At 39.0% G+C, this 65,407-nt stretch overlaps 6 protein-coding genes and 2 pseudogenes across 8 annotated transcripts in view; 3 read left to right on the forward strand and 5 right to left on the reverse strand.

The window, feature by feature from the left end:
• Nucleotides 1–9,557, forward strand: part of LOC138006362 (nucleoplasmin-like protein ANO39) — a 14,026-nt gene extending 4,469 nt beyond the window's left edge. The window contains exons 4-16 of one of the 2 annotated variants that reach the window (XM_068852638.1): nucleotides 146–197; nucleotides 1,182–1,220; nucleotides 1,729–1,776; nucleotides 1,891–1,940; nucleotides 4,980–5,043; nucleotides 6,065–6,195; nucleotides 6,433–6,726; nucleotides 7,072–7,107; nucleotides 7,732–7,803; nucleotides 7,920–7,988; nucleotides 8,240–8,275; nucleotides 8,421–8,495; nucleotides 9,304–9,557. In XM_068852638.1, coding sequence (XP_068708739.1) covers nucleotides 146–197; nucleotides 1,182–1,220; nucleotides 1,729–1,776; nucleotides 1,891–1,940; nucleotides 4,980–5,043; nucleotides 6,065–6,195; nucleotides 6,433–6,726; nucleotides 7,072–7,107; nucleotides 7,732–7,803; nucleotides 7,920–7,988; nucleotides 8,240–8,275; nucleotides 8,421–8,495; nucleotides 9,304–9,345 — 1,008 coding nt within the window. In that variant the 3' untranslated portion in view covers nucleotides 9,346–9,557. The remainder of the gene's footprint in view (nucleotides 1–145; nucleotides 198–1,181; nucleotides 1,221–1,728; nucleotides 1,777–1,890; nucleotides 1,941–4,979; nucleotides 5,044–6,064; nucleotides 6,196–6,432; nucleotides 6,727–7,071; nucleotides 7,108–7,731; nucleotides 7,804–7,919; nucleotides 7,989–8,239; nucleotides 8,276–8,420; nucleotides 8,496–9,303) is intronic. The other variant, XM_068852639.1, reaches the window with a different exon arrangement.
• Nucleotides 9,399–21,108, reverse strand: LOC138006361 (vesicular glutamate transporter 3-like; annotated as a pseudogene).
• A 4,182-nt stretch (nucleotides 21,109–25,290) lies between these two features.
• LOC138008546 (vesicular glutamate transporter 3-like) lies at nucleotides 25,291–34,020 on the reverse strand. 2 transcript variants are annotated; one of them, XM_068855866.1, is made up of 11 exons: nucleotides 33,887–34,020; nucleotides 32,918–33,180; nucleotides 32,107–32,140; nucleotides 31,740–31,939; nucleotides 30,716–30,803; nucleotides 29,797–29,892; nucleotides 29,112–29,236; nucleotides 28,484–28,639; nucleotides 27,830–27,959; nucleotides 26,279–26,517; nucleotides 25,291–25,543 (listed from the first exon to the last, which is right to left on the reverse strand). In XM_068855866.1, the coding sequence occupies exons 2-11, from the start codon at nucleotides 33,071–33,073 to the stop codon at nucleotides 25,391–25,393; spliced, it is 1,377 nt and encodes a 458-aa protein (XP_068711967.1). In that variant the 5' UTR covers nucleotides 33,074–33,180; nucleotides 33,887–34,020; the 3' UTR covers nucleotides 25,291–25,390. The 2 variants fall into 2 exon arrangements, with proteins under 2 accessions (XP_068711967.1, XP_068711966.1); XM_068855865.1 differs by lacking the exon at nucleotides 33,887–34,020 and adding an exon at nucleotides 33,446–33,575.
• A 1,607-nt stretch (nucleotides 34,021–35,627) lies between these two features.
• Nucleotides 35,628–44,874, forward strand: LOC138006364 (2,3-bisphosphoglycerate-independent phosphoglycerate mutase-like). Its single transcript, XM_068852641.1, has 12 exons — nucleotides 35,628–35,785; nucleotides 36,341–36,513; nucleotides 36,917–37,033; nucleotides 38,094–38,226; nucleotides 38,385–38,563; nucleotides 39,642–39,735; nucleotides 40,464–40,573; nucleotides 41,111–41,237; nucleotides 42,088–42,236; nucleotides 42,657–42,774; nucleotides 42,973–43,107; nucleotides 44,167–44,874. Exons 1-12 carry the CDS (start codon nucleotides 35,716–35,718, stop codon nucleotides 44,307–44,309), a joined length of 1,548 nt encoding a protein of 515 aa, XP_068708742.1. The 5' UTR covers nucleotides 35,628–35,715; the 3' UTR covers nucleotides 44,310–44,874.
• Nucleotides 44,875–45,547: 673 nt separating this feature from the next.
• LOC138006365 (uncharacterized) lies at nucleotides 45,548–53,363 on the reverse strand. Its single transcript, XM_068852642.1, has 7 exons — nucleotides 53,239–53,363; nucleotides 50,849–51,026; nucleotides 50,436–50,540; nucleotides 49,646–49,699; nucleotides 47,960–48,058; nucleotides 47,619–47,720; nucleotides 45,548–46,401 (listed from the first exon to the last, which is right to left on the reverse strand). Exons 1-7 carry the CDS (start codon nucleotides 53,304–53,306, stop codon nucleotides 46,288–46,290), a joined length of 720 nt encoding a protein of 239 aa, XP_068708743.1. The 5' UTR covers nucleotides 53,307–53,363; the 3' UTR covers nucleotides 45,548–46,287.
• LOC138006366 (uncharacterized) lies at nucleotides 51,670–52,648 on the forward strand (annotated as a pseudogene).
• Nucleotides 53,364–57,209: 3,846 nt separating the features above from the next.
• On the reverse strand, nucleotides 57,210–60,132 carry LOC138004957 (dynein light chain Tctex-type protein 2B-like). The gene is made up of 2 exons (XM_068851250.1): nucleotides 59,826–60,132; nucleotides 57,210–57,514 (listed from the first exon to the last, which is right to left on the reverse strand). Exons 1-2 carry the CDS (start codon nucleotides 60,130–60,132, stop codon nucleotides 57,210–57,212), a joined length of 612 nt encoding a protein of 203 aa, XP_068707351.1.
• A 4,660-nt stretch (nucleotides 60,133–64,792) lies between these two features.
• Nucleotides 64,793–65,407, reverse strand: part of LOC138008547 (acid-sensing ion channel 2-like) — a 13,864-nt gene continuing 13,249 nt past the window's right edge. The window contains exon 6 of the mRNA XM_068855867.1: nucleotides 64,793–65,407. This exon is cut by the window's right edge and continues 2,517 nt beyond it. The gene's annotated coding sequence lies outside the window, so the exon portion shown is untranslated.

Genomic DNA, 65,407 nt, shown 5'->3' on the forward strand with positions numbered 1-65,407 from the left:
AAGTGTTAACTTGCAGTATAAAGGCTATCACCTATCATTTTGCTTGACAATGTCTGTTGTCCTTTCCTATCAGAGTGGATATCTCAAATAATTATTGATTACTCATTTGAATGAATTTTGCTTAAATCAAAAACTTGCTTTTCAGTGTCGGCTCGGTTTGGGGTTCCCATCTTCCGTTGTTTTTAAACTTGTTGAAGGTAAGAAAAGTTTCTTCACATGGAACAGTTAATAGTATTTCAACTTGTTTCTTTGTTAGTATAGTAAGGTTTCAAGGTTTCAAGGTTTTTATTTGCCATGATTACATATAATGTATCCAATTTAATAAACAAAATACAAAAAATTGTAAAAAAGGCGAGGAAGCCCATAAAGAAACTATAAGAGCTTATGGAGCTATGGGCTTCCTCAAATTAGACTAAGAAATTAAGTTTAAGATAGCACTGGGACGTAATACAATATATTATTTAAAAGACGAAAGAGTGCACACACACACATTTATCCACAAAAATACAAAAGCGTAAATACTTCAAAGAATTTGATGCTACTAACGATAAAGAAGAAATCTTTTGAGGTTTTTGCAAAACTGAGCGGTAGATCCAGATGACTTAATTTGACTGTCAAGAGAATTGAAAAATTTAGGGCCTTGGAAGCGGATTGAAAATTTTCGTATATTAGTTCGAACTAATGGAATATAAAAATTGGAATTAGATGAGTTTCTAGTGTTATAAGGATGAATGTAATTAGCCAGTGTAAACATGTATTAAATGAATTCGGAAGTAAACCTTTAGAGAAGAAAAACATAAACTTGCCTAAATGAAACAAAACAATATTACTAAATTTTAAAACTTCGAGATCTCGAAAAATAGGATCTGTATGGGAATCAAAGGGAACTTTAGCAACAATTCTAATTGCTTTCTTCTGGAAAGTAACTATTCTTTTTATGTTAGAATTATAGGTCAGTCCCCACAGGAAAGTAACTATTCTTTTTATGTTAGAATTATAGGTCAGTCCCCACACATTATGCAGGTCTTGTGTACTTACAGAAAATTGTGCAATAGTTGACATAATGTTACCTAGCGTAGTCTAGTTAACAGCAACCAGTTACAACTTGTACATTGTATTCTTACATACATGCAATTTGCAGTACATGTTTGCAAGATGTTGATCATGTGTGTTTCTTTCAGGGTCTGGTCCTGTCCATCTGACTGGCTCGGTCTACCAAGGTAAGTGTTTGCTCATGTGAAACAATCTCATTTTGAACTGGTATGCAATGTGCTAACAACAATCAAAATGCCTAAACCTACAAAGAATGGCTGTTGAGCATCTGACTGGTTAGCACATTTGTGGTGTGTAGGGAGCATCTGAATATTGTGTGTACACTGTACATAATTTATAGGTTGTCACTGATTTTGTAATGACTTCAGCAAACAGTTAGACTTTGTTGTCTTCTCAAACGAGGACGATAGCCTTGGTGATTAGTGTTAACCTCTCATTAAGCTCCTTTCAGGTCAATTACATAATTTATACAGTGTGCCTCTGTGGCTTGAGGCTGTTTTCTTTCAACATGTTAAATCTCTCAAATATCTTGTGGAGGCCTTCAGTTCTATTGCAGATCTTTATGTCAAATATGTCCCATTTGGTTTGTAGTAGACTTTAATCGTGCTTTGCTCTAATCTACACATACATGTAGTTTGGATGGCTTGGTCACTATTATATATTTTTTTTCATCAGAATTGTTTATAACCGAAGATTCCGGTGATGATGATGAATCTGATGAAGGTAGCTTTTTCCCCTATTTGTTAGCTTTCTCACAGTTGGTTGTTTTAAATTTCTTCAATTATTAAACATGAAACAAGATTGTTACAAAAATTAGCTTATCTTTTCCTGTTCCAGATGAAAAATCCATAAATTTTGTGAATCCAGAGGAAAAGGTAGCTTCAAAGGTACACTGTAAGCTATAATTTTCGATAATAGTAATAATAATAATCATGGTCTTTTTATAATCTCAAAAGATAACAATACATGGTACACCTCTGTATATACTTACAGTATATACTGACAGTACATGTATGTTACAGGAGTGTTTGTAAGAGTTAAATAAAATAATGGAAAATAATTACGTGATCCTCCACGGGGAAAACAGTGTTGAGTGTGACTTAACATGTTAGCTGTGTTTAGTCTTCCTCATTTAATTTTCAGGGCAGCTTGGAGATAAGCGAACCAAGTTTTCACAAAAATGCACATACGCAAATGCGTAAACCCGTCAAAAAAAACGCGGATGCGCGTCAACACAAACACAAAAAGGCTCATTAGTATTTATGAGCTCTCCTATTGTCTTTCTTTTGTCACCTTGTCTTTGTTTACGCGCAATCATCTGCAATGTAAAGACAGTGGTGAATGTGAAAATAATTTGCATGTTCGCTGGTCGGTGCGTCATTAAAAGAGCAAAAAATGTAAACATCAGCTTATTCTAAGTCCTTCCGGCTGGTTATTTTTATTCTAAAGCCAGAAAAACTCATCAAGTTTACTTTTGGAGAAATATAGACTATAGCACACAAAAACCTTTTGAACATTGAAATTTACATGAAAGCTTTGAGAGCGACAACAAACAAACTTCATGCCAGTGCATCTGTTTAGTCGTAAACTTTAAAACACAACTTTTCAGCAAAGGGCTGCTCATTAGCAGTTTTGTACAGAAATTCATCATTTAAGGCTGAGAATTTTGAAGCTTCAATTATTGTTTTGTTGTGAATTCAACAGTTAAGAATGATTTTTTTGGGGTGGATTTTCAGCGTGACAGTGAAGTCAAACACGCTTGCCGGCACATGACAAACAGGATTTTAATTCATGTAATGTCCACGAAATGGTTCATCAATAAACAATGTTGCAAATAGTATTACTGAAAAGATCAGTGTCTATGGTGGAGTGTTTTGTCGTCTGAATCACCTGTGGCAACGTTGTACATGTAATTAGAGAATCATGTGTAGTACATGTATAAACGCTTACCTGCGCATCATTCTGTATGCTGTTACCGGCCGATTCGACTCGTCGATTAACAGGGTATCAGAAGTTTTTAAAGATACATTGTATTCCGCATTCAAGATAAAGTATTTTGCCATTCTAATAATGTTCTAACTGATTTTAAAACTAGAGATATCATATTTTTGTGTGGTTTATACACTGTAGGACAACAGCACTATCAAGAAAATAATTTGTGTCAATAAACGTTAAATGTCGTTGCAATTGGTCATGGCTTTTATTATAATTGGTGGCTCCTAAAGGAGCCGTTTGGTTTGGTACATGTAGCTTCAGTAGCCTGATGCTCTTCCCTTGCGTTCAGCAACGGTTAGGAGAACCTTTTCAGGTGGCTTATGTATCGCTGACACTTATCAGGTGTTACTGTGTCCCAGAAACTTTTAGATGCCTGCAAGCAACTCGTCTTTGTTTGTAGGCTTTACAACCATCTGCAGAAAGTGTTTCAGTTGCAAGCAACATTTTTTAACAGGCAGTCAATTCAATAGCGGCAATAAACAAACCGTCTGATATTCCTACATTTAAAAATCCTTGCACTGCCAGTATATCAAAGCCTTGAAGGGCTGCTGGTCATGTTTAAGCAGAATTGAGTGAAATGCGCCTCATACAGAATTGAGCCCTTGGTTACTTTGTTTACATCAGCGCAGAAGATTTATCATAACGCATAAGGTATCCTTCTAAAATCAAGCCTACGACAATAAAACGAATATTGAACTGTCTGTATTTTTTGTCAAGGAGTAAGCAGAAAACAATGCAGGGTATTTTAGTTTTGCTCATCTTTAGAGACCATTGTTGCATGTTTAAAGGGTATTAAACTTCAAACTAATGCACTGTTGAGGGTTTGCCTAAAATTTGGAATTCGGAATAAGAAATCCAGAAGCTTTATTGTTTCTTCATCATTTTGTTTTCGTTTTGTTTAGCAAATTAGTGTAAGCCAAGTGACTTTAGTTCAAATTCTTATATCGGATTTCAGATTTCTTATTCTGGATTCAGGATTCCGGATTCCACGTTTTAGGCAAACCCCACTGTAGATGTTTTCATTGGCAGAATTTGCAGATTGAAATTGATAGTAATTGAAGTGACGTACCGTGTGTAGATTTTCGACTGGTTGGTGGTCACACAATTTATTCTTTTGTTTCGGTAAACAATAACAGGAAAAGCAAAATTATGGTTATGAATAACAAAAGAAACAAACACATATATGATCGCAATTTTGGACACGTAAAAAAAACGTGTGTACACATATTGTGCGTGTTAGTTTTGTGTCTGTACTATCTTTCAGCGGCACTGTAGGGCTCAAAATCTTGGTTGCGGCTTATAAAAGGAAAGGAACTTTATTTAAGTGTCTAGTCGTTCTAGCGCTGAAGCACTAATTGGGGACACTGTAAATTGAAATTAACAATTAACACAAATCAAGTCAAATATTGGTTTTTGAGGAGAGGGGAAACCGGAGTACCCGGAGAAAACCTCTTGGTGCAGAGTAGAGAACCTACAAACTCAACCCACATATGACACCGAATCTGGGAATCGAACCCGGGCCACATTGGTGGGAGGCGAGTGCTCTCACCACTGCGCCAGCCCTGAAAGAGATAAATGAGACCGTTGCTTTCTGATGGAGTAAACTGGCTGGTCTGGGGTCACAAATAACACCTAAAACCTTCAGTAAATAAATATTGAACATAACAATTCTTCGACTGATCACTTCAATGCTGATTTCCCCATCGCATGCAAGAAAAATTATATTACTATTCAGGAGAACTCACAAGGCAAATGGTTGACTGTTTTGTTGCCCTTGATTATTTGCTTTCACACATGAAACTCCCCATTATTACATGAAAAGTTCCTTTCAACTAGGTTTAGGCGTTCGCTGTCTAGTTGGCAGTTTTGTGACAATGTGAGTTAATTCTTAGGCACTAATTAAAAAATATTGATCATTTTGGTTTAACCAGAAAAGACCTCTAGCACCAGAAACTCCCAAGGGACCCCCAATGAAACTGGCTCGTATGGAAGATGGTAAGCTTTGTGGTGGTTGAAGTTAAAAATTAGAATAATTTTTAGAATAACTCTCAAAAAAGAAACGACAGTTTTCAATTTACAAAACATGTTTCAACATACTCATGTCATCTTCAGTTGCAAATGAGCTTTTTCAACGGTTGTACATTTGAATTTATGTTAAGGTATGTTGCAACCGTTGAAAAAGCTCATTTGCAACTGAAGATGACATGAGTATGTCGAAACATGTTTTGTAAATTGAAAACTGTCGTTTCTTTTTTGAGAGTTATTGTTACTCTGCTATCTTTACGTCAATTTTTAGAATAATTTTTCCGAGCATTTTTGGGCATATTTTCTGTTCTAACCATCAATCATGTTTTCCAAAAAAAACCCAACAGTTCAGCAGAACAGCAGTAAAAAGAGATGTAGAGCTTTACCTGTGAGAATCATTCTGTGGATATTTTTGGGCATTTTTTTACACATGTAATAATTGTTGGACCTGTAGAAGATAAAGTGAGTGGATCTGTGAGACAAAAAGGCGAAAAATGTAAACCATAGAACTTTCTTTTCTGTTAATGACTGTCGCCAAGTGGAGGTTGGGTTCCTCAAACATCCAGGCACTTCCACTGTTGGCAGCCAGCTCCAAGATAGAGATTGGGAAATCCTGTCAACCCAGCAATTGGCACTTACGCACCATGTGAGACAGGCACCTGTCACACTGATTAAAAAAAAACAAACAGTGGAATAGGGGGGAGGGGAGGTAGACCAACTGCGGAAAATGCTGTAATAGCACCCTTTTCCAGCAACACAACTTCAATGTTATGGTTACGCATCACAGCACACATGTTCCCCTGTTGTTAATTCAAAGCCACAGACCTTTCAATATTTTTACTTATAATAATATTGTAAAAGTGGATTACCGTTCAATAAAACCACATTGCCAGTTTTGAGAAAAGAATAGTATAATCTTTCCATGTTGTAGATAGGAGATATGAGAGGCGATTAATTTTTTCCATTTTATGTTACTGTGTTTAATTTAAAGCAGAAAATGAAGATGAAAGTGATGAAGATGAAGATGACGAAGAGGAAGAAGAGGAAAGCGAAGACTCTGAAAAAATGGAAGTAGACACCAAGCAGAAGAAAGATAAACAGAACACAACTCCAAAGCCACCTGTAAGAACAATCATTTTTATGAACTTTAAATAATGTTAAATATTTTTTGGCAAACAATCGAAAGTAATTTTTAGGGAGTTAGGTGCTGTTTGTTGCAATATTTTTCTGATTTTTTGGCAAAATAACCTTAATTGATATGTAATATGATCAATTTCATATATCATTTCATTGTTGATAAGTAATAGTATAGTATGTATAAGACCTCGCCAGCAATGGTTTAATATGTTGTTTCTTCAGAGCAAGGCAGATGGCAAGAATGTCGAAAAAGAAAAAGCAAAGGACAAAGCTAAAGGTAAACAGAAAGCAGGAAGTGGTGATGAGGAGAGTGATGAGGATGACGATGACGAGGAAGGCGAAGATGAAGAGGGTTCTGAAGAAGAGGAAGGTGATGATGATGATGATGATGATGATGAAGAAGGTGATGATGAAGATGACGAAGATGATGACGAAGATGATGATGAGGATGACGATGATGAAAGTGAAGAGCAAGATGAAATGATCACAAGCCTGCTAGCAAAGAACAAGAAAAAGGTTTGATAATTTGTTTATCTGTGTTTTTGCATTATATTCACTGAACTATGAATCAATTCTTAGGATGATAGAGACACAGGGAAGTTTCAGTTAAACTTGAAGGAGGCGGCTGTTTCGAGTAGAGAAACCGGCTGTACATGCATGTATCAACAATACTCATTGCCTATGTGTAACTGCATCCCATTTTGTAACGTTCACTCCCAAACGACACAATAGTCATTTCAAAAGTAAAATAAGTGATGATCACCTTTAGATGACTTCATGTCATCATTGTCAGAATGACTCGTCAGAATGTAGTTGTTATGTAGTGTTCTCTGTATTTCATACTGTGCTCTTTTGTTCAAGGGAGGAAAAGAAGATGCAAAAAGAAAGTTCACAAATGTAAGTGGAAGTTCCCCTACTTTGTTGTTTTCTCCAAAAACTCTCTCCCCCCCCCCCCCCCCTCCCTCTTTCAGATGTAATTTGCAGCCCCTGAGTGAGGTGCCAGAGAGAGGTACCATAAAATAGGTCTCTCTCTTGTCAGCTGTTTTTTTTTTTTTGTGATTGTTGGTTCCTTACCATATTTATTTATTGTATTTTTAAATGGGGTTCATTTGCTAATGCTAGGTTTACATGTACAAAGGCACCATGGCATTGCGACAATGTGTTTTGCATGGTTTAAAGTGTTTCAGTCGCACGGTCAGCAGCCATGTTGATACTACCAAAAGAAAATCATATTTTATTTTATTTTCCGCAACATAGTTTGTTTTATTTGTTTTACTCTGTATACATGACTGCTATTTTGTCATGTGGTAGGCTGTAAATTGCAATAAAATTACAGTCCAAAGTCCAAAGTCCAAATCTGCTGCCTTTCCAGATGATAAGACTTTCTCTTGAAAGGACTTGCTTAGAGAGAGTTAAATTCAGAGTGGCCCTTGTGGTGCCTTTTTATGGCCCTTGTAAAGTCGATTATTTTTGCATGGTACATAATTTATAATAACACCTTTAATCATTGTTAATTTTTAGGGTGTGGCAAAACATGGGAAAACACCAAAGGCTGAGGAAAGGGAAAAGGCTAATAAGACTACAGCCAAACAGGTGTGTTCAGCTGGCTGTACACAATTATTTGTATTGCTTTCATTTGATCCAATTTCATTTTTGAATCAGAGCTGTTGGTTAATGGTTGAATCTTATTATTTTTTGTCCCTTGGCAGCCAAGCACTCCCAAAACTGAAGTAAAGAAAGAAGAGACCAAAAAGTCTGCCTCCAAATCTCCTCAACCAGTAAGATAGATTCATCCACTTGCAATTTTATCTTAGAAACAGGAATGATATTTTTCTTAGTAGTAAGTACTGTAGTAGGTTTTGTCCTCTTGCCTACTTATAGAAAGTAACATCTGTTATCGCTAATGTAACACACAATGAAAAGTCCTTCTTGCCAGTGATTGGAGTTCTAAGGAGGCTGCATTACTGCAGCATATCATGAGCTACAGTCCTCAATTTTAATGATGATCTATTCTGTTTCGTAACTTTAGATGGACATTGACCAAATCAAAACACAGTTGAAAAAGGTTAGTTTTTGATATTGCAGTGTGATATGGAACTTTCCATAAAACCAAGAGAGAGATTGTGAACATTCTTTGGTTTTTTTTTTTTTTTTTCAAGGATTTTATTTTATTTTTTTAGTTTATTACATGTTCCTTGGTTTTCTTGCAGAGACCTGGTCTTCCAAGAAAGGTAGAGAAGTTTAAAAACTACATGAGGAGTTCGTTCAAGGTCACAGATGACGAGGTACATGTAGTGTTATACGCACTCGAGTGATATTTCTACATAGGTGTCAGAGCATGAGAGAAGTGCAAGAGTTGTGCCATCTTTAAGTGCCTATGAATGAAAAAAAGATTAATGTCTTCGGCTTATTTTAAAGACTTCTAAAAAGGATGAAGATTGGTGTTTTCTGTTTTGGAATATCTTCTGTCGTTTCCGAGAAATTCGCGTTTTTATTCGAAAATTTATGATGTCACCTACTGCACATATTCCTTTAATAAATCCGAAAATATTGGATGGGTGTTGTTCGAACTTGGCACCAGTAATGTACATCAGGTAAGGCACAAAGTGACTCTCATTAAGATGTTGCCATGGCAATACTCTCGTTTCTAGTCCCTCTCTACAATGAACAAAATATCTCTGATTTTGAACAGATATACATGTAAGCACAAGATTAGATTCGGCACATGTAAAATGCGACGTTTAAAACGGGCCTTACTAACCTCGTTTTCTCGGTCCGTCCTGTACGTTACGGCGCTTGGGCCATAAATCAACGGGAAAAAACTCCGTCCCTAACTTCTTTTTCCGGACCGAGAAAACGAGTTTAGTAAGAGGTATTTATTGTATTAGCACACAAGGAAAGCAAGCCGGGCCTCATTACTGTTCTTTATATAAAGAATTTTAATGCGGTTTTTAAAGCTCGTGCACGTGACGTTATATGAATGTTTTTTTCAGTTGAATCAGTCATAAGTTTAGAAATTTCTTCGGTATTTTTATGAAACGTTTTTAACATTTACATGTACCTCTAAGTAGGAAAACTTTTTGTCTTTTTTAGGTTATCACTGAGCTTTGGGACTGGCTGCAGACGAACAAATAACATCTATATCTTTTACAAATAATCGTGTGCTATCAAAGGAAAATCTGACGTCGTTTTTATTTTGACTTGTACGTTGTGTTTAGATCTGTGATGATGTCCCTCATTGTGATATCCATAAAAATAACACAGATATCCGGCTCCTCAAAGAATGTCTCACCTTGGGCCTTCAGTTTTATGGTCATCAGGAAATAAACTTCCTTTTTAGAAGTTTTCTCAGTTGTATCCCCTTGTTGCGAGGAAATGGAAAAAGAGCTAATGAATCTCCATTTTGAGGCTTTTGTTCGCGACAACTGCTTTCATTTTTTCACCATCGTTAAACTTGGCTGCGACCTCAGTATTTTATGACATATTGTAAGAATGCTTTTCGAAAGTATTCTGTTTCAGTTTTACTCAAGACAATTTTTTGGAAAAGGCCGGGTTTTCCATTGCTTAAAAAATGTGTTCCATGCCACCTTCAGTTTTGGTCCATGCCGGTTGCCGAAGGCTGTCCATTGCCTTAAAAACAGTGTTGAGAGGGCAAGAGAATTGCATTTAAGTGCCTCCAAACTCTTTTTTTTTTTTTTGCATTTTCGAAAGGTTAAATTTCGGCCCCACAAAACATGTTTTTTATGCGATTTCGTATCGCAAAAAGGCTGCATGTTTTGTGTAAATTTTAGAAAATTGGCAGTCGCTTGTCCTTCGGCCGAGCTGGTATGAGTCATGGGCCTACGTTTCAAACTGCATTTGCGTCTCGGTCTGAACTCATTTGAAATAATATTTGTGTCGACTGTTATTGGGAGCTATTCCATTAATGTGGCCCAGAGATTTCTCGTCGTGTGTAATTAACTTGTGCGTACTGGAAGCCAATCAGATTATCCAAACATCGCAGGACACCCGTGTCCTGTATGGCTACCCCTTTCATCTCCCTGCAATATTTTGCGAGGCCTTTTATATCCACTACAAATTGAAAAATCTACTATCTTTGCAACGTTTCCAACGCTACGTGTTATGCCGAGTACTCAATTTGAGTCAGTTTGTACCCAAGCACGGTGTCACTTTGTAGGTGTTACGGCTATTTCAGAAGTAGGCTCTTTAGATACGCCTTCAACCTTGTCCCATGGCTGTCTATTATCTGAAATAAATATAAAAAATACCAAGGTACCAATGCTATAGAAGAGAAAGGTTATCCAAAATACTGTGCGCCATTCAGCTGCCGTCTGAAAAATAAAAATAAAAAGTACGAAGACGCACTGTAAAAGAGGTCGCTTCACCTACTGCTTTTGTTCCAATTCATTCAAGCACCACTGATTAATTATTCAAGATGGTGATCAACAAACGGCAACTAAGATGGAACTTCTAAGAGATATTTCTAGCGCAAGGAAAATGGACTGGGGATTAAAAAATAGAACGACAGGTAACATTTCATGACATATTACGGACACATTGCCATAAGGGCTTTTTTATTGCACAAATTATCACAGAGCTCGGTTGCGTCCACGGTTGATTGATAAATCATTTGCATGTGCCTAAAGCACCACGCCTTTTATAGCGCATCTTCGTGTTTAAGGAGGCTCTAAGGGGTTTCAACACTTAGAAGACACTCTCTTTAGATCGAATGACGTTAAAACACTGTATCACATAACAGCAATGTTATGGTACCATATGAAACACCGATTATTTCCAAACAAGATGTGATCATTATTGTGATGTAATAAGTTACCTTAGCAACGGGAACGTACAACAAAAACACCCTGTATTTTGGATTTAGTTGCTCATATTTCAAAATCGAACTCGATGAGGCCCCTTTTTTATCGCTGAAAAGTGATAAGAAGGCCACAATGAAACTTTCGGCAAAGTTTAAAAAAATTATGTTCAGCGGATTCAGAGCCACCTTAACACAATCACAAAATTAAGGTGGCTCTTAATCCACTGGACAGAATTTTTTTAAACTTTGCAGAGAGTTTCATCTTGCCCTTCTGGTTACTTTTCAGGAATAAAAAATGGGGGTCACCGAGTTCAGTTGTTTTTGAGATATAAGCAACTAAAGACAAAATAAAGGGTGTTTTTACAGGGCTTGCTCGTTGCCACGGTGACATATGACGTCACAATAATGACTGTATCTTGTTCAGCAATAATTCGTGTTTCATTTGGTACCAGAATATTGCTAATACATGATACAACGTTGTGGTGCCGATCCTTCTGATAAGAGCGTCACTTGGAATCGTTGAAACTGGCTTGAGCCACCTTAAATGAAATAAAGACAATATTGAGTGGGTGTTGTTGTCCAGTGTTAACACAGGAAGACCTTTGAGGTCAACACTAATTTCCATCCCTCAAACTGACATTGGGCATTTCGTAACAATTACACGACGCAATATCCCATAAAATTCGATTTCCGGTAGGTTGTCTCGTTAGTCTAGTGGGTATCGGAAACTGCAAGGTGAAGCCATCGATCCGGGTTCAACTCTTTGCCTCGCCTATTGTGAATCTACTCAGCTTGTTTAAAATCTTTGTTTCGTTGAAGTAGATTTGAAGTCTAAAGTAGACTGTACGTCGTATAAGTTGAATAAAAAGGGAAATGTGAGAAGAAGTGATGACCGACTTTTGACAGCAATGACCAGAACCAGGTTGCTGACCAGTAGTTTTCGTTAAAACAATGGTTTGCTGGGGGTGCTCACTCTCGCGGGCTCAGAAAACCTGGTTGTGGTCATTGTTATTTAAGGTTTTTCGTTTACACATTGACATACACGGGCAGCATCCGCATGAGCAGGGTAAACCGGAAGTGGCAAAAGTGAATAAATCATTGTTACTTTCTTTTTCTTTTGCTTCAAAGTGTGACTGTCACGTCAATATTAGTGTGCCAACCAAGGAGAAGCATCAGCTGACATAAACCCAATAAATCAGCTGTTTGTGGTGCCAGCGGAATTTGAATAGTGTCCAGTCCTTGTTGGTTCTTTTGATCGGTCACGGCGTTAGCTTATGTTACAATTGTAAACATCAGCTAATGCTTACGTCACTATTTTAAAGTAACCTTTTTTTGTTCTGGAAGAGTCTCTCGCGGATAATGATTTGTATTATTCGGCAAAATATATCGGTAACAGTTTTCCATTATTAGCGCTCAAATATAACGGAACACTGGCTGAACGGCTCTTGATTCCATTCAGTTGTGAATGTGAACGAATCATGGAATGCAGAACCCACAATTCGGGATCTGGGATTCACTATTCGGGATCCGGAATCCACGGGCTAGAATCTGGAATCCGAGGGTCACCTGAATTCCTTTACATACGGAGAAGTTTAGTTTTTAACATAGTAACAAAACTTCGTTGAATGTACTGTTTCAAAAAAGACCTACCTTCTTTCGTGTAATAAATCCGACTAACATCGGGCTGAGAAATCCTGCAGTGTTAGCGGTTGCGTTGCAGATTCCCATGACAACAGACGCGTTACGGGGCGCAATATCTAAAATATTGACCTGGAATCCTGCATAAACCAATCCATGGGCGGCCCCAGCAATACACATACAGGCGATTGCCATGCTGGGATTCTTCATATAACCCGCTATTAATATGAAGAAACCAGCCGTAATTGCGCCTGAAAGAAAAGAAAGGAGAAAATAAATCCGAGAGGACGACTTTTGAATAATACGTGAACCGGTACGGTTAATCAACGCTCGTCGTCGATGCAAATATAAAGGAAGTCGACATGGTATAAAAGTCCTTTGCAACTGCTGTGTCGGTCCCAGAAAGGCTGCGTGCTTGACGAGCCGAACTACTGTTTGCGAAAGAGACTACGTGGGTGTAGGTCGGAAAACGGAAAAATACGCCTCTTCAAAGATGGAGCCCCTCGAACCACACCCTATCCTGTTACATATATTGCTCACCAGCCAACCTCTCTTACCTGTGGCGTAGTACAAGCACCGAACAGATTTGGTGGATAGAAGATTTCTTCTTAAAAGGTCTGCAGTGATTCCTGCAAGAGGACAGCTTATTGCTTTAAAAACAAACGGAGCAGCGGCCGCAAATCCCACCTGTGATGGACACGAATAAAAAACGGTATTAAACAACCTCGTTCCCAGGACCTTTTCCCTTCCCTGGCTTCTCTCCTGGGAACGAGGTTGGGTATTAAAATTAAAACGCCGTCACAGTAACGTGATTGCTAGCTCAAAAAGAGAATAGACCCTATGCAAAAATGGGCGCCTTTAAATTATTCTTTTGTTCATATTCAAATTAGCCCAACTAACCTCGTTTTTGAGACAAAAATTCTAAGGAATTTGTTATCCCGAACGAGGTTAGTTGTGCTATTTTGAATATGAACAAAAGAATAATTTAAAGGCAGCCATTTTTGCATAGGGTCTATGGGCAAAGAGAGTTGTGATCAGAAATGAACTTAATTAGATGCAAGGCGATTTCAATAAGCGACACGAAGTGTCCCCTTACTCTTCTTCCAAACTTCAACATCATTCGCGTCATGGAGTACAGATTATTAACATCACAAGTGTCCTCTAAACCATTAGCATGCCATTCATATTATTCCTTAGCGTCCGGCAACGAAGCTTGATTTTCTCCATCGTACAGCAAAGAGGATAATAAGATAATAAGGGGGAAAGGAGAACGATGTAACAGAGAAGGGTAATAGCTGAGGTTTTCCTCTGCGTTCGTGTGTGTTGTGACCTGACTTATAAGTAGCTTTCAAACCTCACACAAACCTCGCAGTTTGCTTCGAAAAAAGAAAAAGAACACTGGAGCAATTCAGGATGTTAGGTAAGGTAAGAATATATATTTTGCCAGAAAAACCATCTTTAAGCCTGTTCCACGTCACGCAAAATGGATGGTAAACCGGTACCAAATGCCAGTGACAGCAACAACCACAGGCTTTATTTGCACGACTCTGAAATCCTTTACAGTATTGCATAAGATACTTAGTTAAGTTGTTATCACTAATAATAACATTTATAAACTTGGATTAATTACTTAATAATAACACACACATCACACATCACTTTATTTAAACACGGAGAGTTTGAACCTCATACAGGTCTAGCGTCCACTGAAGAACTAAAAAACAAATACAAATACAAAGCTGTACAATTAAACAACATAAGTAAGGTGAAAAATAGATAATTCACTTAAAAATGATTTCCCAACAGTTTGATAAAAGCATTAATAATTGGGGCAGAGCGGCGTATTTCATCAGTCAGACCAGTGTTCCAAAGCTTGCATGGGTGCTTGGAATCTGAACGAGTTCAGACCGTAGTTTGTAGAGTGAACTCTGGGTAAGTTTAATTTTTTTAGGTCCTCTAAGATTCTTAGTGTTGACTCGTTCGATCAATATTTCACTGATGTCTTTAGTTTCTAGTTGTTTAAAGCTTTGTAGGCAGAGATGCATACAAATAAAAGTAATAATTTGAAGTTTTGTTTATCCATCCAATGAGGTATTCACACTGCGAAGTAAGAAACCGAACTACGAACCTCTGCCACGTCGTAGTGTAGGACCTCTAGTAAAAACAGCGGCACGCATATTAGCAACACATATAAGCCCCAATCTGACGCGAACGCTGCCACTATGATCCCCCACACAGGCAATGAAGAGAGAATAGACTTCCAGGGGACACTTCCTTTGGCAACCTGTTCAATCAAAAAAGATCAGATTTACGTGGTAATCAAAGAACTGGGAAAACATGTGCTGGTTTGTAAACTCACCTCAGCTGTGTTGACGGCGCTTAACTCTATGTATTTTTTTCTTCTTCTGTTATGGTTGGATGAACGGATGGGGATTCAAACACAAAAACAAACCACGCTACATACCAAAGGATACCAAAAATGCCTTTAAAATAAAAAATATCTATATTCACATATCGACACTACTTAGAACCTGTTATCTGGACTTTATTGGAAAGGAGGAAAAGACCTTAAATTTTGTTATCGTTAATTCTATTGGGACAAGGAATATCATAAAATGGGGTGTACAAAAACGAAGACAAAAGGCCCCAGAAAAGGTTCGTGTCGTTCCTCATTGAAAGGACTGAAGGACTGGAAAAAAACAATAGAGCGAACAAAGATAACAATGTATTTATCACAGAAAACAATAGGAAGTACGACACTTTACAGCCAATGAAATATAGTGTTCAACAAGAGGTCCGAGCCTTCTTTCGGAAAACGAAGACACTACTCTCCTTCCTCTCCCTCCTCCTCCTCCCCCTCCCCCCTCTCCCCGAGGGAAAATAACACATCAAACAGTAAAAAGCAAATCACATCATAGCTGTTGTTGTCGTGTTGTTTACAATGTCTCGGTGTGTCAGTTCAAGTAAATTATCACAGGAACTCCGTTTTGCCCACACTCAGCCCGGGGGTATGCGGAAAACGAAGACCCCCCAAAGAAGAGTAGAACATACTGTGACAAGTAAACACGTCATTCCTCTTGTTTGGAGTGGACCTTACTTATAAGTCCTCTATAGTGAATTATCACTGCGTCTCCGTTATTGGCCTTTGATATGAGTGTGTGTGTGCCCTGTGGCAATTCGTCAGAAATGGCGCTATGGTATAGGTACAAAATACTGCAGCTGTGACATCAAATGACTAAGTACTATCTTGTCTATTTCACCTGATGCCAACCAGTTTTTGTCAGGTATTTTCTTCGTACTGGGATAATAGCACTTCCTTATTTCTCTGAACTTTGAATAGTCTTGCGATATTATTGGTAATTTTAATAAGTTTCTGAGAAACGCAAATCCAGGATGACGTCACGTGATGTCACAACCTCATGATCGTGTCGATGGCAAGGAACGTACTGGAACATGGCCTTGGAAGCTCCGCATTACAAGGTTTCTCCGCCGGTTATCTAAGATCGGTTTTTCTTCCCTAACTGCAATTTTTCGGGTTCCAATTTACTTACCAAATGGATAAAAGGCGGCAGGCCAACCCCCATCGAAGTTATACCTCGTTAATAGACCGGAAATTGGCATGGTAACTATGCTACCCACAGTACAACCTAAAAGACGGAAAAGAAGAGACGCACCAATTATTCCAAGCGCTTTTCATCCTCAGAGAGACATCGGCTCTCGACCCAGGGGCACTCAGTTCAAGGGGTTACGTTTATGCAAACGTTGGCCGTGTAACAATATTTCAACAGAATTAACTATGAGAGGGTAATGTGAGGGTGATTATGAGATTATGTGAGATTGACTATGAGAGGATGATTCCCACCCTGGTCAGAGTTTTTCTCTGTCCTTGAGTGGGCCCATTTCCATCAGTAAGGCTAACGCTCACATGGCTTACCTGGGTAGAAAACAGCACTTCACATCACCCTCTCATAGTTCATTCCAGGGGAACTCAGTATTTAAAGTGCGGGCTATAGACAAAAGAGAGAAATGATCCTTGCACCGTATTTAGCGTCCTTTTTGTCGTCGTTTCTCCAGCCTCGACTGACTGCCCCTGTGTCTCGGAGGATGGGCTCTCGAAGGAAATGAGGTTAAAAGAGCGGTTGTGAAACTCAAGGAAATTCTTAACTGAGAGCAAGGAACACCGCTGAAAGACTTTTATAGAGAGCAAGCCGTAGTAAAAAAATGAAAATAAGACTAAAGCGGAAGAGGGAACTCAAGGGGTAGACATATAGAAACATCTTTTTACCTGTGACTGCAATCGAGACAAGTGTGGTTCTCTCCATAATCGGCGCCCATTTGCTCCAGATGGCATGGTTACAAGGAAACAGCACACCCTATGAATAAAATAATACCAAGCTAGCACAACAAGTAGTAGTACAACAATACTAAATATGATTGATCAGAGATGTGTGTGCTCTAAATATCGCCATGGTAACAGCATGCAAGGCAGGTGGTTTGGTGTTTATCTGGTCGATTCGGCCTTCTCACTTTCCACTCGCCTTCTCATTTGCCGTTGGTCCAGCATTCACGCAGCTGGTTCTCTTTTAACATAAACCGCATGCTATCTACGCTATCAAGGGAGCAAATCTGTACGTGAAAGCTTATATTCTACTGATGTTCATAATGATAAAATATCAGCGATAATTCAGTACGAAGGCGCAATAGAGAGACATTAAACCTCATGCATACATATCGGACGCTTATATGTGTGACACAGTTGCCAAATACCGTTTCCAGTTCGCTCCCTCTCTTGAAATATAACCTAGAAAAAAAACTGGAAAATCGAAATTTGTGGGTGTGTGGGTTATAAGTTAGGGTTAGTAAGTAGTCTACCTCCTTACTCTTCACGAACAGTGTGTGATTAACAGGAAAGGTTGTGAGACGGGACCTTCGGTTTATAGTCCTTATCCATGAAGACTTGAAAGTCTGACCATTTGCGGATGTTATTACGAAGACAGCACTTTCTCGTCAGATCTTTTAAGACCCTGAGTGTTGGTCTGTCCGGCCGGAGTCGAAATTACGACCTCCCGCATGGCAGTCCTGTGCTTCAACCTACTGAGCCACCGGAACTGGCTCTGGATTTCAAACGGTAAGGACGACAACGAAGGCAAAAACAACACCATCTGCAAATCTAACTCCAGAGCTATTGTGATCATTTCACAAGTCCTCCGGGTTGTGAAGTGTGTTCCCAATTTACAGAAATAAATTTCGTACGAACAGTGACGATGTTTGGAGAGAAAATTGACGCGGCAGCTTGTCGACAGGAGCCCACGTACCCACCCCTAACCTCTAATTCGTTCAGATCACGTCGTTAGGGAAGGACTAAGAACATTTAGATCGGAAGACGAGGACTACTCGGACTACAATGACTCGGACTACAAATAGGAGTTTTCCGTACTGAACATGCGCATAAGCTTTGTAGGCCGACATTTTTCGAAGTGCGCGTGCTCAGAACGGATAATTCGTACCCGTAGTCGTCTTCGCCCTCCGATCTAAAGGTCCCTACTTTGAGATTTACGACGGCAACGACGACGATAACGCTACCTCAAAATATTACTTTGCACTTTCTAGAGTCTTTCGCGATTAGTCCATATCGTTTCCGTTGTACAATGTCGGTAAATGGTCCAAAAAATAAATTGGCACGAGCGGTTTCCGGGTACAAGAATAGGATGAGAGGTTCGCATTTTTACGTTTAAGTTGTCGTCAAAACCTCAAATTTGGTGATTCCACATCGTTGCTGCACAAGCAGTTTTCCTCTTTTTCTTTTAATCTATAAAATCATTGTTTCGTCGTTTCTTAGGCCCCTGGATATTTTTGACTCTGCAACTTTTTCTCTGCGGATCCAAACATTTTCACGTCTACACTTAACGTATTCAAATCAAATTACACGCATCTCGATTCAAGTATTCAGAATCCTATGACTTTGACAACAGAGCATTGCACCATCAGGCGTACGAGTTGTCGACAAGAACATTCTCGTACCCAGAGTACGCTTTTCCTTTGGTCAGCGTCAAGAACACAAATACGCGAAGTCGCTGTAATAGTTTTATGTCATAACAGTTGACGAGCGTTATTGTTTCGAATTACTGAGAATGCGCAGAAAAGCCGGAAGTCCGTGATTCGCGGAATTCCTGCCTTGGCTGTGGCCAGAGTCCGTGTTCTTGGCGCTGACCAAAAGAAAAGCGGACCCTGGGGAGGAGAATGGCGACAAGAGAAGCGACATCATTTTCTTTCAGCGGCCATGTTGGATATTGACGCGGTAAAGACTGGATCTGACTTTGTGACGTCACCGGTTTTAACACCGTCCATACGATTCCAAATTCTTTGCGTATTTAAAACTCCCACTCTGGAGAGCGGATCAAAACGTTGAGGATTCGCATGCCGGATCCGCTGGATGCTTGTGGACGGAAGGCGAGTATCAAAAAGGAAAACGCACGTGCTGAGTGTGCAGGCCTTTATATTCGCATCGCTCATTAAGATTGTTTTCTGCCATTCTCCTTTTTATTGACGTTCTATGAATTTTGCGTTTCTCTTGGTTGTCATAAAGTCTTATCGGTAATTCATGAAATATTTGCAAGATACTGGCAACACGTATGTGCACCTTTACTCCCAGGCTAATAAAAATGAAAGGAGAAGTCACAGATACTGAATACAAAAACACACACTTCAGTTTTGTACTCACAAGAACCAGGCCCTCTGCAACTCTGACAGCTATGAGTAGAATCACACTAGCTCGTGCCGATATAGGCGTCACTATGGTCAGAACTGACGCTACAAGGACTGCCAAACCAAATAGACGCGTGCCTCCCACTTTGACGGCTAACCAACCACCGGGAATCTGTAACGCCACATACCCATAGTAAAACGACCCCAGGACCACGCCTACGACACGAATAAGGTAAAATCAGGCAAGAACTGACATGTGAAGTACAGTTATTTCTATTACTTGAGACTGGTTAGGTTTGAGGACCAGAGATGGCGCATTGGTGAGAGCAGTCCTCTCCGACCAATGTGCATTTCGTGGCCCGGTTCGTTTCCCAGACTCTGCGTCCGTGACATTTATTAGTTGAGATTTAGTGTTGGTTTGTTCCTTGCTCCGAGAGCAGAGTAATCCGGTTTCCCCCCTGCCCTCGAAAACCAGTGTTCTATTTAATTTGAGTTAAATTGACTTGATTTCATAGTGTCTCCCCAATTAGCGCCCCAGCGCTAGAAAATTTGACATTATTATTGGTTAGTCCACCTTGAAACCCACAAATGAGTCGCACCTAATTTTAGCGAAGCGCGCTCACGCATGCTGATTAAAAGTTTACTCTCTGTAAGTTACCTCGTAATTTTGAGTTCCATTGAAATTCTGCTCCCTGCAAAACAGAGAGTATTTGAAAAATACCAATGAACGTAAGAGTCGGATTATGTAGAGTATTAATTACACGAGATAAAAATATCTAATGAGAAGTGTTGCTAAGAGGAGTTCATAATCGGACGAGCAACAGCTGAAAATAAAGATGTAAAGAAGGTTAAACGTCCCCTAGTCCCAATGTTCCATTTTGTTTTACTACAGGTAGTTATCCGATTATTCGATTTTAATTTGCTAACCCTTGGCAATAGAAACAGCGATTATATTCCTCCTGGCCAGGCTCCGTCTGTCACAAATCCCATTGCCGGGAATGACTGAAGTACTTACCTCACAAACATATGAATAATTTTCCTCCTCCAGAAGGAAAGCCCCGACAAATTAATGATGCCCTTTGTCTTCCGCGTCGCCCGACACTTCAGCCTCTAAGTCCCCTCCCGCACTCCTTCACAGCTTTGGCTAAGACAGTTTCAAATAAGTTTTTTTATAATCGCAGATCTTTACCTTTTCTGTTTCCACTCCATCCACAAAAACCGTGTGGTTTTTCACCATTGCCCCAATGACCACGTTGATGTTTGTCCGTATCGCGTACATCGTAAAAAATCCCCAGAAAACTAATATCGAGAGAACGTATCTCTTTGGAATTCCCTTTAAGCTCATCCTGTTCTTTCAGTTGCCTTGAAAATCAGAGCCTTTCAGTTTGTTTTACAACGATACGTCCTGTTCCCTTGCATCATTGGTTACCAACGCGGACGTTGACCCTTTATTGCTAAAAACGTTGAAAACTTGGCAGGTGTAGCAAAGCACTTCAACTCAACGAAGTTTCCTGTGATTACGGCGATGTGATTGCTATATTTGACACTTAGGGTGCGTTCGATTGACCGTATTCCGGAATAGGAATACATAGAATAAAAGTTAGAAATCCTTCGTTTTTACGGAGGTTTGCATTAAAATTGTCAAACACCTGCTAAAATGTTATTGTAAACATTTCTTTATTATCCTTGTTGCTTCAAAACGTCAGCCATACCGTTTTGAATCATCACTCCACGCATCCTTATTCCGGAATACGGTCAATCGAACGCACCCTTAGATTTCGAGCCGAAAAACTGGTCGGCCTGGCTAAGTAAAAACATGATACTGTTTGTATGAGTAGCCAGCCCTTTTTAAGTATTAATATCACCGAGGTTGAAAATCAAGAAGTTTTTCTCAGTTACCTTCTCTAAAAAATGTCGATGTTTTATTTCTCTTGTTAAACGGCCCGCCGTAAATGTGGCAGTCTTGATTACAATCAAAATAAGATATGACTTCTTGTAGAGAAGATAATTTAGTTTTAAATTGTTTTGCCTGTTAAATGCACGTCACCCGTGGTACCAGCATTTCTTATAGATAACAGCGTGTATTTATTTGTAACTTAGGACCTGTTCCCTCGCCCATCTTACTGATATTGGCTTAGGGTACTCCTAAGGGTTGATGGAAACGTTGCCTAGAGGCGACCACTCCATGGTATGAGACTTTCCGGCTCGTGGATTGACACTACAGCACTTTATCACTTAACAGCAATGTTATGGTACCATAACACCAATTATTGCTGAAAAAGATTCGGTTCTTTTTGTGGCGTTAAAAGTTACCATGGCAACAGAAAAGCCCTTCAAAAACACCCCATATTTTTGCTATAGCGGCTCATATCTCAAAAACAAACTCGGTGACCCCATTTTGTATTTCTGAAATGTAATTAGCACGCCAGAATAAAATTTTCTGCAAAGTTTAAGAATATTCTGTGGAGCAGATACAGAGCCACCTGAGTTAACTGAAAATTTAAGGAAGCTCTGAATCCGCTCTACAGAATTTTACTTTAACTTTGCAGATAGTTTCATTTTGGCCTTCCCATCACTTTTGCGCGATAAAAAATTGGGGTCACCGAATTCGTTTTTCAGATATGAGCAACTAAAGCCAAAATATCGGGTGTTTTCGCAAGGCTTTCCTGTTGCCATGGTAACTTGTTACGTTAAAAAATCTACTGAATCTTGTTCAGCAGGAATCGATGTTTTACATGGTACTGTAACATTGCTGTTACGTGATAAAGTGTTGCAGTGTCTATCCTTCTAATAATAAGGTCTCTTGAAAGTGTTGAAACTGATTTGAGCCACCTTAAGTTATCTGCCACTTTCATAAACTCGTTAATGTTGTCGAAGGGCGCCTTGATTATTAAAAATAAAATTACTGAAGTTAATCAGGAGAAAAACATTTTTCTTCGAAACGCAAAATATTGTGATCAAAGGCGCAAGGAATTGTGGTTATGTGCGAATGGAGGGTGCGTGGTATGATCATTCATTTTGCTTCTCGTATCCTAAAACTTAAATAGTTTTCACTGTCGCGCAACAAAAAAGAAAAAGAAAAAGAAGAGGAAAAAGGCCAAAAACTTGGAATGTTATAGGAAACAAATCTTTTAACCACCTCTCCAATTCTCAGTTCTGCGGTACGTCGTTTCTGAGATATTTGTCGAAGCGTTTCACGCAACTTTATAGAGTTGTATGGACTGACTTGAAAGGTTCAAACTGCTGAGATTCATGCGCATATAGACAGTTTTTTTCAGCCCAATAACTTTTTATCGCGGTGTCAGGCAAGGTAAAAATTCGGAAATTCAAAATGCTTTATTTTCGCAACGAAGACGTCACGGAACCAAGAGAGCATGAAATGTCTATTATCCTCTCTTGACGGAACTGGAAACTTGAAAAAAGATTTATTTCTAGGTCACCTTCAACCTCCTTTAACCCCTGGCCAAGCTATCGAACAAAGTTGCATCCCACATGCAACATTGTTGGATGTAAATGTTGAGGTAGTGGCAAAACACTATCCAACATGGTTGGACGAATTCAAGTTCAAGTTGGCGCAAAATTTGAAAATATGTTATGCTATTGGAGCTGTTTGAGAACGGAGAGGACGTATTCAAACGAGGAAAAACCAGAGAATGGTTAAGAGAACGTGTATCTTTGCAAGATACATCCGTGCATTGCCACTACCTCAACATCTACATGTAAATGTAAATGTTGAGGTAGTGGCAAAACACTATCCAACATTGCTTGATGAAACATTCAAGTTCAAGTTGACGCTAAATTTATAAGTATGGTGCTAACACTGAAACGAAAACCGCTCGTAGCGTTTGTGCTACTGGAGCTATTTGAGGACGGAAATGATGGATTCAAACGAGGAAAACCAAGAGAACGTATAGAAAAAAAGGGTTTGTTCACTGCAAGATACATCCGCGCGCAGGAGATGATGAGAGTGAGCTCGGATCAATTTGCAGAAATTGTAAATGCGATTTAACCAGACATCTCCAAACAGAGCGATAGTGATTAAGGGGACTAAAAGTGTCCCAAAGACATGGCCTTGCTTCATACTCGCATGATCAAGGTTTCTGGCTGTTGATCCTTGTCCGCCATCTTTGTTGCAAATAATGCTAGAAGCCTAGGCTTAACAATAAAATGGCGATTCGTGATTGGCTAGCACCGCGAACGTGACTCGATTCAGGACACAACTTTGTTGGAAGAGAGGCAAAACACTGCAACATTGTTGCGTCGAGCAGAATTGTGGGTCGCAATGTTTGATCAAAAGCAAACTTCATCCAACACTTGATCGAACAAAAAATGTTGGACGAACATCATCCAACATGGGTGGCCAAACGGTCACACAATGTTGGATCAAGCAAAGTTTCAGCGTTGAATCCAACTTTGTGCGATAGTTTGGCCAGGGCTTTAGAAAGAAATTTAGAACACCTTGCGATTTGATGACGTCACTGTAAAAACCATCTTTTGTTTCCTTCTCTCGAGTGGGGTCCAGAGGGACGTTTTGTACCGGCCCTGCTCAAGACCTATCGTCGCTAAATTACTGCAAGCATAATTGAACATCTCTCTTTCCCTCGGCAGCATTTCTACCATGTCGGTAAACTAGTTTTATTTATATTAAAATACTTTGTCGTGAACATGTTTTTCATAACTTGACCAAGGTCTTTTCAGAGCGACGAGATAAAAAACATTCCACGCACTGTACAATTTTGCAGGCTAATCTTTCTGTTCTTCAGTGTACCCATCGGACAATTGTTATTCTTTATCTCAAGGTTGCCTTTCAATTTTCCTCGTCATTACGTTTGAAGGGGTAATTTCAAAGCTATTCAAGTGCTAACCTTTAGCATATGCTAAGACAAGAACACCCAAGGCTCAGAGCATCCCGGGAAAAGAAAGAAACTATGCCTGTGCCTTATATGGTTAGGCACCCTTTAGTAAATTCTGCCAAGACTTTCCGGTGAATGCTCCGGTGTCCCAGTTTTAGCACATTCCGTGAACAGCGGATATGTCTGTGAAAATTAATATTTTATATTCTGCATTGGGAAACCGAAAACAAAGGAACCGCAATCATGAAACCCCTGGACAGAGCTGTCCGAAGAAACCTTAATGCGTAATTGTTAGTCGACTACGGAAAATTATATATAGTTAAATCCGAACGATCAATGGACCGAGTGATGATTTGGCCCGGATTAGAGGCATTTGCTTTCTTTCACGCTTATCGTAAAACCACGACTCGCTTATTTTAATCCGCTCGTCTTTAATCAGGCCGGCACCCAACGTCAATTTCGGAAAATATCTGTTCGGAAGACGATTTGAGATCTAGAATTTTCGGAACATTTGTTGTAAATTTGTTGCTTGCCTGCCTCTCCTAGGATTTTCGAACATCTGAAAAATGGTATAATTGCCCATTTTTAACGGATTTTTACCCTAAAAAGGTCACCTAGAATTTTCGGGAGCCTTTTTTCTGGCTGAAATTTTCGAAAAGGTAAGTTTTGGTCCCTATAATTTTTGGATCACTAGACTTTCAGCTAGGAAATCCGAACAGATGAAAAATATTTAGGGGATAAAAATATGCCTATATCTACCGTTTAAATACTAAAATACGTTTAACAATGCTATGTTAAGTGGTTTTGAACTATATTCTCGTTGGGTGCCCCTGTTTAATTAAATTAAGCATGTTTTTTTCATGTCCTAGTTACTGTTTCGTTTCTTTTCCAGTGTAATCGTTATTTCGCCGGAAAAGTGACGCAAAGTACTTAATCCGAGAGAAATCTAGATCTGGAACAAAAAAATGAGGGGACCTAAGCAATGCCAGTCAGTAAGTACAAATAAAAAAAACAGCTTTAATGCATAGAAACAACTTTTTCATGACGTAATACAAGTTACAAACGCTAGCTGTCAGTGCGCAGGCTACGAGCTGATCATTTGCTGCAAATGCAAAAAAGCATCACGATTTAATGAGAGGCTGCGAAACAACCTCTTTCTTATCTTTCAATCTTGTGATTCAATCTTGTCATCTGTCCCTTGGTGTTCAGTCTTATCCCATTCTTGACGTTCTCCAGACGTCAATGCGCAAAAAGCCAAAGTCCCTACCACTAAAATTGCAAAAGCAATCCAGAAAACTTCTTGCCATTCCTTAGCAGACTGCAAAGGATAAAAGACAACGAGTTAGAAAAGACTTGGCAAAAGACTAATTTAATGTTCACTTTTTCCCTAATTTTCAGAGCATGCAAAAGTATAGAATACTTGTGCAGGTAACTGATTAGTTTATTTGAGGCACGGATAAACCATGATAGTTTCTTAATATACTTTGCATTGTATTCTGACTAACAGTTGTTGTTGCTCCGTTTCGTCGTTTCGTTGTGTTTTATTGGCCCTGAAAAGCCCCTATGGGGAGCGGTCAATAAAGTATGTATTGTATTGTTGAACAAAAAGTTCGAAAATTGCTGTTGTCGTATTTAGCAGAGTTGGCTCAGTGGAAAGCACTCGATCTTTCTCAGTGAAATGTGGATTCAACGTCATAGGTGGGTTGAGTTTGTTGGTTGCTTGCTCTTCCCCCAGGGGTTTCTATGAGAACTTCCGGTTTCCCCCATTCATCAAAAGGTTGCAACATTTGATTTAATTTTTTTTGCTCAGCTAAATTAGCTTGACTAAAATAAAATTATTATTATTATTACTATTATTATCATTATTATTATTATTATTATTATTATTATTATTATTATTATTATTATTATTATTATTCAACTAGGCCGTTAAACTTGACTATTAATGATTTCCTTCGTAGTTTTTAAGGGGCATTTAGAATTTTCAATTCAACCAAATTCCGGGCTACGTCATGTCCTAGTGCCACAACAACGCAATTTGTGACACACCAACCTTGTGTTGCGTGACGAAACCAACAACAATTGGGCTAACAAAACCAGCAGTCGTTCCAATTGTGTTACATATCCCCATGACAATGGAGGCGAAACGCGGAGCTATGTCCAGCATGTTCACAGTGTATGCCGGGTATGCCAGCGAAGTTGTCATACCAGCAAGGCTCATACAGATGACTACTACTGTGACGTCCAAAGAGTAACCGGCAATCAAAATGAGAAATCCGCTGGCTATAGCTCCTGTAAAGATACGGAAACAGGGAATTATTTTGCAACGACCAGGAAACCATGACCAGTGGCGTACAACTTCATTTTGCGCAACGCCGTTTTTACAGACCGAGTTGTATTCAGATTGATTTTCACGCGAAACCTGACCTTTCCAGAAAATCACAAATCTTGCACGAGAAATTATTACCCATGGGCTTTTGAATGGTCCCTCGTACATTCCAAATCTTATTAAAGTACTCAGTGAAAACGCCGTTACATAGACCTAGTATTAGAGATGTAGCTGTTATCGGTCAAATCTGGGCTCAGGTTGAATCCGTTTTTACCTAGTTTAAAGCAATTACGCGAACTCGAACCCTTCAGATCCTGTGTCTTCACCACTACACTACAACGACGGACATGCTAAAGCCCAACACAGTTCTTTTCATTATTTACTTTTCTACGATAAGTCATTTGATATCTGCGTGTATAACAACCTAAACTAATCATTTTTCCTTTATCTGAGTGCATGTCAACTCAGGGGATGAGGATCACTAATTTAACCTACTGTAGATAAAAACGAATTCAACCTGAGAACGGATTTCACCGGCAACACAGCTTCCCGGTTATGGGCTCTTAGCAACGACCTCCTGGTGTAGAATATGTCTAGAAGTTCACAAAATCACATACAGAGGCTATCGTGGCCTCAGGTCATCTACAGTAAGAACGGCTTTCCTGCCAAGGAATCGCCATTTACAGTCAGTCAAACGAAATGTATGCGCTGACGTCACATCCCTATTGATACCTAAATGGGTCACAACAGTTAGTCTTACACCATTTAATATCCAAAAAATAAGGAGAGGGAGGGGTGGCAGTCTTGAAATATCAGGGGGGGATAGATGTGTGAAGGAAGGGTGTGGCATGACAGAGGCGGGGTGAACTGATCAAGCGGGAGTAGGAGAAGTAGAATGCAGAACTGAAGGAATGGACAGAAAAAATGGCTTCTTTTATCTCATTTTTTTTAGACCCCCTAAAAAACCAAGCCCCTGTTTTTTGACTACACCCGAAAAAAAGGAAAATCCCTTTTTAGACAGTTTAAAAAATTTAAATAGGTTTCAAAAAAATAAGCTTGTTTGAAAAAAAAATGAAATGGTTTTAAAATAATTCAAACCAAAAACAAAATGAAACCACAACAGGTACACTTGGATGTACCTGTATTAATATATCTTCAGCAATGTCGCCTCTCTCTCCTATATAATTACCTGCCCTTTCTTTCTTGGTTAGTTCTAAAATCGGACCGGCAGCATTTAAACAAGATTAGGGATACACTTAAAACACTGCTACCTACCGGCTGCGTAAAATACTTTTCTAACTGTAGTCGTTGACATTTTGCTTTTCCTGAGAATGTCAGCCGCTAGTCCCGACATCGGCGTACAAAGGCCTTTAACAAGAAAAGGTGAAGCGGCAAGGAAACCCATCTAAAACACATAAAATTGACATTGATTATGGCACTTAAAAATTGGAAATTGTCAATGACACTCATATTGACAATTACCTTGACAGTAGTATGAAACTTAGGAGTTCTACGTCGCGTGGATACTGATGTAGATCGAGTTAATCGATCCACACCCTCAGCCTCTAGCCGTTGTCCCTAACCCCAACGAACCTGACCCTAGGGATGCGGGTCGATCCACGCGATCAGGCCAATCCGCCGGTCGCAGACTCGCTATTTTTTATACTCTTGCCACTGCATGACATTAACACTGGCAATGCCATTAGCAATGAAACAGACCAATTTCGATATATTTAAATTCAGTCCTAAACAAAAAGCATCATCTCGAGGCTCTGCCGGCCTGAAATATGCGGTCAATATGACTCGTGCATCCACATTTAAGTCGCACTTAAACTGATTAAATATACATGAAGATTGATTGCACTGCATTGCATTGCATTGCAAAAGAGGGACTTAATATGTGTATTAATGATATAATGACATGATTACCTTAGTGATAGAAGTGTTCATGACATCCAATAGAAATATTGGCATAGAAATAAGTAATATATAAAACGCCCAGTCCAATGCAAAGTTTGCAGCTATTATTCCCCACACCGGTGGTGATGATAGAATCGATTTCCATGGAATGACGAGCTGATCGATCTGCAATTAGAAACGTACCGTCGTTGAGCAAACGTATGCAGACATATTTGCTGTTGGAAACTCCTCGTGCGTTCGAAGCTGCTTAAGAAGAAGCAACTTTCAGAGACTTGAAAAGGTCGACTTTCATCGTTATTTCAGAAATAATGTTAATCTGGCCCTGTACAGTTTTGAGGCTGGAAAGTAATAGGATCTTATGATATACTTTCGAAAGACTTTTCATGAATACTGTAAACGAATCAGTGGCGGAGAGGTTCACTCTTTGTTTGTTAAAGACGCCCTTTAACGGTTGGTGCTATGGATAACAGTGCTTGAAATTAAAGGACTGAGATAATTAAAAAACGTTTTGTTAAAGTGCACTGGAATCGACAAACAACAAACTCAATGAACTTCAAGGAATTTGTACTGATGACTTCAAAAAGTAGTGTTATTGTAAGACAATGACTTGCCGAGAAATATCCGCATAAAGACTTACATTAGAGAGATCCAAAGCTGAGGTTTGTATTAGGGTTTTCTCCTCAATGGATATCGTAGGATGTGTAGCGGGGGACTCATAAACTACCATCAACCAAAGAACGTACCACACCATGCCAAACAGACCTAGAAAGAATAACGTTATATACCTTTACTCTTAATGAACTGGAACTTTAACGAACTTTGTTAGAGTGTCAAGTCTTCTAGCGCTAGTGCACTAAATGCGGACACTACACAGAAATCAAATCAAAAAACTCAAATGAAACAAATGTTGTTGTTGTTGTTTTTCAAGGAGAGGGAAAAACTCTCGGAGCAGAGTAGAGACCCAACACATTTAACACGCATATGAAGCCGAGTCTCATCTGGGAATCGAACCTGAGTCACATTGGTGGGAGACAAGTGATCTTACCCCTGGGCCATCCCCGTTCCCTCAAGAGACGTAGCATTAATGGCATATCAATTTAATGTTAGTGACATATTGATTTAATGAATGCGGTTTTCTTACTTTAATTACAACACTTTTTTCTCGTGGAAAGCAAAGGGAGTTCAGTTTACTATGTGATTTTGGTTACGGTTATTTTGTATCTGTTAGGGTTAGTAAAATCTGAGCTCCCTTTTGGCACTAAACGACTTGAGTTCACATTTGAAAGCTCAGCAATACTAATTTGAGGGTGTGATCAACTTACCAAAGCAATAGAATACAGAAGCCCATCCCCCGTCAAATCCGTATTTGCTCAATATACCCGAAACAGGCATTGTAAGTAAATATCCGATACTAGAACCTAAAGGACAGAATAAGAGATTTATGTAAAAAACAGTGTTCTTAGTCTTGAGTTCGTTGAAACTTTCGTAACAGAGCTCGTTAATTTTAATGAAATCAGCTACTGCATAGAGCGAGTTTCAATCGAGTGTCGGGAAACCAAACCCAAAGTAATTACTTTGGCCAATCAAAAAGGAAATTTATTGCCCAGAGGAAATAAATGGATTTATGCTGAGTGTGACATACTTAGTTATTTCCTATGTTGCAGTTTAGGCATTTCTGTCATCCGGGATTTTCTCTAGATCATTCACCATTTGTGCAAGCTAGGTGGAGGCTGAGTCAAATCAATTTTCCCTCCCCACCCTCCCTATTTTTACTTTCTTGTGGATGGCGTGTGTCCCCTCACCTTCGCTGGGATCATGTCTTCTATATTTGGGCATTTCCTAGGTTACGATGCTGATTTTCAATAAACGGCCTAGCCCATCAGGGCTTGGCCAAAAAATCCCAAACAAATGTGGTATTATTTGTGTTCCAGCAAACGGAGCTCGCCCAGAGCAATGCCTTGCCAACAATAAAAAATTATCAGTCAGACTGTATGGAGCATGAAGCATAAAGACGGATACAATCAAGTAAACCAATCAAAACTCGAAGTAATTACACGTATACGACACAAAGCGCGGGAAAATGTGCACGCGCAAGCCACGAATGGTTTTGGTTTCACTTCTGATTGGTTGAGAAAATGGCACGACAACTTTGAACCAATCGCTGAGTGAAGTAATGCAAAACCAAAGCAATTCGCTAATTACTTTCGACACTCAATTGAAACCCGCTCTATGATAACAAACCTGTAACGGATACAGTTACAAGCGTTGTCCTCTCTGCAGAAGGAGCCCAGCGACTCCAAATAGCGTGATTACACGGAAATAGCACACCCTGGAAAACGCAAATAGAAAATCATACCCCTGAAATATATCTATAACCCTCTTGCTGACTTTATTAAATTCAGTTCACTCGGAAAAGCCACGTTTTCGCTGAACCTTATAGTCATGTATGCCGGAAAATACGAAATTTTAAAAAAGCATTTTCTAAGTGGATAATTTCCATTCCATTATCAGGTCATTCGTAAGAAAAAATACCAGAGATCGACTACACAGCTTTGGTTTTTCTTGCAACTTGTCTGGCAATTTTGTTTTGAGATTAGTTCTCACAATGCGAAACAAGTGGCTCCTGATATTTTGCCTGTTGCGCTATCCACGAAAAAAAAAATTTCTGGCCAAGTGTGTATCGTTAGGCACTACAGCTTTTGGTGTCTTTAGTACTGATAAAGTCCTTTAGGCGGCTGGTATGTCAGCTGATGATGTCCGCTTCTGACGGATTGTTTGAAAACTGAATGATTATTTAACCGAGAAACGAAGCTTTGAGGGAAAATGTAAAATTGGATGGCAATCTCTCAGTCAAGGACATCATACCGGCAAGCCAGAAAGAAATTTAGTTATTTCAAAATCCTTCCATTGATATTCATATCGCGCAAAATTTGTACTTTCCGGAACAGCATTTGCGACCAGTTTTTTAATGTCATTATCACTAGATTCTACAAAACGAGTTTGCTTTTCTCACATGTAAAATAATAAAGATGAAAAGTTGAAACTCTCGATCTGGTTGTTTTCGGCTGGCTTTAATTCCTTACGACGGAAATGATCGGAGAACAAATACCAAGGTAGACGGGGGTCATTGCGCGATATCCGTTTGTGAGTTTGCACCACGTGACGTAAAATAGCCAATAAAATGGCGCGAAAATTAATGTACCAATATATGATATCTATCAGTAGTAATGCAGTGAATGCTCTAGTTGAAATAAAATACACTAACCAGCGCTAAACCTTCTAAGATCCTCAAGATAATCAGAGCTATAGGACTCCAGCGAGTAGCCGTGGGAGTTAGTAATGTAAATACAGAAGCCACAAGAACCGCAATTCCAAAGAGCCGAGCCCCACCCAAACGCAAAGCCAGCCATCCACCTGGAATCTGGAATACCATGTAACCGTAATAAAATGCACCTAGAATTAAACCTAGAAAAAAAAAGTTATTTTATCGCACCTTCCCGATGGAAAGTTAGGACGTAAGGTGTGTAAGAGAACGGGAACTGCCTCAGAAGGCTAGCACTAGAAATGTCACCCTAACCAAAATTTCGTTCGTTATATTTCTCATTACTTTTGGGCATACATTTGGTGTTTACCTTTCATCCTGGGCTCCCAGTGAAATTCTGCCTGCTGTTGACGAAGATGAAACACCATAAGTAGCTAAGCCGCTGTTACACGTTAAGCACATTAAAAACATGAAAATGTGAAACTGAGATAGCCAAGAAGTGAAATTAAGGAAGATTTAATTGCAGCTTTGCTCACACAACAGAATAATGAGAGGAGAGGAGCCGATAATTGCCTTACAACTTCGTGTCCAGACCTTTTCTCCGCTGGGGTTATGCCGGCTCTGGGAACCTCTGAGTTTGAGATAAGCTCAAATTGTCTTAATGAAATTAAGTCGTCCGTTTGCTCTGAAGAGCATTTTGACTATATATTTTCTTAATTTCTAATTTTACTTTTCCTCGAAACTCGATAAGGCGAGCGGTGGCTCAGCTGGTTGAGGATCAGACATCGCTGGTTCAAAACCCCGGTCGGACCCAGGGTCTTAACTGAAAATAACTGAGGAGAAAGTGCTGCCCTTTGTAATTTCAACTGCAATTGATTAGACTTTTAAGTCTTTTCACATAAGGAATATAAACCTAGTGCCCCGTCTCACAATCTTTCCCGTCACAGGTACGGTAAAGAATTGTTCGTGAATTGTATACCGCCATGAAAATGATGTGATATGTGCTGTATATAAATCTGTTGCCATTCCGATTATTAACCCTAGGTATCCTTTGGATTAAAATAAAAATGCCCTTTGCTTACTCGAGCAACTACTTCATCAAACAGTTAATTGATTGTGGCCCCCATAAAAGTGATGATATCTATGATATTCGAATATGCCATATTGTACCAACGTCTTACCCTACAAATTGTTTCTCCATCCACTACCGCTGTGTGATTGTTAACCATCGCTCCAATAGCTACGTTCAAGTTTACTCTCAAACCGGACATGACAAAAAATCCAACAAAAATCATTCCAGACAATACATAACGCTTCGGTGGGGAAATCACTGGCATTTCCTGTTAACCATTCAACTCTCTTCAGCAAGTTCTAACTGTTTCGGCTCCCTCAGTGAAAGTTAATAACAGCTTGCAAGAGTCACCGTTTTCTCGTCAATCAGACACTGTGACCAAAAAAAACAATTCGTAATATGCATTTTCAGTCACTGCATAAATTGCACTTTCTTTCTATCATTCCGCAATGCAAACTTTAGAAGTTTGTCCAATTGCTCACGTTTTTTTAAAGTAATTCTGTTAATGGTTGAATTTGAATCCCAGGAGTGAAAAAAGGTCTTAAGAAATTATTTATTGAAGCTCGACCATCCATACAAGTAGAATGCAGGTTTTGAATTGAGGAAAAGTAAAATTACCCGCCTGAAGATTTGTTACCTGCTAAGAAAGGAACGATGACCTTGAGAAAAGTCTCATCGGCAAAGTACTAAGAAAATGCTACTATATTTTGAAGTGAAAAGCATTTTGTCTCAAACATCTGACCTTAAATATGGAGGGCATGTCGCTTGTACCGGCATTGGTCAACTGAAACCCCCAGCAGCACCCTCAATCACAATGAAACGAAAATCTAGACATTCTACATTAACACGCTTCAGTTACCATTGTAGACATTATACATTATTGGGTGGCGACTGGGTTGACCATTCAGCTTTCCGTCTTTAATCGCCTTTGCAAAGTTAACAGCTGTCAAGAATTTAGTACGGAAAACACAATACTCAGTGCCTGAAAGTTCATGATTACCCGCTGTCTTTAAAACGCTGATAGACCTAAACATCTACCACTCCTATTGAACAGCATTATTCAAAACTCAATACAGACCTATTTTTACATCCCCCTTTAATTGGTCGCTTGCCTCCATCAACTGTTTTGAGCCGCAGACGATAACCGGAAATGAACATTTCGCATGCCAGGACAGTAGTGTCTCACAGATTTTTGACCCAATCATCTCTAATGGAGGAACGATACTTAGCAATATAAAGGTGGTAGTGACAACACAAGTTAAAAGGCAAAACAGCTCACTTCCGGTTGCCGTACGCGAGTCCAAAACGTCGCGTGCTTCAATTTCACGCGAGTTATCAGACGTTGCAGAAATTGGGGCACTTTGGAAAATACAAACTTGCGATTACTTGTATTTTATTAAGGTCAAAAACACACGCTTTTGCGCAATTTCGTACGAAACCATTTCAGAGTTCAGTTTGCATCAATGAACTGTAGAACGCACGAATCAACTGAATGAAATTTTTGCCAAAGAAATACAACCGCCCTGCTGCATGAAAACAGGCCTAGGAAAACTTTAACATCCATACGATTTTGTTGATCGATGTTGACTGCTGGGGTGGGGTGGGCAAATGGTTGAAAACACATCATCAACATTTGATTCAACAAAAATTCACGAGAGCTAGGCCTGGTATTCAGTCCCAGGAGCTGCAGCTGCGGTTGTTACTATGGTACGTCATTGAGATACCGATTAGTGCGCATGAGCATACCAAACAATGTTGCAAGAGGGTGGCCAACGTTTTCAAATTCATTCAACATTCGCGATAAAAGAAAGGTTGATGGTTGTTAAAGTTGAAGCAAAGTTTAAACGCTTTTAAGGACGGTACCTACTAATCCAAAGGTATTTTTGTGCGGTTTATGAATAAGCAGGAAACGCAGTTCTTAACAATTGCTATTGAAATCCAAAGAGAGAATTGGGGGGTAACCACGCATTTTTCAAAGATAATCAATCAACAATGTTTGTAAAAAGCTTTAAAACACATAGCAATCTATAGCGTTCTATTCCAAATTGCTTATCTCTGAAAAATGCATGTTTACCCCCAATTTTGTTTTCTAATACCAAGAGCACTTGCTATTAAAGTTCTGCTTTCTTCGAACGCGTTTAAACCGCGCAAAAATATCCCTGTATTAGTAAGCATCATCCATAGGAAACCCAAGTGTCTCGAGATGCGCAGAACGTGCGCGCAATGACAATAGTAGGCACCGTCCTTGAACTTATTCAACATCGATTCAAATTCGATTCAACATGTTCAACACAGTTCAAGGGGGGGAGGGGGTGCAAAGAGTTTCAGTGTCGCTGTTCAACAAAAACGGAAGTTGAAGCAAAATATTGAGGACGTTTGCCTGGGCCTCAATGAAAGCAAGTTACCAAAATTAATGACAAATGCTCCGTCTCAGGCAATCAGTATTTAGTACGTTTGCCCTTTATTTTATAAATTATCAGGATTTAATGTTACTGTCTTTATTTGTTATCTTCGTTATATCAAAATTGACCCTACGCGAGGCTCGGGAAAGGAAAAAACAAACAAAAAGTGCAAGCTGATCCACCATGACACCAACCAGGTGTGACGAACACATGCGCACAACCGTTTCACCCAGTAAATTGGAAACCACGGATAGCTTTTTTATGTGTGATGTTTGTCTTTTTAAGTTTGCGATTGCCAATTCTGTGCTACCTGTGGCTTTTCTTATAGCTTAGTCCTGGCCTACTTCGCCCCATTCTCTCCCATTCTCTCCCCACTTTCTTTAAAACTTGCCCCAGTACTCTGCGCGCACTCGCAGTTGACCATCAAACATTGCGAGTTGATTCAGTGGGGCACTTGAGAATTGTGCAGGTCAACGCTACTTTTCCGGTGAGTTAGTAAGTCTTTATGGCCAAAGTACAGAGAAACGTTTGCCTTATTGTCATTGATGGATGGGGAATTTCCGAAAACAAAGAAGGTATTTGCTTCTTCCTTACTGAACTTTTTCTGATTTTGACAAAGTTTACGTTTGTCGCTGCGCGCGTCCCAGACTGCAACAAATCAGGAATCCATTTTTTCTGTCTTCAGTTTTAAATGCGTGACGACTCTCTGAACTGTTTTAAATTTGAAGAAGTACATCCAAAAATGAAGCCATTGAGCTAAAAGCGTTTTTGTCGAAATATCTGATCAATTAAACCTTGAATTGGGCATATTGTCTTGTCCGATTGTACAAATATTCCCGGCAATATTAAAGCAATGTTTTCGTCTGCGATCTTTCCACTTTGATGACAGTTGTCAGTGAGCACCAAAGTTAATTACATTTTTTTAAATTCACAGTCTCATTGGAAGAAATCCGTCAACTCAATATTCCTTTAAAGTAAAAATAAAAATATAATACTGCTTGTTGTCACGTTGCGTGACACTCCCATAGAGCGTGACAAACATTTCAAGACACGTACAATGTACACGAAATCTTATAAAGCACTAAGGTGTTAAGTTAAATCACCCATGCTTTGTTCTTATATTATTGTAGGCAATGCAATCCTTAATGCCAATGTACCTGTTATGGATGGACTTTGCTCAGGAAAAAAAAATGCTTACACCACCCTAGATGCATCTGGTTTGTCAGTTGGATTACCAGCAGGGCTGATGGGTAATAGTGAAGTGGGACATCTTAATATCGGAGCAGGAAGAGTTCTGTACCAGGTAAACAAATGATCAACCATTCCATGCAACCCAATAATTGGGTTGCATGAAATAGTTGTGTTTAATACAATAATTTATGGTATTACCCCTGTACCACTGGCCAGAAATCATTATTCCATCACCAAGAACAGGATTTATTGGTCTCAAGATGTCACAATCTTCGTCAACACTACAACCTTCTTACCATAACACAGTTTAATAGTTAATGCAAGGTTGCAAGACATGACATGACATTGTTGTTGAGCATCTTGTAGAATTTTAAATAAAATTAAAATGTTATTATAAATCTTTCTGTGGAATGATAACATTTAGAAAAATATCTAGAAATACACTGTTATTTCAGTGTCTTTGAGGCCATTGAGCAAATTTAAAGTTATTTTTTTTTTTTGTTGTCTTTCTTTAGGATATTGTTAGAATAAATATGACATCAGATAACAAGGAGTTTGCAAAAAATGAAGTCTTAGCTGCAGCAGCTGAGAGAGCAAAAGCTGGCAATGGAAGGCTCCATTATTTGGGCTTAGTGAGTTGAATGTTAATCTTTAACATATGCCTATTTTAGCCTTCATTCTCTGCTGTTAAGTGTCAGACCTTATTTGAGGATGTCAGACCTTATTTATGTTCTCAGAGTTGAACTGAAATAGACATGCATTGAAAGCTGTTGTAGGTAAGATAATAAATTTCAAATTACTTGTACAGACTGAGACAAATTTGTCTTCATGTTGAGTAATACTGACAGTACTTGAACAAATATCATCAATTATTAAATTCTCAACCTCGGATAATGCAATTCTCGTGCTGTGATTGGTTCACTCAATCTCGGTTATCAGCTCGTATACCTTAGTTTGACCTTATATGGTAAATGATTGTGCTTAGCGTTGCTAAACTAAAATTTTTTTATGCCAGAAAGCGAAATTTCTTTTGGTATAAAGCAAAAGAAAAACGTTTTTGTGGTTTGGATCAATTTCGAAGCTTAGAGATACGCAAAAAGGTAAGAAATGTTTTTGTGATGAGCCTGCGTCTGTCTGACCACAAGGTATTACACAACATCGCATCTTCATCAACTATTTTCGATTTCGCTATGATTTTCTCTCTTTTTTTGCTCGTATTTCGTACTTCCAAACTTTTGGAGTTTAAGGAATTTAATAAAACAATTATTCCATTCGCGCTTGTTGGATATGAGAGTGGTTATAGCGAACTCGGCGCTATGCGCCTCGTTGGCTATTTACCATCTCATATCCAATGCGCGCTCATGGAATAATTGTTAAATATTGGTCTACAGCCTTCACACTTGTTGTCTGTTGGTAATATTTTGGTGTCTTGTTGATCAACCCTGGGCTGACAATTTAGTGACAGTTGGTTAATGGGCAGCTCTTTTTCAAATTTATGGTAGATCCACCTTAGGTCAGATGATCTTGGTAATGTACAATCATGTATACAGTGTATGTACATCCTCACGTTAATGTTTGTAAATGATAGTCTGTTTATGATCAGTTTGACATTTATAATCATCTTATATGTACCTGTAAGTGGGGGTTTCTGTTATTAAACCTAATGACTATTGTTTTTGATGAAATTGACAGGTCAGTGATGGTGGAGTGCATGCACACATCAATCATTTGGAGTCTTTAATTGATGCAGCCAAAGAACTTGGTGTTCCAAAGTGTTTCATTCAATTTTTTTCTGATGGTCGAGATACATCACCAACGAGTGGAGGTATATATTGATTTAATAAGTCAAATAAAGTGTACAGATTGTAGCATCTGTTGTGATTAATTGCATTTATAACTGCAGTCATAAAATACAACTGACATGTATTGTACAATAACTCTGCCATTTAACTTTGACTTATTCTATTGGTTTGTTGTTCACAGTAAGATATGTGGATCAGGTCTTTAAGAAAATTAAAGAAGTCAATTATGGATCTATTGCTACTGTTGTTGGTCGTTATTATGCCATGGACCGCGATAAGCGATGGGAAAGAATCAAGATTGCTTATGAGGCTTTGGTCCAAGGAAAGGGTGAAGTGGCCACACCAGACAAACTTATTGAGGTATGGTGCATTCATGCAAAATTGATGTCAGTGAGTCCTTTTAGGAATTGTGAAGTTACACGCCCATGCTTGGCATGCCATCATGTAAAGAGCAAAAACCAAGCACATGGTAAAGACTAACTCTGATTGGCTGACAGAAATGGTGTGATGCGTGATGTATCATTACAGTAACTGTTATAAAGTTGAATTAAAATTTCAGGGTAATTTTCTGCATTATGAAGCCCATGCTTTAACTACGGTACTGTTTAATACGGTAAATGAGCAGGAGTATTTCATCGGGTTGTAAACCACCAGACAAAGCTGAGTGGCTTTAGACTCAATAAAACATGACCTGTGAGTTAATTGAATCTGAATGACTTCAAAAAAGGTTCAAATTGTGAGTTGTAGGAGAACATTTATCACAAAAGAACAACAAGCTATGCCTTATTAACTAATGAGGAGCTTATGCACATGACATTGTATAGGTCACCAAATGTGCTGTTTTGCTCATGAAAATTAATATTAAGGAGATTTTGAAGAGGGAATGATGCCATGCTCTTCACTAGTAGTACATGTACACATCTATCATTTGAATCAAGAAGGAAGGAAATCTAGATTTCATAAAACAATTGGCACCAAAAATATACAACTGTTACAGAAGCAGTGGAGTCTAATCCTAAACACAGTAGAGCCGCATCCTATACCAGTCAAATTAGGGGTTGTTAAATTAAAAGCTGCATGGTATTGGAGAGTAGTGAAAGAAAGTTGTCTGGGAGCAAAGAAAAGAACCATACAGCTGTAGATAAGAAAGGCCAGAGTCAAACTTTAGTGGAAGATGCCCAGGTGCTTTTAAAATTTGTTTTGTGGCACAATGACATTGCGTTAAAATAGGAACCACTCTCCAAAGAGTTAAAATCAATTTTATGTTGTACATGTACAACCCTAATTTGAGCTTTGTCCAGTTACTACAGATAGTCTTTGGTTTTGTAAGTTATAGATTTTTTTTTGTTTGGGTCTCTGTAGTTTTGAACAATGCACTGTCCTCTCCCTTGACACTTGGGTCTTTATACCACTGTCAAATTTTTATCTGAATGTACAGGTCATCAAAGGTCGCTATGAAGCCCAAGGTGATAAACATGAGACAGATGAATTTCTTAAACCAATCATTGTGGATCCTGAAGGGCGAGTCAAAGGTATAGTAAGCTTACAATCAGTGTAGTCCTTTGTGTAACTAAACAATTTTAGCATTATTTTTATTTCATATTCTGTACTCAGTATGCTTGCCTGGTTACCTAGCTGTGTAAATTATTGCCTAATTTTTTTTATCTTGGATAATTAGTTGCTCTTAACTTTATTAATAATTATTAATATCTTTATAAGTACTACATGTACAATCATGTAGAGCTGTGTCTTTCAACATTACCAAGCCCTATAGAGTAATATAGTTACATAAATAACACTATACAAATGTAATAATTTATTATTATTATTATTATTACTACTACTACTACTACTACTACTACTATCATGGCCAGAGTGTGCATAAGACTTCTATTATATAGTAATTGCCAATGAGCAAGCAGAGCGAAGACGCGAGGCTTGCAAGGCGGCCAGCTTAATGCTGCGCAAAGTTTTGCAGCAAGCAGAAAAATTCTCGATCGTGCTGTAAAAAGTGTAATGTAAGTGTACGCAGTGTAATGTGAGGTCCCCTGGAGATTTTAGTAGGGACTAATAAAAGCGCGTGTCTTGATGTGTGATGTCATTAGACAAACTTGCATGACGCGCACGACTATTGATGATCTTGAAAAAATTTGCAAGAGCTTATTTATTCCAAATTGCACGATAAAAATCATCTTAGCACAGTCTAATCATGGCATTCGTCTTGTCAAGCACATTGTCTTCTCTATTTTCCTTATCACAGATGGGGACACTCTGTGCTTTATTGATTTTCGTGCTGACAGAATGAGGCAAATTAGCGAAGCATTTGGAATCAAGCCTCCCTTTGAGACAGATGTCATACCCAAAGATCTTGTAAGAAATAATTACATGTACCTTTAGAAGCTTAATAGTCTTAAAACATACAGCAGCTACAGCTACTGTTACAGTACATGTAGCTACTCTTTACTTTTTGCATGTACTTGTAGGCTTCTGTTCTCTTGAATGTTACATGTTTAATTATCATATGCCGTTTTGGCATTTTGGTATCTGTGCATGACTGGTTCCCAAATTAATTTAATCAAGAATCTTGGACAAAACTCTTGGGAGAAATTTTATCTTAAGCATCATTTGGCACCCCATACCAATGTTGATAATGTGATGCAAAATACTGTGCAAGCCTTTCGTCGTTTTTTCAACCAACATTGGAATGGGGGGAGGGGAAGTAGGAAGACTTTAATCTTTATCACACAGGCAATTAGAGCTTCACATTTTCCCAACGAGTTTTGTCCAAGATTGAAAGGCATACCATTCAAATTCTTCTCCAAACCTGCGCAGTTTACTATCACTGCTTATTTTTTGACAGGACATTGTTTTGCCATTGCTTCATTTTTTATTCTCTCTGATTTTCAGCATCAAATCACCATGACTCAGTACAAGAAGGAATTTCCATTCCCTGTTCTTTTCCCTCCTAATGTTCCGAGAAACGTGCTGGCTGAATGGTTATCAACTCAGAGTGTTGCTCAGTTTCATTGTGCAGGTATGGCGCAGTAGAAAGCTTCACCAATAACTACATCATTACTGGCTGATGTGTGATCTCACACCAAAGAAATGATATTGTAAATCGCCTTGAGACTGTATGTGATATGTGTGGTATATAAATTCCGTTATCAGTATGGCCTTTGGGAAATGTTTCACAGTTAAAAATTCATAATATTAATTTTGAGGATACTATACTTTGCCACGAAAGTGCCACCAAGGATCACAAGATGTGAGCAAAAATGGCACATTGGACAGCTTGGTGGCTTAATAACAGTACATGTAAAGGTCTCTGGATTTGTATAAGTTTCCTCAAAGTTATAACCTACATGTCCATGTAGCTCTGACCTCAAAGAAGATTGCCTTTGGTGGGCGGGAAGTCAACTCTACCTCAGTACCCTTTTAAATAGCCAAAACTGGTGCCTCCAAAGTGGGTTTGGGTTTCTTTAATTATGCTGTCCTGACTGTTTTCTATAGATGGCCTCTCAAGCCAGTTCAACATTTCAATCTTCTGAAACAAGTGACTGTCATGAAAACATTGCTTGCATTGATTATTTAGGAGATAGAGACTCTAACTTAACACCCTTGTTACCCTGCAACATTTGCGTAATATACATTGAAGTATTTTGTGTGCAACGGTGTTCTGACCCCATGATTTTTCTTCACAGTTTTTCAAACAGTAATTAATAATAAAATTATTTATTTAAGAATCTGATGTAGTTTTCAACTGAATGCCACAGAGTCAATGTGATCTTCTTAATGCCGTTGTCCTTACCAACCTCCTGCATGCATCCATAAGAAGAACAGTATCAAATGGTTATTGACAATTTTATGTCTTTTTCTCTCAACAGAAACTGAAAAGTATGCCCATGTGACATTCTTTTTTAATGGTGGCATAGAGAAGCAATTCAAGGGAGAACAAAGATCCATGGTTCCTTCTCCCAAAGTAGCAACATATGACCTTAAACCCGAGATGAACGCAGAGGGAGTCGGTCAAGAGGTAAATAATGAAGTTATATGCAGACTGTAGTCGTCGATCTTGAGAGAACATGCACATACATGTAGTAATCAAAGCATTCAAGACCCCATATGCATGATTTTTATGCATGCCTGTGGGTCCATGCAATTGATGTCGAGGAAGTGATGCGGGCTACCTGTAACTCTACACTGTATACTTGTTTCTGCTCCAAAATGCCCTGTTATTCTATCTGCAAGATAAAATATCAAGTTTCATTGATTCAAATGTTGACCCTGACTACTAAGGCCTATGTGTATGTATGCTGTGATCATGTAGGAATTAGAGAAAAATAATACTCTAACTTGAGATTATCATTTGTTCTTTGCTTTGGAGCTATTTTGCTTACAGTTTCATGGTTTGCCAGTGGATGATCTCACAGTCCTACTCTATCTTTGCGTGCAGGTGTGTAAAGCTGTCAGGAGTGGCCAGTACCCATTTGTGATGTGTAATTTTGCTCCCCCAGATATGGTGGGTCACACAGGCAAATATGAGCCAGCAATCAAGGGCTGTGAAGCAACTGGTGAGTCAGATGTTTGATCTAAATGTACAGGCTTGCAAGTGAATGTATCACCCTGTGTCATTCCTTCCCATCTCTATCAGAGAAGAGATTGGTAGGACAGTGCCAGCTTGCTACTTTTTCAGTACTGGAGTCCTCTGACTGCTTCTGTGGAGGGCTTTTAAATTTGACTACCTTGCTGAGGGATTTCTTAAATTTCAGATTTGGCAATTGGTGAAATCTGCAAAGCTTGTGAAGAGACCGGTTATGTGCTAATGGTGACAGCTGATCATGGCAATGCAGAGCAGATGTATAGTAAAAATGGAGGACCTCATACAGCTCATACAACAAACAGAGGTACTTACCATGTAGCTCAACTGAGCTGCAATCCTAACTTCAAGTTTATTGTGTCCAATTGTCCGGTTATCTCGAAGATCATTTTGTGCTATGTCAAATAGTACCGCCAGTGTTCCTTAATTCTTGTAGCAAGCCTAATTAAGTTTCACACATTTTCTTGAAATTCCTACCTAGCATCTAATACTAATACTCTGGTTAGTTACAAATCTAGCTCAATAGCATGATGTTGTTTTCAACTCTTTTCATTAACCTTCTTGTTGACTTGGTACATTGTAGCATTTCAGTTATCATGCTTGTGAGTTAATTCCAGATTAAGGACGATGCCTACTATTGTTATTGCATGCGCATAGCGCATACGTTCTGTGCATCTCCAGATACTCGGGTTTCCTATTGGTGATGCTTACTAATGCAGGGATGCTTTTGCACGGTTTAAAACTATGCAGAAAAAGTAGATCTTTGTAAGTACTCTTGGTATCCAAAAATAAAATTGGGGGTAACCATGCATTCTTTAGAGATAATTAAGCTTCAATTTGGAAAAGAACACCACACATTCCTTTGTATTTTGGAGCTTTTCACAAATATTATTCATGAATTAACTTTAAAAAAAATAATGTGTGGTTACCCTCAATTTTCTTTTTGGATTTCAATAACACTTGTTAAGATCTACCTTTCCTGCATAATCATAAATCGGGGCAAAAATACCTTTGAATTAGTAGGCACCATCCTTAAAATGTGGTATTAGAAATGTAGAACTTTTTGAACTTAACAATACACTGTAGCAGGTTAGTCCATGGCTAGAATCCTCCATCTTCTGTATCATGTGGACATGAGTTTTGGAATATTTTGCTCGTAAAGGCTTTTAGGGCAGTTTTGTTTACTTTAAAATAATTAATAGGAAAGGCTCGACTTGGTCATTTAAAGGAGGTGGATGACTCTAGGATCTGGAATTACAGGAAGTGTACAGTATTTCAATAAATGGAACATTATTGTTGTTTTATTGATTGTTGTACCGCAGAATAATAAATGCCTGGGATAAGACAAATTTTTCACTATTTTCAGTCCCTTTTGTGATGACTGGTGGACTCAATTTTAAGGAGATTACCCACAATGCAGCTCTGTGTGATGTGGCAACCACTGTCTTAGATGTCATGGATCTACCTATCCCACAAGATATGACTGGGCAGTCTTTGTTAGCAAAATAGACATCTTAACTCAAGGATGATAGTTTAATACATGTGTCAATTTCAAAGATCATTTTTAACTTATGGTGTAATTTTTTTTAAAAATGATTTGACTGTAGTAGCAATGGTAGCTTAGCAGTAGACAACTTAAAGCTCTGTAGTAGCCACTTTCCCTGAAACATTGGATTTCTTTGGATTGACAATCTAATGCAACTCCACAACTTATTGAAAAGCACTTAAAAAATAACAATTTTATGTATTTTTGTACCATGATGAATGTGATTATAAAGTTCAGAAAGAATTATTATATCAAAGGTAGATCTTGGACAATAACAAGTTGTCCTGCAGACTAACGCTGAGACTCTGTATGATGCATTTTTTAAATAATGAATTGGAAACCAAATGTGTAATAATAATTATTATTTATTCTTAGCTGATACACTATAGACGGTTGGGAAAAAAGCACTCATCTGCTGACCAATTTGGAACTGGTCATCGACTACTTTACCAACCCTGGGTATAGTTTTAAGTGGCTTGTAAAATTATTGTTAGGAGCATGAATAAAAGAGAACAAAGACCCTGTGAATTTTTTGATGTTTGATGATTGCGTGCTGAAATTAGTGTAATTTTTTTTTGCATGTAATATATATATTTTTTGTCATTTACTTATGATGTATTCACTAACACATGAAAACCTTTTTTCTTTCTGTATTTTCTGACTGGTTTGTTTTTCCATTAATACAGAAATGAGAAACGTAACTGATCAAACACACTCAATTGAGATGAGATACATTTCTAGATAAAATAAATTCATGTAATTCCAGAATAAAATATGAAAACAAAAAAACAATATCAATGTCCATAAAAATTGCTCTAGTTTAAAAATGAACTATTTGCAAAGCTAAAAATCCAAACGTTTTTGACACTAGGTCAGGGTTAAAAACATCCTCTAATGGGCCTTATGCGTGATGATGTCTGACTAACTAATTTCACCACCAAGCCTCGTTTGCACAAAAGTATTCACATCATTTGGACATGCAATACTGCTCGCCCGTGGGTTTCCTTTTCAAGTTTGCCCCTTTGGGATTTAGCTCATGCTAAAAAAAAGTTTGAATTTTCGAATTCGAGGCTTGGTGGTGAAATTAGCTAGTCAAACGTCATCACGCATAAGGGCTATTATAAATGCATATTTTATATCCTTGGGTCCATCTGGACTCAGATAATGACCTACATGTAGTGTTGAAACGTTTGGCTTTTACTTTTTAACCCTTTGACGTCCAAACCGGCCTAAACCGGTCAGACTTAGTATTTTACTCTGTCTAATGCCAGACGATTTTAATTGTCAATGTCCCCATTAAATATAATTTTTATTCTTGTGAATAGCTTTTAAAATGATTATTGATTTTTAAATCTAAAAAGGCTCCCACACTCATAAGAAGAATATGATGGCTTTTTTCTAAGTTCTAAGTACCGGTACTTTGCAATTGGCTGCTCGACAAAACTACTGTCTATTGCACTCAGGAATAAAACCGGTTGCAGTACTGTCCTCATGATTAAGAGTTCCAACAGGGAATTTAAGGAAATACACACTTATCTCTATACATTTTACTGGTCTGTTGCTTGGGTAAGTTGTTCAGTTCCATCAATGTTAAAATTACCTGAGAGTTATCCCTTGTATGGAAACCGGTTTCCAGTGTATTTACAAACATTTCTTTGCTACCAGTAGTTGTGGAGAAATGCTATGCGTATCAAAGGGAGCATGGTAATACTGTGGGCCTTTGGGCCGTGCATGCACACTGGAAATAAATTTTTTATAGGGAAAATCCTGTAACACCCCAAACAAGAAACATCTTGGTATAGCATTTTGCTCCAACTATATATGGACAAAAAACAAGGTTTCACTGACATATAGGAGACATTGGAACTTGACACCCTGTATAAGGCACGAACTAGGATTGGTACAAAGTGGGTCTAGTTTTTCATAACTAATTTGTAATGATCACCAATTATAGTGATTAGGAATATTCTTCAAGAATCGTTCTTCCTTAGAGGTGTTCTCTCTTCTCAGAGCTTTGTTTCGTTGCGGAAATCTTCCAAACATCTCTATGACTTCCTGGAAAGCAAACCATTACGTTAGGCACAATTTCTGTATTATTTAGACACTCATGCAAAGCAATCTTCTCTGATTTCAAACTCTGAACAGATTTTCAAGTACCCATAACTTCAACACTTGCAAACAACTTAATAGCAAATAAAAAGTTAAGCTCTGTGAGGGATACAATTTGACCAGGCTAAGAGAGAATGTTCATCCCAGTTAGAAGAGCCAATTATTAAGAAGTTTCAAGTTTTTTAAAAGCAAATTTATGGTTACAATATAGACCGAATGCATAAATGGCGACCAATAAATTATTCTTTTGTTCATGTGCTAATCAGACCAACTAGCCTCATTCTAAAGCAACATTTCTTTTGTATTTTGTCTGTGCTAACGAGGTTAGTGGGTCTAATAAGCACAAAGACAAAATAATATTTTTATGGCAGCCATTTATGCATTCGGTAGATATACACATGTAAAGCAATGCTAGGCGAGTAGTGTAATGATGTAAATGGTTAACTTACAACTACAAGACACAGAATTAAAGGAAGCTACATTATAGACCTGTAGTCAACAAACAAAAAAATATTATTGCAAAATAAACAAACAAAATAAAGCAAGTGATAGGGTACAATTATAATAATGATAAATCAATTTTAATATCAATGCCAAGGAACATGAAAGAAACTTGCCTTGATGCTTCAAGCTTAAGAGTTTTTTCAGGCTTCCTTTTGCAACTACATACAAGTAATGCTCTCTCAACAGTGATGATCATTCTCACTTTAATTCTTCACAATCTTCAGTTCAAAATAACTTCATGCAACTCATATTTCACAGTCATTCGTGTAACATGAATGCCATGTTTTTTATGCCTGTTACCCTCATAGATTATTAATGATATTTACAACATTACATTAATTTTAATAAATAGGTGGCTGTCATGTTACGTCATTGCTGCCATGTCAGTGGATAAAAACAAAGATCTCTCACTTGCCTAGCTTCTTTTGTTTGTCCACTAGCAATTGGACATTACATCATTGTTCTGTATTCCCTACAGAATGGTTGCAAACCATCTATGGGCTCTTGAAAAAAATATTTCAGAGATGAGACCAATTGAGACAGAAGGCTTTGCTGCCTGTTAAAGACTCAGTGGCAAAAGTGAAGAACAGCTCATCTCCACCGACTGTCGATCGACTGTCGGCAAACAGTCAGTTGACAGTTGTGACCCTAAAACTAACCTTGTGTCTTTTTGCATATTCCAGGTAAAGTCTGGTCCTCTCATGGTCTTCTGTACTCTTGAATTCATCAACTAACTTGGAGAATAACTTCACGGACAATTCCTTCATAGAAATAAAAAACAGAAAGTGGAAGGATTTCTCCTCATCATGCCAGGAAACCTGGCGTAATAATGGCGAGCAAAACTGCTGATAACAAAATTAATAATTATTGGAAAGAACTGTTAAAATAATTAATAACATTATTGATCAAGACTATACCCCCTTGGCCTTTAAGATTAATAAATCTTGTTGATTTTCTCATTAAACTGAGAACTGAATGCAGGAAATTATAACTATCTTACCTGATCTTCTATATCTTCACTGTGTTCAAATGGCAGATAGATAAATGCTCTTTCAGAACATGAAAATTCCAAGTGATTGTGAGTTTTTCCTTCAATGAACTGCAAACATTTGGCAATAGATAACATTAACCCATTGACTCCTGGGAGTGAGACCTGACAGATTTTACTCTGTCTAATGCCAGATTATTTTACTAATTCCCCTCCTTTAAAACATGTAAGAAGAAAATTTGGACATACTAATTCCTCAGGGCAATCATTTTTAAATGACAGTATAATTTTAGAATAAAATAGATGTTAATTAAAGTGCTACTATGATGAAATTCGCATGTTTCCTATCTAAGCCATTTAAAGATATAAACATGTAGTCTGTACGAGAAGAAGAATGCTGTTTACTATTTTTAAATATCTCTTTTTGTTCCAGAGATGTTCAAGTTTTCAAAATATGCAAATTAGCCAAGTGATGACATCATAAACTCAACCAAATTTTGATCAAACATGGTGGAAAAAGATATCCCAGCCAATTTGTATCAGAAATTCTTGATTCTTTGCAGTAAGATTCTAGAAGATTTCCTCCACAATATGAGCATACCAGTTTTGTTACCATAGCAACATACTGGGTCCCAAACCTCCCTGATATTAAAGGCTTTGCTGGCCACCTTTGGCATTCTATTTTGATATTTGCCAATGGTGCCTCATCTGCATGATCCTGCAAGCATGCAATATAAATATGTTAAGTCGAGTTTGTTGCCTTGCTAAATGTTTTTCTAGCTTATGATCACCAAAATTATTGAATCAGGTTGAAGGGGACTGGAAAAGAGTGAGTTGCCACGGGAACCAATTTCTTAACAGCCAAAGGTGTGTTGCCTGTATAACTATTAGCCTACCAAGTTTCAATGGTCTCTGCTGCAAATTGACCGAGATAGCTACATTTACACACTTGATTTTATTTAGGGTTGAGTGAATGACATCATCAGTAATCTTATTGGCATATTCTACACATTTTTCAAACTTAAATATGCAGATTTTCGAAATCATAAACAGCGTTTTTTATCTTTCCTGGAATTCTATATAATAAACTTAAAAATTTAAGGGATGAAAATTTGATCATAGGAGCACTTTAATGCTGGTAAGCAAATACTCCCTCCCTTCCCTGTTTTGCTTTCTGGCTCTTTTGTAGTTTTTTCCTTATGAGCTTATTGTAACCTCTTAAATAGTTCTCTTTAATTAAATAAGGGTGGGGAATCGCTGCCTGCGGCAATCCTTCAGCCCTGTGCTGAAGCCTTGTTAGGGAGGGGGCATATTGTTACTTCACTGAACTGGGTTAACTTGACCCCAGGACATTATGCCAGCAAAATTGCCTGCCTTGCAATACAGACATGAGGAACCCTCCTCGGCTAGGTGCTGAGCCCCCTCATCCGGTCGCAGTGGGTATTATCTGCACCTTGCCAGTACATTCCCAGTGCCCCTTGTTTATGCCCAAGTTGTGTCTATTGCCTTTTTACTGTGAACCAAGCATTTAAAGTATATTTGTGTACGATTTGTGTGTCATCAATGAAAAAAAAAACACATCAGCTGTGTGGGTCTAGGTATGGATCTGAAAATGCAAAGTTACTGATGCCAAATTACAAGATGTCAACAACAAAAATCAGGGAATTGCAATATAGGCCTCACAACATAGGTGCTCACCTTCCTTGCAATATACTTGGCTCTTGCATCTCCAAAGAAAGCTTCGGGAGTGTTCTAATAAAAATGAAGATGTAACACATATAGGCATTATTCAGCAAATAAGAATAATGATAATGATGATGATGATGATGATAATAATAATAATGAATAAGGAGCTACACCCAAGGAGCGGAACTGCAAGGATATAATTATGTACCAAGGAAGAGAGGGGGCAGAGGACTTATTTGTTGCGAAGCTTGTGTCCGGGGGATTGGGGGGGGGGGGGGGGGAGAAAACAGTCTGGTTTGGTATGTAGGGAGATGTAATGAGAACTGTTGTTAAGGAAAGTGGGGGAGAGAGGAACAGTGAAGATGGAGGAGGCAAAGGAATCGAGAGAGTATAAGAAAAGTGCAAAGCAGGAAACAGAAAACAAATGGAAAGGGAAGCAAAATAATGCATGGGCAGTATGTTAGAGACTTGACAGGAGTGGACTGGGATAAAACATGACAGTGGATGCAGAAGGGAGACCTCAAAGGATGTACAGAAGCATTGATCTACAGCGCCCAAGAGCAAGCTTTAAGAACTAATTATATCAAGTTCCACATAGACAAAAACGTAGAGTCTGCTATGTGTAGGATGTGTGGAGAGAAAGGAGAAAGTGTAAACCATCTAACAAGTAAGTGCAGCAAGTTGGCACAACGTGAATATAAGAGGGGCCACGACATCTTTACTCCTCAATATTTGTTGAGAAGGAAAGATTGCATGACAAGTCACAAGAATGTCTGCACAGGAGGCTAAAAGAGCTTATTACCCTAAAAATACTTCTTGTAAACTGATCAGTCAATAAAATTAAAGCCAGTGAAGACTTGGGTTCTTCCTCCCACTTCTTTAACTCTCCTTTGATGGCTTTGTCGACCTACAGTAACAGAGAAGAGAAAATAGTTCAAAATACGTGTGTACAGCAAACAATACTAAATGGATGGTTGGGTTAAAGGAATAATCTCCCAACATGTTTCAATTTTGTGATAATCATTGAAAAACAAGTCAATACCATTCCTGGACCAATAATTCTCATTCAACAAGTTAATTGATACAAATTTTGCACGTTTGGGTTTCCTGGAGTGAGGCCAGATGGCTATTTCCATATGCATGAGCAGATACAGCTTATATGGACAGTACTTCTAAAATACCCAAAGTATATCCAGCAGGAGTTGGAAAACTTACCATTGTTCCAAACTTTTCTAGTATTTCCTTATCTACTTGGGGTCCTCCTTGAAACCACTTGATTTCTTCTCCTGGTTGAAACCAATAATCCAATACATCTTGCCAAACATGCAAATCACTGCCTGAACTAATAGATCTTGATGAAATCCCCCTCAAGTTTTCCAGGCCATATGTAACCCTGCCAACCAGTTAAATAAATTATGTGTTTACAATTTATTATTCATTTCGGTCATTCTTCTGCTACAGCAAGGCTACTGGTACACCTCTTCAACTAAGGTGGGTGAAGGTGCAGATGATATCAAATACATATAACTCCTGGTGAAAGGAAAAAAATCCTACTAGTGCCTGGGCCTTTTAAGCATGGAAGATTTGGGGCCCATGAAGTTATTAATTTAGTAGGAGATATTGGTTGAATGTCCTTAAAAGATCTTGTCACAATCCCTTTTCCCCCTCACACAGACACACTCCATCCTTTCCAGTAAATCTTGCAGCAGTTCCCTAACCCCTCACCCACACACACTTTGTCCTTTCCGGTTACTAATAACTGATGGTTGTTATCATTGTTGGATTAGGGAAAGAATCATATGAAAGTGATAAGAAGAGTTATAAGAGGATCAAGGAGGGGCTTATCAGTGTCTGACACTTGCAGACTGTGGTGAGTGTAAAGTGCAGGTTGCAGGTTAGTCGACTGTCACCTTTCAGCAAACACCAATTCACAAACCTCGTGATATATTAAAGTCGAGTACAAAGATTGAATGTCTTTCACAAACTAGGCTCGATACCTACAATCTATTCTTCATTATATTTATAAGCAACCTGCCTAGTGTAGTACTCTCTGGTAACACCATTGCACTATATGCAGATGACTGTAGAAGCTCAAGAATCATAGATTCTGCTGAAGACCTTGAACTATTTCAACAAGATCTTGAGAACCTCGAAAGATAGAGTACGCTGAACAGTATGGAGTTTAATGTTAGGAAATGCAAAATTATGAAAACCACTCAGAAGAAATAACCATTCACTTCAACTTTCTGCTAATGAACAACACTGAGTTGGAGGAAGTCAACAAATTCAGGGATCTGGGTGTTATTACTGACCATCACACTTAAGGTGGAACTCCTATGTGAACTGTGTTGTTGCCAAGGCAAATAGGATGCTGGGATTGATCACAAGAATCTGTAAAGGACTAAATGATTTGAAGACTCTATGGACCCTCTAATGTTCTTTAGTAAAGTCTAACCTTGAATACTGCTCTTTGGTATGGTACCCGTATTCACGTAAGAACATTGAGAAGCTTGAAGGGGTCCAGAGATGAGCCACTAAATTTATTCTGAAGACTAAGGATTGCTATGAAACTCGTCTTGAGAGGTTAAATCTAACAATTATCTTTGGAAGACAGGAGAGTTTTAACTGATGTTACCTATAAGCTAAGGTACTAAAAGGACTTGTTGACATTGATGTTTCACATTTTGTAGATTTTTACTCCAATTGTGACTATTATTCTTTTAGACATTATGATCATCTGATGTTAAAGAAAGAATATCTAAGGACTAATACCCTTAAATATTCTTTTTTCCATCGAATAGTAGATTCGTAGAATATTTTGCCTGTGGACATTCGTACCTTATATTGTACTGGGAATTTTAAATTTAAAGTGAAGAAATTTCTTACGGGCAAATCATGATTTCACTGTGCAGAAGTAGTTTTTTTTTAAATTTATATTTATTATTATTATTATTATTATTATTATTATTATTATTATTATTATTATTATTATTATTATTATTATTATTATTATTATTATTGTATAATAAGTCTCAATTGTATTATATGTATTTGGTGGTCTGCTTTTACATCAGGGTCTGGGACTCCTTTGCAGACTCTCCTTATGGCATTTTTTCTCTCTCTTTATTATACCTGTATATACGTATTTCTGCCATTAAATTGCAATAAATATATAAATGAATAAATAAATACAAGTTTAGCTAATGCCCTTTTGTTGTCCTGTCGTGTTTTGTTTGCCTTGTGTTCCGAACAATTCCGAGGCCATTTGATGCAACTAAGACACGGGGTGGTTTGAACGTTGTTAAGACTTCAAACAGGATGAAGGAAATGTGCTGCAACAGGTCGCAGGTCCGTCCCAGATGTAAATCGCGTAAACAAAATCGGCGGATCTAAAACACAGGTCACATTCCACAGGTCACTCGTTGCAGGTCATTGTTTTACCTTTTGGAAAGTTACCCTAACCCTCAATTTGGCTAACCCTATAGGCCTAATTAGGGTTTTTAGGCCTAGTGTTTAATAGCCTAACTGGGGGTTTTGGGTCACTTTCAAAAAGGTAAAACAATGACCAGCATGCACAAGGATTATCTCTTTCCTTATGTACTCACCGTGTTATGAATTTCAGTTGCTTTAAAGGCAATCGTACCCTTTTAACTATCAAAAAAGAGAAGCTCATGTTCAGTACAAAATTATATAAACCACTAGCGTGATATTATTGCTCGTGTGACAAACAGTTCGTGGCATACTGCATGTAAGAGAAACAGAACGAATCAACAAACAAGACGCGTGTAAGGGCATATCCGTAGGATGCACAAACAGTTAACACAAATAAGTGTCCAGTTACAGTGAACTATAACTACGGGTAAACTTCGGAAAATGGCGTGAGATTACCAGAAAGATAAACCTGTGTAATTTAACTTGAAATTATTTGTTGTAAAAACAGAAATAGAGGTTATCTCTTATTATTATCCTACTAAATTTGCAAACGAAAACAACGAGGTTATCAGGATACGGGATATTTAAGTTAAAAATGATAGGGATACAGGATGCTTGGGGGGAAATTAACGGGATACGGAGAAAAGCAGCTTTTAAGACGGACATACGACTATCAAAACGTGCTCCTATATAGTTATATGATGCACGCGGAAAAGAGGGAATCAGCCCACACTAAGTAGGCATCGGCGAGTTATATGAACAGATGCTTCCAACCAAGCCATATTACGCAAAGAAAGACCCGAACAAGCGAGAACCCAGATGAGACATGCAGGGTGTGTGATAAAGCCCAGGCCCCGGTTGTTCAAAATGTGGATAGCGCTATCCACTGGATAACTCAATTGGTTTTGATAGTGTTCATCCGTTAGATAGTGATTTATCCGTTGGATAGCGCAATCCACCCTTTGAACAACGGAGGCCAGGAGTCAGTGGCACACGTGCTTTCTGGCTGCAATGAGCTCGCATAAACTAAATACCCTTGAGAGGCATAATGCAGCGCTAAAGATTCTTTTCTTCGAGCTCCTAAACGACCAGGAATTGATAGAGACGATCCCACCTTGGTCCTCTCCCACATAACCAAAGCCAGTCTACGAAAACGATCAGGCAGTGGCATAGTGGGATGTACCAGTGTACACTTACTACATAGAAGTGCGCGCCAACAGAGCAGACGCGGAGAATCATCGACAAGCAGTACAAGACGATTACTATGCAGGAGATGAGTTGTCCCTGGGTTGAAAATCGGCAGCAGAAGGAAGAAGGGAAAAAGCACTAGTACGCCCATTAAGCTGGGAACTCAAGAAGCAATACCCAGGCTACCAGATAAACCAAATTAACGTCGTAATGGACTTCCTGGGCGGGTGTTCGAAGGCACTCAGAAAGGCAGCGAAGAAGCTACTGGAAGAACACAGTAGGGAGGTGCTGAGACGAAATGCAGAAATCTGTTTTGTGCAGTAGTTTGAACATTGCAAGATCCTTCAAGGTTTTATTCTAGAGAGTCGTAAATAACAACACACAGATAGGACTACACAAGATCCTATAGAATCATATTGGTTTTTGATAAGAGGGGAAAACCGGTGTCACAGCGTCTTGTGTTCCCCCATGTTATCTGTTCCCCCGAACACTGGGCGCTAGTGCTGTGTGTTCGTTCCCCCTTGGGAACACACAACACTAGTGCCCAGTGTTTAGGGGAACCTATAAAACGGGGGAACTCAAAACGCTGTGACACCGGAGTACCTGAAGAAAAACCTCTCGGTGCAGAGTAGAGAACCAACAACTCAACCACATATGACGCCGAGTCTGAGAATTGAACCCGGGTTACATTGGTGGGATACAAGTGCTCTCACCACTTCGCCATCCCTACTAATTTTTCCTCATTAGCTTATACTCACTGGTTTCTCAATCCTCCAAGAATTCAGCACTGAGAATTGAAAGCTCTCTATGAACAGCTCTCTCTGTAAATTTGATCTGTATTTACCTCACGATCTTTGCTATCAAAACAGCATCAAGTTGTCCCTTTTAACTTGTCTTCACACAACCACATTTACATTGCAACGGTCTGCGACCATCGGAAGCTGTCTGCGTCGGTCTTATCGAAGACGATCGTAAACAAATGTTTCCATTTAAATCTGAAGCGATTGCAGACAAGCGTACCACTAATCCTCTGCGAAGAGAGGAGAAAAAGGAGCCACTTACGTCTGATTGGACGTGTTTCAAGGCGAACAATAGTTTGTCGCCGATATAGGACATACACGTTTCCATTAAAAATTGTCTTAATCCCAAGCGTCGTAATGGTCGGGAAATTAGAACTAGATTCAACTTACCCGATAATCCAGACCGTGTGCTGCAGATCACCGCAGACGCCGGGGACAGATGTTTCCAATGTCTGCGACGTGGCGCAGATCTATCGGCGATCGTGCTGCAGACCGATCGCAGACCGTTGCAGATCATTTGGAAAATCTGGGAGACACAACTGTCCTGGCACGCGACAAGTTCTCTTCCGGTTACCGTCCGCGTCTCAGAAACGCGCGTACTTAAATTACCAAATTAAGTGGTATGGCAAGACGCCTTCTTGACCAGAGACGCATAATTCGTATGTTAATTCGTTTAACCTTTCTTATTTCAAACATTCTTGACGGGCGTGGGGTCTGAAAGGAAACACTGTACACCTATTCGTACTTAGTTGTTCTTGAATATTTTTCAGTACAAAAGCAAAAGCATACTGAATTGTGTGTAACCCGATGTAACAAACTGACGTTCTATATTTAAGTTCTTCATCGTTCAAAGGAACCGCACTTCCGAAGACTGAGTAATACGCTGATAGAATTTAGATCAAGTTTGGTCTGCTTGTTCGTACTGTTTCTTGTATGATAGCACGATTTTGTAACAAAAAAAATGCTGTCAAACAACAGTTTCATTCACACCGGTGGCTCAGTTGCATGATGGTTGAGTATCGGGCTGTTATGCTTGAGTTCGACTCCTTCTCTATGCAATAACTGAGGAGAACTTTCTGCCTTTGTAATTACATCCGCAAATGATTAGACTTTCAAGTTTTCTCGGATACGGACTATAAACCGCAAGCCCCGTCTCATGCTCAGCCTCCTTTGCTCAGCCCTTGTTTTTAATATGACAAGTTTTAGTTCCTCAAAAGTGACACTCGTCTGAAAAGCACTTAATTTGGGGGAGAAAATATAAATTTATCGTAAAGTGCTGACGTTCTTCATAAAACCTCAAATTTGGCTATTTCACGTTGTAGTTTTGCTGAGGACGGCAAAGAAATGGACAAAAGTGAAAAACGCACGTGCAGAACGTGCAAAGCTATTTTTTTTTCCACTAAATATGAAAATTTGTGACGTTCTTGTTGCCGTTGCCTTTGTCGTTACGTAATTTACTGAATGGACAACTGAATGGATGAGACCACATAATAGCAACAGGCAGTTGTCAAATTAAAGGAGTCCAAGTGCTTAAACTGGTTAACCTAGACCTAAAACGTTTGAGTCGTGCAATTACAATTACAACCACTTTTTGATCACGTTTTAATAGGGAACTAAAGCAAGCGCGTTTTTTAGACGCGGACGGCAACCGGAAGTGAGCTGCTTCCCCTTTTATCTAGTCTTGACACTACTACATTGACATACCAACGCACGTGAAATGTTCTCTTCCGGTTGCCGTTCGCGTCTCAAAAATGCGCTTGCTAGCTCCCTAATGTGTGCAAAGGACCAATAAACTGATTAGGTGATTGGTCAGCTCAACTGAAGGCCACATTGGCGTTGATTGTATTTATTTGAAGGTCAGTATTGACAGATTCACAAGATTTAGAGCGTTATGAGGTTTGCCAAGGCTTTTTTACTTTTATTTTTTTCGATTAACCCCTACATTGACTTTTGTAGGCCATTGCATGATGATGAAATTTACAACCAAGACCAGATTTTCTTGGCGTAGATCCTATTGTCAGTCAAATTCTCAATTTGCAAGAGAGCAGAAAATATGATTATAAATAATGCTTTTAACAAAGCATTCTGGTGTTCGTAATAAAATGACGTCACCGTGAAAATGTGGTTTCCTGATAATTTAAAACGAAATTTCCTGTTTACTCTTGATACAGTCCAAATACCAAAACTACCGCGAACAATGAGCGATTTGCAAAGCTACACTCTGTAAAGTCGTCGTTTTTGGCGTCCCAGCAACACAAACTTCCAATTGTGATCGCCTGCCCCATCTTCGGCCCAATATGCGTCATACACACGATCTTGTATCGATCAAAGCCGAGCTGCTTGACCTGAGACTTGATCTCGTCGGAAATTTGAAGTGTCAGATCTCGGCAGACTTTCGGATGGTAGGTGACATCGGTGAGTTTGTTGACCAGCACGTTTTCTGTGATTCGTTTAACTGCGCCTGTAAAGGAGAGGAAGATCTAGAATGGCCAAAGTTTAAAAAAAATTACTTTGGTACTCGATGGAGGAGTCACCAGTACAAGAGACAGGCATGTTCATTTCTTGTTTCCTTACAGTGTGTGAGTGAGTGAAATGAATCAAGCACTCACTCGTCCTTTTAAAATCCATGATTTCATGAAAAAACACAAGCCGTGTGTTTACTAGATTCATGAAATAAAGCATCGAGGAAACTATTTGTTTGAGGGCATTTTTCCACCGAAGGTCTGACTTAATCCATGTACATTTACTCTTTTCAAACTCAGCCAAATCAAATAATTTGCAGATGAACGAATATTAGCCAAAATAACTGGAGGCGCTGAGAAATAAAGTAGGGCGCGTTTTTACCCAGGGCATCAAAGTAGTTTCTTTGGGTAAATTTCAAAAATGCATGGGCCATTGAAAAAAGATAGTGGCTCTTCGTACGGGACCTGTACACTGACCTATATGCAGTCTTATTAGAAGGCTCTAACCCAAACCTTGAAAGACAGAGCCACGCAGATTATTGAAAGCTAACCGTTTTAAAATGGGTGCGTAGACTTAAATACTGTCTATAAGCACTATTTGAAGTGGGTGCTTAGACTTAAATACGAGAAACACAAGGCAGGTCAGATGGCTGGTGACATCAAACGAAGGAAGTATTTCGCGAAATTAAACAGGCATCAACAGACCTCTCAACATCACAGTAAAGCCCCCAAATCTTGAAGTGTCAAAAATTTTGCTCGAAAAATCTTGAGATTTTGGTCTCAAATAGTGAGATTTGCAAAAATGGTTTTAAAACAAAGTAATCTCAACGCTAACAATGCCTAGCAGTGTTCAAACTGCCAAATTTAATTCAGCGTTTGATGTCTTTAGAGGATCGCTCCCTTCGTTTCGTACCCTGGGTGCCAGAGGTTATTTTTTTCTTTTGGATGAGACAAATTCCGCGGCGAGGCCGCGGCCACGAGGCGCGAAGCGCCGAGAGGAAAAAAGTAATTCACTTTTGATTTTTCAGAGATATTTAATTTTCAACAGGCCTCAGCTCTGATGTGCCAGTGCAGTGCCAGGGTAATCGTTTCGCCATTTTGAACACATGAAACAAAGCCTTCCCAGGTTACTTTGCGCTCTAATTGGACATCAGATTGAGGTTTTTTTGGCTCGGGCCCGATTCCCAATGACAAGAAACTCCGCAAATACTTCATTTCTTTTATATATTTTTTTTAATTTTAGGCCGTATCTGATTGAGATTGTATTTATTGTGAAAAACCGTGAGATGAGTCCTGAAATCGTGAGAGTTGAAAGGTCTGCATCAATGCCTTTGTTTGATAGCTGAAGTATATATGAAAGAATTAAAGACGAGGTAAGACTTTCCGAGTGTTATTGAACCTGTCATAATCATTCTAAGAAGACTCCCGTATGAATAGGTTGGTGTACGGGTCCCGTACGATTAGCGACTTTGTTGCTGAAAAAATATCAAATTCCTTCTTATTCATTTTGTTAGAAATGAAATGTTTTTTGAGTCGTCATTCTGACTGACAAACTATCTTTAGGTTTTCAGTAAGGTATTCTAGCCAATCAGAAACGATTCAGACAATTTCATGAGCCAATCACAAGGTGCATCAACGATATGTTGCCGGCGCTAAGAGCGGAAAAATCGATACCTCTGACGTCATTGAACCGATTATTAAGTGTACTTGTTGTCAATCAGGAAGCATAGCAAAGCCGTATGTGTATTGCAAGTTTTTCCTACAATATTAATTCATTGCTTGTAGCGCCATAAAAAAAATTTGCCGCACGAGTGTTTTCGTTCCCTGCCTACTTATTTCGGTTGTGATGAAAAAGTTAATGCTAATTACCTTTCAATTATTAACGCAATTGCAAGATCGTCTTTCAAAGCTTCTCGACCAATTTACTGCTTCGTATTTTTGTGTATGTTAAATCTTTGAGTTCATTATGATTTTGTGAGTTTTCAAGAGATATTACTTCTACGACACGGAATAATTAACTTTTTCGCTCAAATAATTTCATTTCTTGTCATCTGACCACCAGCTATAAAACGTCTGTTGGTATGGAAGAGAAAGGAAATATCAAAATGGAAGCCAATACACTATTAGATCTAATTTTCCATTTACAAAGAAATGAGGAAGTTTATATATAAACATCACAATAGTTATAAACACCGGCAAGAAACCCTATAGCTCTACTCAAATAGCATCCCTGTAAGTGTATAAGAGAAATAACGTTTCCTTTGGAGAAGATGCTCGGTAATAATATTGTAATAAGGCAGCGTAACTTACCCGAAGAAAATTTTTTGCGAGGGTCTGGAGCGATACGATATGTGTTTTCCATCAACCCTGCCTCTGTCTTGTTCACGGCTTCGATTTGCTCGGATTCTTCGTAGGCCAGTTCGTCGCGAAGAGTGCTTCCACTTATGATTTCTTGTCCTTGCGATTGAAAAGGAGGTAGGAGCGGATTTTTGGCAAAATAACTCCGCGTTGAAGCGGGCGGAAGACCAGCTTTGCGAACTTGTTTAGTTTTCTCAGACCCGGCGACGTCAATGGTTTGAGCACCCGTAATGGTCGATGGTCGTTCGAGCGAAGTCATGAAGCCGAGAATTGTTTGTTAAATTTTGCAACAGATACAAAGAACTGAATTCGTTGATTTTTGCCGCAATCTTTGAATCCTTTCAATAAACGCTCAAACAAAAACAACAGACGCCGGCAAGTATATAACCTTTCTACCAGTCCTTCACAGTTGACGGACCGAGAACTATAACACAGCTTTTGTTTGCACAATGAAAACTTGTCAAATATTGTAATAATTGTCCGGCACTTGCCTCCAGGGAAATTCAAGAACAATAGACCTATTCATTTCAATTTCAAATATTTTTAATACATATTCCCCCGCATTATCCTCCATTGCAAGCTAGTTCCTGTCAAATACTGAGAATACGAATACAGTCAATTGAAGGCAAACTGAAGGCAAAAAAATAAGCATTTTTTATTTACGCTTTAGACCATGCACAATAATGTTTTGAACTTTTTTCTGGCATATTCGTCGTTTTTCCACCTAAAAAATGTTTTTATTCTGATTTTGGGTCATCAGCATTGCGGCTCAGAATGGAGAAGTCAGCGGTCATTTTTGCAGCTGATGACGTATGATACGGGGAAGACAGGCGGGCGCGCCCCATATAGAAGCAGTGTTTTGACTGATATTTGTCGTGAATATTGAACACCACTCATTTTGAAAAGAAAACAGCAAAACGACAAAGAAAATATCTACAGCAGCACTTGTGTTTACCTTGTTTCTCTTGATTACGAAATATCTGTTCCCTATATCATACGTCACAACAGGCTGCCGATTGAGCCCGCACTGAAAAGGGCGAAAAAGCGAAAATCAACTTCGAACGAAATTTTCTCGCAAGAAACAGGAAACGAGAAGAAATAATTCCAAAAACTTTATTTTACTTATGTTAGGCTTTCCAAAAACAATGTTGGAAAAATTCCTGATTTTGGGCTTCAGTTCTCCTTTAAGACAACTTTTTGTCAACTCAGGCCACAGGAAGCAGAGGAGTCCTATTTGACCGTTTTTCCAAGTAAATTCACCATACAATTGCAGGGCGCATCGATCTTGTTGATTTGAATCACCCGGCGTACATGATCAAACTACACACAAATCCTATCCGCGAAAGTAGTGGTGTACGATACTTCAGCACCCTTTTGACAGTTGGCATTGGAGCGTTCTGATTGGTGGATTAAAATTGCGGCGGGAAATTCAAATTTGGGCGAAAAGTTCATCATTTGGGTAGGAAATTCAAACGTACGTTAGGCGGCAAATTCATGACGTCACAGACACAAGAAAAAGTAATTTTACTGAATCCGTTCAGGACGCGTCCATGTTGAAAAAGAGGCGGAGGGGGATGAAAGGTAGAGACAAGGGGAACGACGTCACGCACAGGGATGGGCCGAGCGGGAATGACGTCACAGAGTCCCAGACCCCTAACGTTTCAAGCGAAAGAAAGACAAAATAGGATTTTTTAGGAATAAAGGGTGTTAATGAGAACAGAAAGAAATGATATACAAACGGGAACGTGTGAGGCGACCTAGTGCTGGCCTCTTCCCAGTTTACGATCTTTCGGGATAAAACCGAATCTGCCGTCTTCTTGCCACGTCTGGCTCCAGGGACAGGAAACGTAAAGGGGAGGGTTTTGTGGCCTCCAGGAACCGACGGGCACGGTTGTGGTTGACATAATTCGTGTCTCGTTTGAGTCCCGTTTGTCCTCGCATCCATTGGACGAAGTGGTAGCACTCCACCTTAGGGCAATGATGTCGTAGAGGATCTTGATGGTGACCGCAGAAGGTGACGGAGGTCAGCCGAGGAAGGTCGTCAAATTTTGGGCAGCCCAAGGGTTCTAGGTCGATGTTGGGAATACCCCACGCGGTCAACCATCTCCGCTCAATCATCCCTCCTTTGAAAGCCACCAGAGGACGATCTGGGGTCTTGTGTTGTGCATACAAGGCCGTTACATCGTCTTGGATGTCCTCAGCTAAATGACACAATTCATCCGGGTACGGATGGTAGTTGAGTCCATGGACGTGGTCCGTACAATAATTGGCGATACAACGATCTTCGGATCTTCGGGCCAAGGCACGGACGGTTTGTAATGAATGGACCCTTTGCATGGACGCAAAGAGCCAATTATTACCTGTCCAATCACACCAACCCACTTCGTTTTTGTGAGAGAGCTATTCACAGGAAAACCCCTCCGAGATCGATGACCAAACATAATCTATCTACAAGGGATGTATACGATTTCAACGCTGACGTTTCTGATAGGGGCGTACTCTTCTTCGGCCTCTTCATATCGGAGAGGCACGCTGAGGTAAATCGGAAGAGGTAGCGACATTCATTGAAATTGGTATCTGGTTTCCAAGTGGCTTTAGGTTTCGATGGGTAACTGATCTTTTTATCTCTTATACAAATGTCGCACAACACTTTCTCCAAGAGCATGTCCAGACGTCGATAGCACACTTCCAAGCTCATATCACTCTTTTATGTCCTGAAATTCTTCGTATCAGAGAGGGACGCTGGGGTCGTCGGCGTCTTGGAGAAGGTATAGTGGGGCCAACGGCACTCAGCGCAATTCTGATCTGGTATCCAAGTGGACAAGTCCTTGATGGGTACTTGATCTTTTTCCTCCCCACAAATGTTGACAGAGTGACCTTGAACGCCCTTGACGTCACTCGGAGGCACCAATGACAATCCACTTGGATTGCACATCACGTTCTCCAGGCAAGCCATAAAAACGCGAGACGACCTTCGTCGGATATCAGTTGTGTGAGATGCAGACGGGATGAAGCGGATGAGCAATAAGAAGAGCAACAAGAAGGAAAACCATGAAGCAGTCCTTTCCGCTGCCGAACCGCTCGCCAAGATTTACAAGGAGGCCCACCAAAAAGCTAACCAACAACATAAGAAAAAGAAACAAGAGACTCAACCCGGGGAAAGGCTGTTAACCTCCGAGGCCGAACAAAAGATCGAAGTGGTTGGAAGCTTCGATAGTATCCTGTCCCGTGCTTGGACGAGTTGCCCTCGTACGAAGAAATAACGACACCTGGATTAGGACCTAGTGTGATTTTGGAATCCTTGATAGAACCAGTTGAGCCTGCCGCGGTGTCACCCACACAGACATTGAAGCCTTCTACCGTTGTGACGATGCCCTCTGCGGAACCATCACAGAGCAAGGATCCTTCTGCGAAGCTTTGTCTCTTTCACGGCACACCCTTGTGTGATTACAAACCAAATTGGACGACACCACGTCCTGTTTATACCAATTAATAATAGCCATTACAATTTCCGAGAAAAAAAAATAAATGCATTCCTTTTTCACTGTATGTCACAAATTTGTCCATTTTGGAAATCCCCAATTCGATGGGGTGAGTTGTTGTTGCTATGGTTATTGGGATAAATTCTGTAATTGGTGGATTAAGCTGAGTGCACTTAATATGATTGGCTGATGTAACTGTCCGACTTCAGGTATCCGATTACAGACAACTGCCCGATTTCACTGTCCGATTTCAACCCCACACAATAATTAGTGAAAAATAAAATTTGAGAAAATTGCAATGGTTATGATTATAACCGTAACACGATCGTTTGTGTGTAGTTTGATCACGTACGGTGATTCAAATCAACAAGATCGATTCGCGCTGCAATAGACCTTATCACGGTTTCTGAAGCCAGCTAGGTTGGAGGCAAACGCGGCTTAAATTACAGTGAATGTATATGATTTTGGCCGAATTCAAACCTCTATAACTCCGCTGCAAAAAGGCAGATTCAATACAGTTTCAACATTTTTAGTGTTTTTATTAATATCATTCAATCAAAGGAAAATTAGATCATTGCACAGGGCAGAACGTCTGAAAATTGGATATTAGAAATCTCCTCTTGTCGCTTCAAATTTCGCGGGAATTTGCATAATTTTATATGAAATTTACAAATTTCGTTTCCGGTCGTTACAGCTTGATTCTGATCGTCATACTTCACGAAAATAATCTCAATCGAATTGCAATCGACAGGATTTATAATGGTTCAAAGTCAGCAAAATTCCCGTACATTCACTGTAATTTACCCCCAACCAATATGGCGTTAGAAGCCGGGAAAAGGTCTATTTCACATTAGATTTACCTGGAAAAACGGTCAAATAGGACTCCTCTGCTCCCTGTGCGCAGGCGTGAAAAAATCTGATTGATAAATAAACATTTAAGCAGCGGCAAATCATGAACTTAGGGCTAGCAAAGAAGAAGCATTTTTTTTAAAAATGCCAAAAAAGTTTCACGTTTATCGGCCGTTTTTTCTTATGGCAGCCAGGAAAAAAACACTCGTGCGTTATGCGTCGTTATGACAAGAAGAAGATTATTCTCCTTCATATTTCCAGTCCACAAAGTAGAAGCCAAACAAATAGGTCATAGGATAGAGTTTTTTTTCCGGAATCCAGATAAGTTAATTCGGGAAACTTCTTTGGCGTTCATAGTTCATCTCAATAAAGTTTTCATTGAATTGAGTTTTTTTTCCTTCTAATTGGAAAGGAAGTGATCAAGAAATTTGATCCTGAAACTTTTAGTAAGACTTTTCCACCAAGAAAACATTTGTTAAAACAAAGACAACAAACGTAACGTCAATACTGGCGAAGAAGGTGATGGGTGAAATGTGACTTTTGTCCTCAACAAATTCAAGTTCAAGTGCAAGACATGTTAGGTCCCTTCAATGATGATATATTTTCTTGTTATTCAGCTGTTTACAATACGGCTCACAATCATTAGAAGCTACTCTGCGCTTGCAAACTCTGCCGTACAGGAAGACGATTACAAGACTTGTCTGTCTTGTTTTGAGACGCATATAATTTCGGGTTGAATTAACTAAGACATAACCGTTAAAATATATTTAATCTTTTTACACTAATTTCTGTCTTCCCAGGCCTTGTATTAAGGCCCCACGCAAGACAATTTTACCCCACCACAGTTCCAAAGTGGCTAGATTGATTTTGTGTCTCTAGGATTTCGCATCCCTTTGTATTCCAAGATTGAGGCAATTAGTATGTCACTATTTCCTTGTCGGAAATTTACAATTTTAGGAGGTTTCAAAACGAAAAAAGTAAGCCTAAATTTTGTGTATATTTTAGTTTATAGAAACATGAAGTATTTTACTTTATGATTACTTTTCTTATTTCGCAGTTTTTTAAAGTTAATTACCTTTTTGAGATTAATATCATGAATACGATCGAAGATGTCAAATTATTGAAACGTTTTTTAAAACAGTTGAAGCAGTTTTTCAAAGCAGTTAAAACTGCTCAACGAATGTGGTAAGTCTCTGTCACGTG

The sequence above is a fragment of the Montipora foliosa genome, chromosome 6 (assembly GCF_036669935.1).
Source record: "Montipora foliosa isolate CH-2021 chromosome 6, ASM3666993v2, whole genome shotgun sequence".
Classification (NCBI taxonomy): Eukaryota; Metazoa; Cnidaria; class Anthozoa; order Scleractinia; family Acroporidae; genus Montipora; species Montipora foliosa.

Excerpts from the sequence above, each read along its gene's own strand:
- LOC138008546 (XM_068855866.1), bottom strand. The coding sequence starts at position 33,073 with ATGCCAGTGATTTCCCCACCGAAGCGTTATGTATTGTCTGGAATGATT. Across the intron at positions 31,940-32,106 it reads CTGGGAGCCCAGGATGAAAG|GTTTAATTCTAGGTGCATTT; the intron begins GTAAACACCAAA and ends TTTTTTTTCTAG. Across the intron at positions 25,544-26,278 it reads GTTTCGTCACGCAACACAAG|TCTGCTAAGGAATGGCAAGA; the intron begins GTTGGTGTGTCA and ends TATCCTTTGCAG.
- LOC138006364 (XM_068852641.1), top strand. The coding sequence starts at position 35,716 with ATGGCCAAAGTACAGAGAAACGTTTGCCTTATTGTCATTGATGGATGG. Across the intron at positions 42,237-42,656 it reads CAGAGGGAGTCGGTCAAGAG|GTGTGTAAAGCTGTCAGGAG; the intron begins GTAAATAATGAA and ends CTTTGCGTGCAG. Across the intron at positions 42,775-42,972 it reads CAAGGGCTGTGAAGCAACTG|ATTTGGCAATTGGTGAAATC; the intron begins GTGAGTCAGATG and ends CTTAAATTTCAG.
- LOC138006365 (XM_068852642.1), bottom strand. The coding sequence starts at position 53,306 with ATGAGCTTCTCTTTTTTGATAGTTAAAAGGGTACGATTGCCTTTAAAG. Across the intron at positions 50,541-50,848 it reads TAGAAAAGTTTGGAACAATG|GTCGACAAAGCCATCAAAGG; the intron begins GTAAGTTTTCCA and ends CTGTTACTGTAG. Across the intron at positions 47,721-47,959 it reads GTGAAGATATAGAAGATCAG|GAATTGTCCGTGAAGTTATT; the intron begins GTAAGATAGTTA and ends ATTTCTATGAAG.
- LOC138004957 (XM_068851250.1), bottom strand. The coding sequence starts at position 60,132 with ATGACTTCGCTCGAACGACCATCGACCATTACGGGTGCTCAAACCATT. Across the intron at positions 57,515-59,825 it reads TCGCAAAAAATTTTCTTCGG|GCGCAGTTAAACGAATCACA; the intron begins GTAAGTTACGCT and ends TCTCCTTTACAG.